This window comes from Cavia porcellus, unplaced genomic scaffold, assembly GCF_034190915.1.
Source record: "Cavia porcellus strain 051 isolate PalLab524CR breed Dunkin Hartley unplaced genomic scaffold, mCavPor4.1 scaffold_1, whole genome shotgun sequence".
Classification (NCBI taxonomy): Eukaryota; Metazoa; Chordata; class Mammalia; order Rodentia; family Caviidae; genus Cavia; species Cavia porcellus.
In genome coordinates this window covers 45,201,306-45,269,787 of record NW_026947484.1, presented here as the reverse complement: position 1 = coordinate 45,269,787, position 68,482 = coordinate 45,201,306, and the positions used below count along the sequence as shown (strand labels likewise).

The window sequence follows — 68,482 nt, the reverse complement described above, 5'->3', positions numbered from 1 at the left end:
ATGCTGCGTTCTTCTGCCCTACACTCCAGGTGGTGAAGGAGATGTCTGTGCCATGAGTGTGTGCAATTCTCTACATGCGACATCGGTCAGGCATGCAGAACTCAGCTCTGTGAAATCCACTTTCCCCCTGAAATATGCAGCTCAAAACGCGCATTCTGGGATCAGCTTCTTTAATTTTCTTCCTCAGGCCTCCTGAGAATGCAGCATTTCCTTTGACTCATGGCTTTTACAAACTCCCACCTAGGCTGGCGGGTTTCATGTTGGCGTAGTTAACGCATGGGACTTACTGCCCCCACTGGAAGTGTTACAGTGACGGAGAAACGCAGCTGGCTGCAGATTTGCCAGGGGAGAAGATGAAAGCGTTTTAGATTCCAACGAACATCCCTGCAAGCCCCATCTCCGTCCTTCCTTACCAAGATGGTAGAAAGTCAGCCACATCATCCTCCCACTCTGTGCCTGGTTTGATTTTGCCACGTTTCCTTCCTACCAGCACTGACAAGCGGGTTTTGAGATAATGATACTTAGACATGAGAAGTCAAATTGCCTCCTGAGCCCAGCATGGGTCACTCTATTAATGCAAGGTACCGAGTGTCTGTCTACCCAGGCGTGACCCCAGACCAGTCCCTGCGATGCACATGTGAGAAATGTAAAGCCCTGGACCCAGGCCAGTTAGAGCAGGAAAGTAGGCAGAGAGCCCCTGCAGTAAACCTTGGTGGAGGCCTGGTCCAGGACAGTGCTAGCGAATACAGGAGAGAAGCCGGAAATGCAGTAGTCACCAAAGGAAGGGTGACAAGGCTGAGGGGCACTGCGTGTGGCGAGGGTCCCAGCCTGGGCTCCTGTCTGTGCTGTAAGCTGCAGCCTCGAGGCCTGGAGCTATTCCAAGCCTTGAGGTCTCCCCAGTGGGGTCGAAGCACATACGTGACCACCTCGGGGATTGGCGAGGAGGAGAAGTTAGCCCGAGGCCCCAGCCTGACTCATCTGCCCTTGCTCGTGTCCCCATCTCCGTGTCTCTTCTTGTCGCCCTGTCTCGTTTGCTTTATAAGTGGGGCCATAAAGCAGGTGCGAGAAGAAAGGGGAATTATCCAGAAGGGAAGGTAGGGTGGTTTTTTGATTTTGTTTTTAATTCAGAGTTTGAAGTCACACTAATGCCTGGAAACCCAAAGGCTGTCATGCAGGATAAATGGCAACAGGGAGACAGGAGTCACCCTGGGGCCCAGGATTCCTAGTGCACATAGTACTGAACCAGGAGGGGTGGCATACACCTGCAAACATGGCATTCTGGGAGGCTGAGGCAGGAAGGTTGCAAGTTCAACCCCACACTAGGTAATTAGCAACCTAGTGAAACGCTACCCCAAAATAAAAAGTGTAAAAGGAGCTGAGGATATAATTTAGTATGAAGGACTTGGGTGCAATCCTGAGGACAGCAAAAGAAAAAAATGAGTGGGGCGTTAACAGGTACCTTCAGCTATTGCCCTGCTTTGGGGTATATCCAACCCACTTGTCACGAAATGACAGGTGTGGTCAGGGGAGCTGCATGGGTACATTTGCAAGTGGCCGGCCAGCACAAGTAAACTTTCTCACCAAAGAGGCCTCAAACTTCCTCTTAGCTTCCCTGCATGCGGAGAAGAGGTGATGCCCTTCGGGACCTCGGCCCCAGGAGCCATCACAGAGGAGACGAGTGAAGCTGAGGTGTTCATGATCCATAACAAAGACCCTAGAGACGAAGCAGCCATCATGGTCTTGATTGGACCACACAGAGCCTGGGGGAGCTGCTCAGCACCACAGTTGCCCCATCACAGGGTTAAGATCGTGTCAGGGCCGCTGTCCTGACCATGGCCATGGATGCCAACAGGAAGAGGAGGATGGTGGGAAGACCCAGTCTGAGTCCAGGATCTCCCACTTGCTGGTTCTGTGAGCTGGGCAAGGCCCACAGCTGCCCTGAGACCTCATCCAACCCCACAGGATCCCACAGGACTCCCAGGCTCTTGGCCAGGCTTATGTGAGCAGGAAGTCAGGGGCGCTGTCCTCCAAGCCCATTTGGGTTTGTCCTGTGGAAAATGGAGCTGCTTCGCATAATTCCTCTGCCCAGAATCAGCATTAGGGAAGGTGGCTAAAGAAAGTGAAGTTTGCTTCTCCTCTGAAGTAGGTGGAGTTGTGCCCCCAAAAGATAACATCATGTCCTAAGCCTGTTAAGATCCGTGGATGTGACTTGTTTGGAATGGGGTCTTGGTAGATGTCATGGAGGATCTCAAGTGGAGGTCGTATCCAATGACTGCTGTCCTTCAGAGAGGAGAGGAGATTTGATACATGGAGGAGAAAGTCACATGAAGATGGAGGCGGAGATTGGAACCCTGTCTGTGTAAGCCAAAGAGGTACCAGGGGTGCTGGCAGCCCCCTGGGAGAGAGGCAGAGAACACATTTCTCCCTCAGACCCTCCAGACAGAACCACCTGGCTGCCATCTTGGTGTCTGACCTCTGACCTCCACATAAATGAGAGAACAGAGTTCTGTTGTTTAAAGTCACTAAGTGTGTGGCAATTTGTCATGGTCCTATAAGAAATGAGTCTAGGGACTTCCGGGAGAACATGGCGGACAGATAACAGCAACTACCGGAGGCTCTCTGGAAAACTAGGCTCAGAAGCCAGGTATGGTGCGGACTAAAGAGACATAAGCAGGTGGAGTTATGCTCTGCTGACTCAGGAACAAACTCGGCTGAGAGAAACCAACTTGGAATGCAGTCCTGGTGCTAAAACAGGAACAGAAAAGTCTCGCTGCTGAGGCTGGACCCTGCGCCATTGGAAGCCGCGATTTGGGTTTCCCGCCGCGCAGTGGCTGGCTGCCTCTACATCGGCTCAGCAAGGAGAGAGACGCGCAGAAACTCTGAGAACGGGAATCTGCGAACGGAGTCGAAAACAGGACGGGCAGGGAGGCATGTTCTGACTTGTGGCGAGGTGAGTGAGAGAAACTGACACTCCACCACAGTTTGACTCCAGCGGACTTTCTGGGCCCGAGCAGTCCTGCGGGAGCAGGGCGCGGTGGAGACTCCAGCCACACATTCCCCTCTCGGGCGGGATTGGTGAAAAGTGCCTGGCCTGCGTGACGCTGCCGGCGGACCCCGTAGGCTGGCCCAAACCAGATCCTAGAGCCTGCCGGAAGCCAGGAGGGGCGGGCCTCCGCGTAGGCTGCCTGGTGCGCAGCGGTGAGTGGGAACACCTAACCGGCGCAATTCGATCAGGCTGTGGCTGGCAGGGAGAGAAGCTGGGCCTCTCATATAAGCTTGCATATATAACGAACAGAGAATATGGGAAGAGGCAGCAACAAGAAAGGCTCCTCGGCCCCCAATTCTGAGAAACAGGCAATAGCAGACACCGCACCAATACACATAAAGCACCATATAGAGAGCCTCATAGACCAATTCAGGAATGAAGTTATCAACGACCTGAAGCTAGAAGTATGCAAAATAGTTAGAGAAATGCTAAGCCCCACCCAAGAAAAAACAGATGGTGGAATGGAAGAACAGAAAAAGAGGGGAGAATTGTTTGATGGAGAAAACAGGGAAAGCATAGAATACGTGAAGCAGGTTCAAAGGGACTACCAAGAAACTAAGAAGTCTATCGAAGACTGGCATAACAGCTTGAAAGAAACTAAGGACAGACTATCTGAACTGGAGGGCAGAATTGTAATATGGGAGAATGAAATGAAAAACTTCTTAAAAATAACAAAGAAACAAACAGCAATAATACAAAGACAAGAAGATGATAAGAGGATCCATAACTTAAGGATTAAGAACATAAAAGAAGAAGTAGGGACACAAACAAGTGAACTACAAAAGCTACTCACAGAAATAATCCAGGAGAATTTTCCTAATTTAGCAAAAGGTAAAGATACTCAGATGTATGAGGCATACAGGACCCCAGCTACCTACAACCCAAACAGAGCAACACCCAGGCATATAATAATAAAAATTCCAGAAATTCAGTACAAGAACAGAATATTAAAAGCTGTCAGAGACAAGAAACAGACCACTTACAAGGGAGCACCCATCAGAATTACAGCAGATTTCTCTGCACAAACCATCAAATCACGAAGAGCGTGGGGGGAAATAATTCAAGCTTTGAAAGATAATAATCTCCAGCCAAGATTGAGATATCCTGCACAACTGTCCCTGGAAATTGATGGAAAAACAAGATGCTTCCAGGATAAAGAGGAACTGGGGGAATTTGCAACCACCAATTCAACTCTACAGAGAGTATTGCAGGATATTCTAAAAAAAGAAAAATACAAAGAATCCAGAAATAGTGGAGGCCACAACTAATGGAGCAGAGAACAAAGTGAAGAAGACAAACTGACAGCTACTGACAGAATAAGAGCTCAACAGAAATGAGGCAGAGAAGATTGGATGATAGGAACAGCTATTTTGGAGAAAATGACATCTTAATAGGTAATACTGATTTAGTACCATCTTGTTTTGAAGTCTCATCTAGCTTTTGTCCTTCTGTCTCCAATGGTCTAAATAGGTTGTATCTTACTGGATTTTATTATGTATGATAGTATAAGCAAAAACCTTTTAAAGACAAGGAGATTATACAGAAATCATTATTCATTTTCTGTTAGTCGGTTCTAAATATTCTGTAATGCTGTCATTCTCTTAAATGGTTTTACATTGTTTTGATATACTTAATGCTACAGTATACGAAGTTGTACTCAAGGATTTCAAGGAAAGAGACAATATGGTAACTACTTTTAGGTCAGGATTATCTGGTGGTGAAACACTATTCTGCTTAAATGGTTATGTTTTGATCTGTGCTGTTTAGTTGTTATGCCCTCTTTTATCTCAATCTCCACTCCATTATTTACTTTTTTAATACTTTTTTAAAATTTTTATCCTTTTAATTAATGGAAAAAATAGCAGGATATATTATAGTAACCCACTTTGACTTTCCATTACCTCGATTTAAAGCCCTGTATTACTCTCACCATCTGGTTTTTAACTGATGTTCCCCTATTCTGTTTTGCTGGATAGTATCAGGTTCGAAAATTTAGGCATCAGCTGTGAAGATAATGAGATTCATTATAACGCCCATTCTCGTTGACTTTTATCTACTTTTGAAGACCTACAATGTCTCCAATGGTTTGGTTTTGTTGGTTTTGTTCTTTACTGTTTTGTTCAATTGTATTATAACTAATGGTATAGGCAATTCTATTAGAGATAGCGGGAGGCATTATGGTAACCATTGTTGATCACCTTGTATTATGTTTTCACATTATCTATTATGTCCACCCTTTTGACTTGACCGATTCTGTTCTGTTATGTCACATTTGGTTTTACTCTCTTCCAAAAAAGTAATAAGAACCGTGAGAGCAATGAAACCCAAAATGTGTAATAGTCATTGTACAAAAGAGAGGAAAAGAAAGTGCTCTAAACTATATAACTGCATGTATATTTAAGTGTATAAGATAGAGTATGATATCACAGAATTTTATCAGATCATTGAACAGAACTGTTTGCAGTATCATTGTTGGAATGTCCACTTTACAAGCTTTAATTTTGTGACTTGAACAATTATTTCTAAGATGACAATATGTAATCCATTAACTTGTGATTTCCTACTGTTCATTTTTTTTCTGCAAATCTGTATAACTTGTACCCTTTCTCTGCTTTTTTTTTCTCCTTAAATAAAATATTAAAAAAAAAAAAACCAAAAAAAAAAAAAAAAAAAAAAAAAGAAATGAGTCTACCATCCAAGTCAAAAAGTCCTGACAAAAAGGGGCTATGTTGGATCACCTCAGCTGTTCACCCTTGGCCATCTGTCTCTGAGGACCATACACTCCCTGAACCTTTCTTGCTTGTATGCTTAATGATTACAAGGGGGCAGCCTCATTCCTGAAGCCCATCCAATCAACAGAGCAGCTATGTGACAGGTGACAAAGCAAACCATGGCATGTGATGGTCCGCCTGTGGCCTGTTGCTTGCAGCTTCAGTGTTCAACCTTGGGGTGTGTCAGATTCATGGAGAAGGTTGTTAAAATGCTGGCTGCCTTCTACTCACACCCACCTCCAAGTTTCTGCTTCATTTAGTCTGGGGTGGGGAGAGATTTCTCATTTCTTTTTTTTTTTTTTTTTTTTTTTTGAGATTTCTCATTTCTAAAAAATCTCCCACATGATGTCATGGGACAGCCCCAGTGACATTTGGACACAGTGAGAGCAGTGATTCTCAAACTTCGAGGCACCCCAGGGGAACCTGGGGGAGCTTTCTAAATTCCCAGGCCAAGGCCATATACCATATCTATTAAGGAGGCTCTTGGGAATGGGGGAACCTGGGCATCAGCAGTTTTTAAAGCTCTTCAGACATCAGTAGAATCTAAGAGGTGTTCAAACAGAAAGCCAGTGGGTGGAGGCACTCGCTTCCTTGCTTCATGCGGTCCTGTGGAAGCTGCCAGATGCCTTTCCATGCTGGGGCCCATCCTTTGCACCTAGGCCCAGGTCCTAAGTAGGAGCAGGGGAAAAGAAGAAGGAAGAACTGGCATCCTATGGAGGCTGCACCTCCTTGTACTTCCTGCCATCCAAAAGCTCGATATGGGGGCCCAGCAAAGGAAAGATACCAAAGCTGGGGTCCACAGACCTGAATGCAAACCTTATTCTGACCCCTTATAACTGCCTCTCCTAATCTGCATGTTCCTTTTCTAAGTTTCATGACCCATCGTCATCTGTGGTCTGACAGTAATTAATAGACAATTTCAGAAATAAACAATTTATAAGTTTTAAATTGTGTGCTAGTGGGAGTTGCATCATGAAATCTCCTGCAGTCTTATTCAGGTCACAAGTCACCCCTTTGCCAGTGGATCCATGGTGTATGTGCCACCTGCGTGTTAGTTATCTAGTAGCTGTCTCGGTTATAAGACCCACTGTTCCTGAAACAAGGTGCTTGTGTCCAAGTGGCCTTGATTTACTTGATAAAGGCCCCAAAGTACAAGAGTAGTGATCCTGGCAATTAAAATAGAGAAACTGTGAAGCACTTGTTCTAAATTACAAAGGTTAAAAAAAAGGCCTTCACTTAATAAGGAAAGAAAAAATGGTATGCTGAGCTTGCCAAAATTTATAGTATGAATAAATCATTATCTGTGAAATTGTGAAAGAGGAATTCATACCGTCACAATTTAAACTGCAAAGGTTATAGGCACAGTATGTGGAGAAAAAATGCTTATTTAAGATAGAAAAGTCTTTAAAGCATAGGGTTCAATACAGTTTGAGGTCCAGGCTCCCAGGATCCTTTGCTGCACGTTTTTCTGAATTTCTTTCTTTCTTTCTTTTTAAATTTTTATTTCTTTTTCTTTTTTTCAAATCCACTTTATTTCAAGGGAAAAAAGAAGAAGAAAAAACCAAAACAAAATTTTAAAACATGTCAACCAGGGGGCAATGTTTTCTGAATTTCATCAAGTTGTTTCTTCTTGCTCTGTTTCCTGTGCTGTAAAATGGAGATAATAAAAAAAAAAAAAACCCTACCTCACTGCAAAGCTCTAAGAGATTAAAGGAGAAAGTGCTTCTAATGCATCCACCCTGTGCTTTGAATGGCAGATGCTCAGATGCTAACTTCCTGGCCTCTTTGTTTCTTTGTCTTTCTCTGTTCTCACCGGGCAAGAGAAGGAGGCAGGAAGGCGATGTGTCCCTGGTTTCTAGTTTCACTGCCAAAGGCTGGAACCCGACAGCTTAGTCATACCACTTTTATTATTGAAAGAGATCAATAATAAATAAGACCACTTCTTTGGAGTGGTTTACTCAAGATTTCGCATACATATACGTGTGTGCATGAATATATATGGTATGATCAAAAACAATGGCAAACATTTAAATTGCTTAAATATTTAGTACAGTAAAAGACACATTACCATGAATCTCCCTCAGAATATTCATTTTAAACACTTTTTTATCTGTCAGTCCCGGGGATCGAACTCACAACATTACACTTGCCAGACAGGTGCTTGTGCCACTGAGCTAGATCCCCAGCACTTTGAATGCTTTTATTCCATCATTCTTGCCTCTTTCTTTCTTTCTTTTTTTTTTTTATTTAGGAGAAAAAAGACACAGAAAGGAAAATAAAAAGCAAAGGAGACAAACAAATAACAACAAGCCCAAAACAATAACAATACAAGCTTTCAAAACAAGACAAGAATTTAATAATGGTTTTATGTTGCATATTGTTATCTTCAAAAGGATTGCTTAGTTGACCAGACACAGACATGCATAATTGATCTAGTCGCATGAGTGTTAACTGTTCTTTTCTAAGAACTCATAGAATGAGTAGTATAGTCATCTTAGCTACCTTACGCATGTATATACTAATTTATGTCTTTTCCCTTCCTCCTTTCATTGTGGTCTCTTTCTGCAGCAGTTGTGACGTCCTCTTCTGCGAATGTCTTCAGTGGCACCGTCCTGGCTACTTTGATGCCTGAACTGATTCGAGACATTGGCCTTTCGGGGTTATCTTGACCTCAGGGAAGGGGACTTCCAGACCTGCTTCAGAAAGTGGCACACACTGGGGTAAGTGCGTTTGGACGACCGGGAGGATTTTAAGGGGATTAACCGCAACATGTCCTTTGCTGTCATGTTTTTAAAAAATCAAATCGTCTTCTAGCCCTGCTTAGATCCATGCCTGCTTCCTCAGTGCCCATGGACTTTGTACCTTTTCTCACTTTGCTTTTCCCCAAACTACATTTTGAAGATTATTCAGAGCACCGTGTAGACACCGTGGAGAGCCGTGGAGTCCACACTGTGTGTGCAGGGACCCTAGCACCTTCGCCCACTTTCCCATAAGGGACCTGGGGCTGTCACCAGTCTTTCGCTGTGACAACAAAGCTGCAGTGAACATGTTTGCGTGTGTGTTTTGTAATTTTGCCAGCCTGTCTTTGGGGGGATCCCCCCACTCTGTCACCTCCGTGTCTTCTGCTGCTCCTTTAGCTTCCTTGGCCTGGCCCTGAGCCCCAGAACCATGGCTGTGGCCTCTGTACCTCCTCCCGCCTGTACAGGCGGCCTCTGCTTGAGTTTGTCATCCAGGGCGTCTCGCTGGAGGACCTGACTTACAACAAGGCACTGGCTGCAGAGGAATCTGGACCAGGCAGCTTTTAGTTTCCTGTCTCTGTCACACAGGGAAGTTTCCGGGAGCTTGGGGCACCAGCTCTCCAGCTCAAGTCCTTTGGTTCACGAATGGGGAGATGGAGGCTGGGGAAGATCACGGCATCGGCTCGGGCCCAGCAGCCTCGGCTGTGGCTACTGCTCTGTCCCCAGAGGGGAGCACGGGTCTATGAGTGGGGTTCACGTCACAGGAGCACCTCACAAAAGCCATGTTATACGCACACTGTGAGCTTTTTCTCTCTCGCTCTTAATAACAAAACAGCCCCAGAGGCTCCTTTTGGGACTATACTCAGCATGAGTAACTCTCCCGGGCTGAATCAGCTTCCCCCGCCCAAGTCCATGTGGTGATATCCCAGCCCCCCCCCGGCCCCATGTCAGAGGGGCAATTCTCTGGAGAGGGGTCTTTACAGAGGTTAGCAAAATAAAAGGAGGTGAGCCAGGGCAGGCTCCAGCCAGAAGTGACCGATGCCTTCGTAAGAAGAGGATACAGGACACAGATGCGAGCAGAGGGAAGATGACACGGGGACGCAGGGATAAGACGGCTACCTGCAAGCCAGGGAAAGAGACCCGGGATGGATTTCCTCACAGGAAGAAACCAGCTCACTACTAGTGGATCTCAGCTCTCCAGCCTCGAAAACTAAGATAATCAAGTCCCACCGCCACCCAAGTCTCGTCTGAGGAGCTGCATTATGGCAACTCTAGCACAGTGCAGGAGCTGAGATCTGAGAAAGAACCCACACCAGAGGGGAATCTTTGCATCCCTGAAAGTCACTTTCCTGAGTCCTCAGTCCCAGTGCATTTCCTCAGCTGCCTGACCTCTTGCTGTTTGTGGCAGGGCAGATTTTTTCTAGAATCTTCCCTGGGAGGGTGTTTCTCTCTCTCTCTCCCTCTCTCTCTCTCTCCCTCTTTCTCTCTCTCTCTCCCTCTCTTTCTCTCCCTCTCTCTCTCTCCCTCTCTCTCTCTCTCCCTCTCTCTCTCTCTCCCTCTCTCTCTCTCTCTCTCTCTCTCTGTGTCTCTCTGTCTCTCTCTCAACGCTGTCTGCAGGGCATGCATCTCTGAGGTGGTGGGGAGGGAGGCTACAGGTGCCACCAGCCCCACAGACACGCCATCAGAGCACCCTAGCACCTATGGCTCATTGGGTACTAAAGGAGCAGTGTCCCTCCCTTTCCCATCCACCCTCTGGTAGGGTGGGGCTGGGGTGAGTCTTGCTCTAAATGTATTTTTCCCCATTTTTAGAGGAGGCAAATGTAGCATGCCAAATGCATTTTAAATGCCTGAGATCTGGTTGAAATATATCTTCCATCTCTGCTGAGTCATTAAGTCTTTATACTCTTCAATCCTGTAATGATTTTTATAGTCCGGTGATGTGTAGCTTTGTTCAAGTTATTATCCCCTCCATGCTCCCTTGCCCAAAAGATGCCCCTGCAGGTGACATCAAACGGGTATTGAACAGATGCCACTGCTCTGAGGGGACTCCCTGAACATAAGCCAACCAGTCCTGCCTAAAACACCAGGAAGTGGGTGGTGTTTTACAGAAATACTAAATGAATAACAGGGAGATAAAATGGAACAAACTTCAAGGGATTTGGCTTTGTTTTGTTTTTTGTTTTTGCATTTGTTTGCTTTTTAGACAGGGTCTCGCTATGTATCCCAGGTTAGTCTTGAACACTTGCCTCCGTCTCCCAAGAGTTGGGATGATTCATATGCTTTCAACTCCATACCTTTATGAGATTTGATTTGTTATGGCATATTTTTCTTTTCTTTTCTTTCCTTTTTAAAAATATTTTTTATTTTAAAGATAATAACAACAAAACAGAATGAAGCCAATAAAAACAAAGCAGTGAAATCAGTACAGAACTTCAAAAGCAGGATAATAGGCAAACAACAATGACCACCACAGTGTACCTTATCGTCACAATAGTTGTCCATTCCATCAGGTATAGCAAAATCGAACCAAAACAAAACAGAATAAAACCAATCAAAACAGAACATTGAATAAAGCAAAACAATTAATTGGAGCAAAACCAAACATTGCGAACAATATTGGACCTCAAAAACAAGATAGAAGGAGATCCCCCATATTTGCTGTATTGCATACTGTTATCCTCCCAATAGATGCTCAGACCACCAACCCCAGGCTTGCAAAATCAGCCAAACAATACAAGCAATCAGTTGCTTTTTTTTTACCTCATTTTGGTCAGTGGTGGACCACATCAACTCAGCCTGTCCCCCAACCAGTCTATTGCTTATAGGGGATTGGGGGGCTTTTGATTCTCAGCCCACACACTAGTAGACTCACAGGAGGTGCAGACTTCTGTCTTTCTAGGCCCCTCATGGCTTGCGTGCCTTCCCAGAAAGTCTGGCTATTTTGCTTCTTGGTGGGCTCCTCCCTGGCATATATTTCTTAAAATTCTCTATGCTTTGGAGATTTCAGGAGAGCTAAACATCTCATGAAATTAGCTGAGGTAAAAATTGCTTGTCCTGGTACATTGAAATTGCTATACTAGGGTGCCACAGACTGGGTAGCTTATAAATAGCAGAAGTTTATTTTTGACCATTCGCAAGACTGAGAAGTCTGAGACCAAGGTGCCAGGAGATTGCGCAGCTGGTGAGGACCATTTCTAGATTCACCCATGGTGCCTGCTAGGGGAGAGGTGACTCCCTAGAGCTATCTTATAAGAGCGCTAATCCCACCTGTAAGCGCTCCATCCTCACGCCCTGGTCACCCTCAGTGTCCTCTCAACACTATCACCTGGAAGGGTTCAGTTTCCATGGAGGGCTTTGGGGTAGGATGGACATAAACATTCAGTCTCCACTGCTGCTGAAGTCTCAGTGGGTTTGTTCATCTCAGCCCACGTCCATCTTGGGCTCCTGTGGCAGCTGGCTGCTCCTTAGCTGCATAATGAATGCATTTCCTGTGGGCAGAAGGGGGAAGCCTGGGGCTCAGTGCATGCACCTGGTTCAGCTTTCTAACGCCTCAGGGAGAGGTCGCTGCTGTTGGTTTTCTGGACAGGGACCGGAAGTCAGACCCAAAGAACTACAGCTACCGTTCACCACACAGAGCCTGTTGGCTGCAGCTCAAGTCACATGCTTTGCTACCCCTTAGGTCTACTTGTTACAAGGACAGCAATGTAGTGGGCTGTCCCATAAAACCTGGACTGATGCCTTAACCCATGGAGAACTGTTTTTTATTTGCAACCTGTTAAACATTGTATGCAGTCAGCTGCTGCCTAGGAACATTTTGGTCAGTGGTGGACCACATACGCAACAGAGGTCTCGAAGAGTTAAAACAGAGCTGAAAATTCCTGTCACCTAGTGATATCATTCAGAGCAATGGTGGGAGACTACTCCTGTTTGTGGTAATGCTGGTGTAAACAAATCCAAGGCACTGCCAGGAGCACAGCACATCAATTGTGTATAGCATGTAAGACTCGATAGTGAGTGTAAATACTGTGTTACTGGTTTATGCATTTGCTCTACCCCAATTTTGTCATTCTCTCAGAATATATCCCATGTCCTTGAAAAAAAAAGTTAGCTGTGTCATGGCACACACTTGTAATCCCAGCATTCTGGAGGCTGAGGCAGGAGGATTGCTGTGAGTTCAAGACCAGCCTGGGCTACAAAGTGAGCTCAAGGCCAGCCTGAACTGCATAGGGAGACCCCGTCTCAAAAAGACAAAAACAAACAAACAAACAAACAAAAAACCCAAAAACAAGAAGAAACAAAAAAAAGTTTACTCTAAAACACTGTGCCAGTCACACCAGTAGCACCTTCAGGGACTCAGGCCGCCAAGGTTTGGGAAAGCACATTCTTTGAGGTTCATAACATGGCACCTAACTATGCACTTCGGAGAACACATCCTGCTATTAAGCAACGCAGCCCAGGCATGCTCAGAACAGGATGTACTGCTCAGCGATCCTATTCTGTTCCCCTCGTCGACAGGACTATTCCTGAACCTGCCCCGCCCCACTGTACTTACTGTGGTTTTGTGTTGCCTGTGACTGGGCAAGCCTCCCTTCTATGATTCATTTTAAAAGTTAATTGTTTTATTTATTGCATTCTTCCAAAGGAATTCCAACTTTAATTTTGACTGACTGTCCATCGAGTTTATAAGCTAATCATTAATCTTGTTAAATCCTTATAAAGTCATCTAATTTAAATCATCTCACACGAATCCACCCAATCCAAAGGCAGGGTTCATTTCACCAAATCATTTTCTGTGGCCTTAGCAAGCTTCTAAAGATGTTTAAAGAAGTTTTATATATTCTTGGTGAATCAGTGCCTACATATTTTGTGATTCTTGTTGCCATGAGTTGTAATAATATTTTCTCACAACTGCTGTGGGTAGCAGGTGAGAGATGCTATTGGTTTTCGTAGGGGAGATCTTCTGTCTGGCCAACTTGCTGAGCCTTATTAATTCTTACTAGCTCTAATTTGTTTTTTCTAAGTTGATGGACATTTTGTTTTTCTACTAATACAGCAGGGAACCCTTACCCCCAGCTTTGTGGTAGGTAGGTGCTGGGGAGTCATGGGAAATGTAGTTTTTGGGTGGTGGAGTCAGCTCCTGGCACTGGCAGCTTTGGATGGGGACAGAGGGAGGAGAACCTGTCTGCGGCTCTGGGAGCCTAATGGCCTCAGGGGCTGCAGGCTGATGGAAAAGCAGAGGTGGCCTAAAGTTCTGTAGATGGTGGGAAGATCAAAAAGAGAAGAATATAGAAAGGAGGAAGATGGAGAAGAGAGATAGGAACAAAGGCCGAGGGGGCCTTTGAGAAAGTCCATCTGCATCCTGAGAAGCATCAGGATAGGAGATGGTAAAAGGGCCTCAGGTTCCGGAAGATTAGCTAGACAGGAAGACACTGGTCCAATAGAGATACCCAAGGAAGCCTGGGGACTTGTGTTCCTGTTATGGTTGATACATTGTGTCAACTTGAGAAAAGAAGTTTAACTAAGTGATTCAGCAGAAAGCCAGGATCCTTGCTTTGTAAATATCCTCATTATGTGCAAGAGAAGAGCACAGAGGTGGTGTAAGTGGAGTGGGGAGGGGGTGGCCAGTTTATAATATAAGGGAAGAGAAGAAGCTTGCTCTCCCCCTTTTTTACTCTTGGTGCTTTTGCTGGCTGCTGCCTTGAAGTGTTGCCCTGTACCATGCTACCCTGCCTTGGAGCCAGCTGATTATGCACTGAAACCTCCACAAACTGTAAGCTAAATAAACCTTTCCTTCCTTCATTTTGGGCATCGGGTATTCTGCCTCAGCAATGAGAGAAAAGTAACCAAGACAGTGCCTCACTGTGGGACAGGGAGGGAGCTCTACCACTGTGAGACAGATGTGGGTCCTGACAGTTCATCTCCACCGCATTCCCTCAGAAGTCACTGCCTGTGGGGATCACGCTGCCCAAAGCCACCAATGCCTAGGAGCTTCACAGGGTCTGAAGATCCTGTGTCCCTAGAGTTTCTGGCAATCAGAGTTGAGCCCACAAGCCACACAGAGCTGGGTCCCTGAGACTGGCCCAAACGAAAGTTTGAGGCGGCACAGTCAGCAGTGTTGGAGAACAGCTTACCAAGGAGGCTTGCTGACCTTGATTAATGAGAAGCTGTAGTGATGCAGGAAGCTCGCTTTGGTTGGAAACTTCTCTGGACCTCTGAGGGGCGCTGAACAGGCTGTCCTCTGCTCTGTGCAGTGTTTAGGGCTACTGGAGACAGGATGTGGTTTAACGGCTCTGATTAGTGACCCTGATTTCAGGGTTGGCAGAGTGGCTCTAAAATCAGGCAGTGTGGAGGGTTTTGTGTTCCCTTGGGCCGCTCCTAGCGCTTGCTAGAGATTATGAGCTCACTCAGGGTGGTTGAGCTTTGCAGACTGCTGACCCTTTCTGCTCCTTTACTGCCTTTAATGACTTCTGCTCCTCAGGGACCCAGATCCCCAAACCTCTTGGGAAGATTTGCTTTTTTTAAATGGAGGTCAGAAGAGCAGAGAATGGTGGAGCGGGGGAGGTGTTTCGCTCTTGAGGGTTAGCAGAAGGCACCCTCAGATTCCCTTGGATCCTGAGGAAACAGGTCTGGCCCTGGGGGTGTGAAGTCCATGAAGAGGCCGGCTTTCCTTGTCAATGAGTAAGGAAGAGAGGGATAGAGTAATCTGGCCCAGTGACCCAAATCCCCGAGCTCACTGCTTCCCGGGGCTGTACAACTGAGCCAGGCCAGGCCAGCATCCCCACCCTGTGGGTGAGGTCAGGTCACCGGGTGAGCGCTGCTCGTTTCCTGTTATGACCCTTCTCTGGCTCGCTCCACTTCTGGTGCACTGTAAACTAACACTTGCAGTGACTCAGCTTTATAAATAGGACATTTACAGTGAAAATGACAGGAAATTCCTAGTGGCTCACACAAGCGAAGCCCCCACCCCTGCTTCCTCCAGCCTCTGCTCCCGGCATCCTCCTTGATGACACTGATGATGGCTGTTGCTCTTCTGTTCAGGGACTGGAACTGGCCCCTGGAGGCCTGAGGGGGTGAGGACAGAGGCGCCCAGCCCTGACTGCACAGACGCCCAGGAGAAGCAGCTCACAGGACAGTTCTGTGCCACCACCTCGCTTTCACTGACCCCCCTGAGAGGATGGTGCCTTTCTGGCTACCACTTGGTGAATGGGAAACCGGAATTCAAATCCATCTCTGGCTCATGCTGGATCTTAAGAGATGAGTCACATAGTCAACCTGCCAAGAGCACGGAACAAGAAGGCAGACGGAGCTGGGTGGGGTGGCATAAACCTGCAATGCCAGCACTAGGGGGCTGAGACAGGAGGGTCACTGTGAGATCCAGGCCAGTCCCAGCTAACACAGGGCATTGAAGACCAGTCTGGAGTACACAGCAAGAAGCTGCTAGAGGGAGAGAGGAAGGGAGGAAGGAAATAGATCATTCCTTCCTCTGGGGAAAGGTCGGGGCAGGAAGACGGCGCCCTGGCCTGTGGTTATCGTGCTTTTTGCGTTCCCTTCTTTTGGCCAGTGACCTGTTTCTTGGCAGGAGGTCATTTCTGGAAAACCAGAGTTGAGCTCGGAGCTCCTTGACACCCTGCTGCAGCTGGCTCGGCGTGTAGGGGCTCAGTGCTCCCAGGTTTAGGATCCAAATGCTGCTCAAATATTTGCCCAACAACTCCCTGTGTGCTTTGGCACAAGCAGCCTTTGCTGAGTCACTGGGTGCTGAAGCATCGCAGTGTGGATGCGGAGCCTTTTAATGTACCCTGCGATGCCTTCCTCCTCATCAGCCATGCTCCGTCACCGAGGGACTTGGTGACAAGAGCGGGCTCTGCTGCTAGGCTGCTGGGCAGGGCGGCGCTGTCCTCATTCTTTGGAGGAAGGCAGCTCTGCCATCGATGTTCAGAGCTACAGAGCTGTCTTCCCAGCAAGCTGTGAGATTTCTTCCTTAGGCTCCCTGCAAGCTTCTAAGTTCATCAAATCCCTGACAGAACCCCCATACTGGCCTACCTTGGTGCATTGTCCCTCGGTTAACAGTGTCAACCTGTACTAGTCACACTGGTTAGAAACCCCCCTTATCCCTGCCTTTCTTCTCTTCAGTCGCCCCGTGTCAACCGATTCTCTCTTTGTGTCTTTGGGCCACTTGGCCCCCAAGTCTCTCTCAACTCCTGCAGTGCTTGGCCAGAGCTGTCCTGATCACCCCATTCGCCTCCTGGCCCTTGTCTGATACAAAAGTGGGCGCTGAGCCCCATTTGGGTGGATCCAAGCCCTGCCCAGGGTTGATCCAGGGGAAGCAGTTTTTCTAGGCTGGACCCAGAGAGGCTGCAGCCCTGCACCCTGCCGCCTAGGAAGCCGGAGTGCTGCTCAGAGCTGCCCTGTTACAAAATGGGCCGGGGACTCCGGAAGCACAGGGCAGCTCTAGCCCCTCCCACCCGTCCACCAAAAGGCCTGGGTTCCCTCCTGGCTCCCCCAGTTTTTTGTTTTAAAAAAGATCAAAATGATAGAGCAGCTTGCAAAATACTTTAACAAATACTAGCACACCCTTTACCTAGATTTGCTGGTGCTTAGGATGCTCTGTCCTCTTTTAATCTTTGTAAGCCTGCACACAGTTGGTTTTCCTGTAAATACTTCAATGTCTCTCCTTAGAACATGAACAGTTTCCTACACAATCCCCGGACCACGATCACATCGGGAAAATTGAACAATGAAAAAAACATCAAGTAACCCGTACGGATTTTGCCAAAGAAATTTTGAATACGAATGTCATGCAGTTGGTTTTTCCTTTTTTAGTTGAAGAGCCAATGTGTTTTCTGTACAAAATGATTACAGCCACCGTGGGGAGCTGGGACGCACTCAAGGGAGCATAGTCGCATTTGGTTGCATCTTCTTATAAGGTCTCTGAGACTGGTTCCCTATCTTTTCTTTTTATTTTTTTCTTTTGTACTTCATAATGTTAACATATAACCCCATCTGGATTTATTTTTTCTCATAACCGAGTCCTACTAGATGTTTTTATTTTGAAGGTAGTAAAATACAATAAAACACGACAGAACAAAGCCAATCGAGACAATGCAGTGAAATTGGTACAGAACTTAGAGCAGGCTACCGGGATAACATCCAAAGTATATCTCGTTATCTTCACAGTAGTCCATTCAATCAGATATAGCAAAGTCAAACCAAAACCAGAACATTATAAAACCTATTGAACAGAGCAAAACAATCAGAACAAAGCAAAACAGTGAAAACTGTATTTGCCTTCAAAGAGAAGAGAGAAGACAATGCCCCATATTTGCTATATTGCATACAGTCATCCTCCCAAGAGATGCTCAGACTTCTGACCCCAGGTCAGCATAATCAACCCAACAATATGAGCATGTAGTTGCTTTATGTGTCTTAGTTGCTGTCAACTCTGGCTGACCTCAACACCATCCAGCTGCTAAAGGGGGAGACACACACTACATGTTTGAGTCTCAGCCGGCTGCTGACTTGTTCTCTTCCTGGCTTGCCTGCAGCTCGCTTGCGCCGAGGCCGCTCACCAGCTTGCTAGATATTTTTAATAAGACTACAATAGAGATGACACTGGATCCTACTCAGTGCATTGAGGACAATCTGTCATTTTACCCATTACCGGTGGAGATAAATTTGATTGCTTTTTAAAGATGAGATTTGCTGGATTTCCCCATGGTCAGAGTGCCCCTCCATCCCTGAGGATAATTAAATAAGTATACACTATGTCCGTCCCCTGGGCTCCAGTTCCCACAGGCCCATGCTAGGGAGCCGGGTGAGCCTGCCCTGCCCCGGCTTGCACTGCAGATGTGCAGAACAAAGGCAGAGAGGAGGGCTGTGCTCGCAAACCTGGGGTGTGAGAGGCCAAGCAGAACTGTGGCACCTCACCTCCGCAGTGTCCTGGTTCCATCCTCTGTAGCCTTCCCTAGAAGCCGGGAGGCTAGCAATCAAGTTCCCAGTGCGCGCTGGGCTGTGAGTACAAGCTCACTTGGGCACGGGGACCGCACCTTTTCCCTCTGCCCTGCTTCTTGTGGCAGTAACAGCAGCGCAGCTCCTTTGTGCTGCCCTGCTAAGGAGCAGGGCCTGTGCCTTATTCTCCGCAGCAAATAACAGGGCCGTAGTTTGTCTGATCAACTGTTAGACAGCAAAGGCTGCTCTAGCAACTGGTGGACGCCCCAGGCCCAGGGCAGCCCTGCCTGCCCAGGCACCCAGGGCTGCTGTGGTAAGGCCGGCTCGACCACAGAACGGATTCCCACTGTCCGGAAAATAGCAAGCAGCAATTCTTTATTTGTAAACAAAGGACTTCGTGCATCTTTTTCAAGCCCGACCCACTTTAGTCCCCCAGGAGAGGAAGTGACTGAGCACACAGGTAGAAAGGAATCTTTTGTTTCCTTCTCCTGAGCAAGTCCTTGGCAGGGCCTTCCGTACCCTGGCTGTGGGGTCAGAGGGCGGGAGCCACAGTGCCCAGGAACACGAGGTCCACCAGTCAGCTCAGCAGCCCGCACGCCTGGCTGGCCTCTGGTCTCAGGGTGAAGGGAGAGGTGCTTTCAAAGAGTGAATGTATTATATTTTAAAACATGCAAAGAGCTGGGCGCTGTGGTGCACGCCTCTAATCCCAGCACTCAAGAGGCTGAGGCAGAATGATCACCACGAGTTTGAGGCCAGCCTGGGTTACAAAGTGAGTTCAAGACCGGCCTGAACCATATAGTGAAACTCTGCCCCAAAAAAGACAAAAAGGAAAAAAAAAATGCAAGTCCTGTGATCCGGGAGATTCCTTGCTCTGGAACCTATCTTCTAGAAATGCTTACGCGTATGCACAGTTTAGAAGAACAGAAGTCCAGCCTGGCTGGGGAGCTGTAGGGAGCAGCTACCGTGTGGCTTTGCACTTCATGGAAACCACTGAACAAGGGTTCAATTTTCATTCTCACCAGTATGAGAGTGTTTGCAGTTCATGAGGGCTATGGAGGTGGTACATGTACATAACAAACCTTAATTATTTTCATGTTCCATTTCCATCCCTTCTCTTCCCTGTCCCTGCAATCTTGGTCCCTTTCACATCTACAAAAGATCTCTCCCCCTGTTTACTATCATCGATCTTCTTTTGTTCTTTGTGTGTGTGTGTGGAGGGGGATCAAACTCACAACCTCACACTTGCCAGGCAGGTGCTGTGCTGCTGAGCTAGATCCCCAGCTTTTATCTTGCTCTTTAATTTATTTAGCTTTGGGGGTTCTCATATAAAAGACACCACTCAGTGTTTAAGCTTATGTGTCTGGCTTATTTCACTTACCATTACGGTCTTCAGGTGCATCCGTTTTCCTACAAATGACCCAAGTTTATTCTTTGTAGCAGAATACTTCTTTGTGTATAAATACATTTTCATTAAAAAATAAATAAACACATTTTCTTTATAAAGAATTGAACTCTGTGGACTAACATGGAAAGACCCTTATGGATTTGTTATTGAGAAGACAGTATTATTGAAAGAATTTATGTGTAATCCCCCCCAAAAAACACCTTTGTGTTTTCTTTTTTAAACTTCCCTAAAATATATCGCAGACACAGACGGGGAAGTTTGGAAAATAGAATAACAAGCGTGTGTGAACCCACCATAAATTTTGCCACGTCTGCCTTTAATGGGGACCATGCTCGCCACCCGGCAGCTGACGTCGATTCCCTCCTCGGTTCTGCTGAGCATTCGCTGTCTGCAGACGCTGCTGAGCTCCGTGACTGAGCAGGACAGACACACATGTCACCTGCCTTCTCTTGTTTTTCAGGTGGGAGGACAGAGTGAATACAAGCAACAGGACAAGCACATGGTTATACATGCGGGTGAGAGTCAGCGACGTGGGGCAGGACAGGGTGGCCCGAGGAGAGATCTGGGTGCCAGGCCCTCAGGATGGACTCAGCTGTGGAAAAGCCCAGGGGCAGAGGCTCAGACACTCGCCAATGATGCCTGCCATGCTCTGGCAAATGAAAACCTGAGTGTACCCTGCCGGGGGTGGGGGGGGCAGTCAGAGCCCTCTGGCTGGAGTCCCAGCAGATGGAGCCCCCAAAGGACTGTGACCTCCATCTCGGCACACGTTCAGCATCTGCCATGGTGCAGACAGCAGGACAAGCAGCTCTGTCACCCACTGTGTGGACGTGACAGCTGCTGTGCCCACTGAAGGGACCACTCCGCATGCATAACTCTGACCCTCCTGGACCCCTGGCCCACACTCTCAGGGGTGACGGGTGACAGTGGGGCATGGACCTCTCACTTGGTGCACCTGGCCGCCACCCCTGGGTGGCAGAGGGTAGCAGTGGTCACAAGGAGGAGGTGGAGCAGGGATGAAAGGGGAGGCCAGATCGGACCTGAGACCCCAGGGAACAGGGAGGTGGCGGGAGGTGGGACACAGCTTTGCCAAGGTTCCAAGCCAATCAGGCTTTGCTTACAAAACATAACGCCAAGGACAGAATGACTGAAAAATCCAAGATGGCAGTGCTCACTGAGCATCTGACCCCAGGCATGCAGCACCTCCCTGAGCACAGGGCCCCAGGGGTCGCATGTGGACATGACACAAGGCCACCAAGACCTTTTGTGGGTGTTGGGAAGCAGAGTGCCAGGTGAGGGGCAGGCGTTTGTGGGTCACTGTAAAGGTTTAGCGCTCCGCTTTGGGTTCAGGGTAATCAGCAAGGAGTTTAAAGAAGGGAAGTGATGTGCATAGTCCTGGCAGGTCGAGGATGGTGGCTTAGGGACAGGATGCACAGAAGTGGTGGGTGAGAGACACGTTGGGTAAGAGTGGAGGAGGTCAGGAAGTGGGAGCCCCAGGAGCAGGAAGGACAAGCAGGGCCAGTGCTGGGGCTGCAGGGAAAGGGACACATGTGGTGGGTGGATAGAATGATGGTCAGATCAACAAGACTGGGCAGTTCTCTCAGCCAGGGGCCTGGGACCGTTAGGTCTGCAAATGCCATTTCATTGTCATGCTTTTTTCCATCTGGTGAAGTAAGTGGTGTAAGCTGAGCTCTTCTCTGTCATCCTAGCAAGTTGTCTGTCACCTGTGTAAACCCCCCAGACCCTGGCGTGGGTGCCCAGCCGGGCAGCGTGCAGCAGGAATCATCAGGGAAGCCAGTGAAGGCTGTAAGTGTGGCTTCTGCCTCCTGCAGCTCACCTGCTCTTCCAATCCAAACCAAGAAGCTGGGTGTGGCCCACAATCCCAGCACTCTGGGAGGCTGAGGCAGGAGGATTGGAGGTTCAAGCCCAGGCTGGGCAATTTAGTAAGACTCCGTCTCTAAGTAAAAAACATTTAAAAGGCTGAGATATAGTTCACTGTAAAAGTCCTGAGTTCAATTTCTTGTTCCATAGTGGGGAGTGGAGAGAGAAACCAAGTAGGAGCAAAAGTGAGCCCACAGGAGGAGGTACAGACTGGGGTGAACAGGACGGGAAGCACAGGGTCACAGCTGAGAAACCGACCTGTGCCTCAGTTGCCTTGATGCCCCCTTTCCCTCTGCTCTGGGACTGGCAGGAGGCTCCCGGCTGTTCTGGGCAGAGGCTACAGCTGGGTTTCCCGTTGGCTTTCACATAACCTGCACGGTCTCCCTTTTGGAAACCAACAAACCAGCCAAAAATTCCCAAGCATGATGGAGTCACAGAGGGGAGGTGGGGATGGGGGCAGTGAGAGGGGGCAGAGGAGAGAGAGGGTGAGGTTTGGGGACCCGGCGTCCAGTGGGAAGCAGCCACCAGCTGTCCAAGCCTGGGACGCCAGGTCCTGAGGCTTCGTGGTCCTGACTCAGCCTCCCCAGCGGTCCCTCTGGGGCCACTATTAGAATCGGTCCCACCATTTCATCCCTCCCTGGTGGCACTGGTGGGAGCACTGGAAAGCTTAATGGGAAGAAAGTAAAGTACAAGTGATGTCCCGACTTACTAGTTTAGAACAACAGAGGACAGGAAAAGGCACCTACCTGCAGGAGGAGACCCGCCTGCCTCTGTCCCCCAGTGGCTGAGCCTGTCTCTAGTTCTCTGCCCCTGATTCACTGGGGACAAACAGCAGGGAGAAGCCAGCTTTTTGCACAGTGCCTGCAGGAAATGAAAGAGAACTTCCTGAAGAAATCAGTCTGTGATGCTCAGGGTTGGAAGGAGTGAGCTGGTTTCTTCCCTATGGAGTGTTACACACATTAAGGCGCACTGTGATTCTTCCAGAAGGGCGGATGCCCAGGCTGGCTTCCTACTCAGCAGCTTTGTTCGCTGCTCTTCTTGGCTTGATTTGTTGGGTTAGCAGACCTGTGTGTCTCCCCAGTCCCGAGAAGATAAGTTGAAGTGTTCCCTCGCTTCTAGGTACAGATACATGATGCAGTTCTGTAAGTAATGAACGTGATGGGAATCCAGGCATGGGGACTTCCAGAAGGGTTATCTCAGCTCTTAAAACACAAGGCAGGTGTTTGCCTCTTCTGTCTTAGTACACTGCTGTGTGAAGACCTGAGTTTGGAGCTGTGGCAGCCGTGTTGGACTCAGGAGGGGAAAGCCAAGAAAATTTCAGAGAAGCTGGTCTTGACCTTTGGAGTTGTTAAGCTGTTGCAAAATTCCCCCTTCTTTCATGGTCCTTTCAATTTGTCTCTTTGTTTGCGCCATGGCATGTTTTGTGGTTTTCAATTTAGGCCATCTGGAACCACAGGGGAAAAATCTATTTCTCGAACTCATCCCCAATTCCTTGAACCCCTAAAGTAATAAACAGGTGTGCCCTCAGTAGTGTTAAAGCAGTGAGGGAAGTAGTCCTGTTTCAAAGTCTCGTTTTTGCCTAAGAGTCCTAACCATTCCAAAAACAAACAAACAAGCAAAACCAATCTGTGTTCCCAGGCCTCAAAGCCTTCACAGAACCTCTGCCTCTGCTCAGTGGCTCTGGAGCCTCGGGGAGCACTCGGGGTGCTAGGTGTCCAGCCCACCCAAAGCTGGCGATCTCCAGTGTAGATTTGCTCTGGAGCCAAGGGGATGGAGTTCCTCCTTCCAGAGCCCTGGCTGACACTCAGGAAGGCAGGTGGGACACGGCAGAGACAGTGCCATCTGTCTGTCTGTCTATCCGTCCGTCTGCCTCTTTACCTCTCTGTTGAGACATTTTATGTGCGTTCATACATTAAATCCTAGAAAAGAAAGCCCAGGACTCCCCGCCCACAATCCCCTACCACCCCTGCCACCATTGCTGCAGTGCAGACGCATCCCAGAGATTGATTGGTTCGGGGGCTGATCACAAGGCATTTGTTTCACTGTTTCCCCAACCATCTCATCAGCAGTGATTTCAGAGGAGGCTCTCCAGGAGCCTCCTAGAGGCTGACCACGGAGCCCAGCCTCGTAAGAACCTGGCATCAACTGTCTTTCTGCATAGTGTTTTTGTTAGTGTTACTTGTTCTTGTGTGTGTGTGTGTGTGTGTGTGTGTGTGTGTGAGTGTGCCACACCCCAGACACCATCATGGCTTGGCAGGAAACCCATGGAAGATACAGGGTGGACCAGGCAAACACATTCTCCTGCTGCAGCCACCACCCCAGGGCCCACCTGGTGCCGGGCTAGCGGGCAGGGCCTGGGGCACCTGGAACAGTGGGGAGCACACATCCCCCAGCAGTGAGCACCATGCCCAGAGCCCACCACGCCTGCCTGCTGCGCTCTCAGAGCTGCAAAGGCCCCAGCCCTGGGCTGGTTTCTCAGGAGAAGTGCAGATGGGCAGAAGAGCCCGGTCACCTCTGAAGAGGCCTGGCATGTTGGGACCACCTCGTGCGGGGCTGGGCACCTCGGAGAAGTGAGGGACAGACACGGGAGGGCAAGTGGGATCACAGAAACCACGGGGAGAGGCACAAATAGCTCTTAGGGCTCAATAAATCTGATGGTCTGCAACTGGAGGGTGGGGTCTCTAATTTTTCAGATGTTCCTAGAGTAGTGACCCCCACAATGTCTGGTGTCAGACTGTGGGGAATGAATACCTAATGAAGCCGGGTGTGGGGCGCACTCCTGTAATCCCAGCACTCGGGAGGCTGAGGCAGGAGGATCATTGTGAGTTCGAGACCAGCCTGGGCTACAAAGTGAGCTCAAGGCCAACCTGAACTGCACAGCAAGACCCTGTCTCAAAAAGACAAACAAAACAACAAAACAAACCACCTGATAAATGTGTCCATCTGGGTGGGCTCCCAGGTGACTTGAACCAAGTTACGAAGCTCTGTTTCTTATTCACTTAGGTGGACAGGAATCATCGAGGGTCTAGTCAACAGGGCTGGGGTGTGGCCTTGGAGTTCCTGATTTTCACAAGCTGGGACAAGGTTACAGAGGACAGCTAAGAGTTAGCCCATGGACAGGGGCCACTCTGAGCAGGGCCTGGTAAGTGTGGAGCATGGATTTATCCTGCAGGCCACAGTGAGGCTCAGGGTGAATGTCTCCGCTCTACAGAGGCCTGCAGGTACTGGTAAACCTCTGTCCAGCAGACCATCAGATTTACTGGGTCTGGAAATGGGTTCAGGAACCTATGCTTTTATTTTTACTTTTTTATTTTTCATTTTTTAAGAGCCAAAGTCTCTCTGCGTGGCTCAGTTTAGCTCCAAACTCCTGGGCTCAAGTGATCTTCCTGCCTCAGCCACCCAAAGAGCTGCGACAGCAGGACAGTGCCACTATGCCCGACAGATACTGCATTTTAAAAAACCAACAATTCTTAACTGGCTTTAGTTTCTATTCTCGAATTGGCCAACACTTTATCCCATAAAGTAAGTGTTCCCAGCGATCCGCATTCCTGGCAACAGGAACAGATAAGGGTGACCCCCCCAGACACTCTGATGTTTCATACCCCTCATTTGCTGGGACTGCACGCTGTGGGTATCTGAGGAGAAGGACGGTGATGAGTGCATTGTAAACCAGTCTGGCTTGGGGCATCTCCGGGCAGAGAAGGCCATGGAGCAAGAGGACACGTTTTGAAGAACTAAATGAAGTTCTGTGGCTGGAGTGATGGAGATGAAGGGGAAGACAGATTCCAGGGAGAAGAGAGCACTGGAACTTCCTTCTGCCTGGGCTTACACACAACTGGAAATTTCTTGCCCTTTTAGTTGTAATTTAAATATCACGTCCTCAGAAAGACTTCCTTGACAGCCCACTCAGTCTAGAGTAGTGAGTCAGTCATTCTCTGTCAAATCATCCTGCACGGATTCTCTGAGAATCTCTGATTACTCTTGGGTATTTTCCCATTTGTCTGTATATTTACTGTCTCCCTTCTCCACAGGAGACATTCTCCCAAAATGGCCGCCATGGTGTCCTCCTCTCATTGTACACACAGGCTGCTCCACTGGTCAAGATGAGAGGCTAATTTTTCCTTCTGTTGAATCTGGGCTGGCCTGGTGAATTCCTAGCACTTGATCTGACTGATAGAATGATACGGAAAAGATGCTGTGCTAGTTTGGGGCCTAACTTTTCAAAAGGCTTGTTGTCAGTGCCAATTTTACTCATAGAAACCAGCTGCCCTGTAACAAATCTGCCTAACTCAAGACCACCATGTGATGAGGAAGACCAAGCTCTCCAAATGGAGAAGTACCTGAGAGACACAGGCCCTTCAGCCCAGCCCAGCTGTCAGATGAGGGAGTACCCTTGGATGATGACATCAAATGATAACAGTACACAGAAGAGCTGCCTAACCTCACCCTGACCCAATGCCTGGCAGAGAACTGTGAGACATAAATCCCTATTGTTTGAAGTCACTAGGCCTTGGAGAGGTTGTTTAGGCAGTGACAACAGACAGACACACCTTTCTGTTAGAATGAAACTTTATGAGTTTAGCCTGGCAGTGCCTGGCACATACATGGACTCCACAGATATTTGTGGAATGTGTTTTGTTGTTTGAGGTTCTGGGCGATAGAAATCAAGCCTCCAAAATGTTGGACAAGTGCTCTATCAGTGAGCCACACTTCTAGCCTTGAAGGTGTGAATCCAGGGAAAAATGGAGTTGTCTATTTGTCAGAGATCTTGATACAAACAAAAAATACTGTTGGACAGTGAGTCCTGGAAACTAAGGAATTGAAGATAGAAAATAGGATTTTCCAGGTTCGCATATCAATTCTGAGTTTTGAAGGCTATAGATGTGGCAGGAGAAAAGAAGGAGACAAATGTCACTGAGGCTAAGGAGGTAAGCCCTCAAGGCTAGTCTGTGGCTGAAATGCACGTAGAAAAATTCAACTTTTGAGTTTGTTGTAGGGTCACACACCTCTAATCTCAGTGTTCAGCAGGCCGAGCAGGAGGATCCCTGCAAGTGTAAAGTCAGCCTGGGCTATTTAGTGAGTTCAAGGCCAGCTTGAACTATATAGTAAAACCTTGTCTCAAAGAAAAAGAAATTCAACCCTCCCAGGATGGTGGGAGGCTCGTGCTGGGGAAGGCCCTGGAAATTTCCACCAGAGGACTGTGAGAGGCCCATGGGGCAGATGGAATCCAGGGAAGGATCTAGTTTCAAAGAGGGCAAAAACGACTACATGGGGAGTGTGCAGCAGTAGGATAGAGAGACATTCATAAAGTAACAGGGTCTCAGGACAAAAAAGGGCACCCAGGACGAGCCCAAGAGGAGTACCAGGGAGACCGCAGTGGGAGACCAGAGAGACAGGTGCGTCGCAGCAGTGCCGGCTGAGGGTCATGGCTCAGGCTTCACTCTGGGCAGAGTGCAGGACGACTCAGTGAGATCACCAGGAAGGCAACCAGCCTCAAGGCTTTGGCTGGCCCGGAGGTATAAAAATGTGCGTTTCCTGCCAAGATATCCAGAAGACAGATAATGTTTGCTATTGGCAGCAGATGCAGCAATCTGAGACCTTGGCTCACGATTCCAAATAAGACTCTGGTGAAAGCATGCGGGTAGCGCTGTGGGTCCGCCAGGGCAGAAAGCTCCGGAGCTTGTAGACCTCAGGACAGCGACTCTGCCTGGACTGTGGGTCTCAAAGCCTCCGTCAGGCCTGTCCGAGTCAGCGCTTGGGCTGGCACGCTAGTGTCTAGAATCTTTCAAATTGTATAAAATGATCAACTTAGCATTGTTCTTTCCTGTTATAAAAAGAAAATACACGTAACAAAAACTTTGTCTTCAAATTCCCAAAGCAAAAAGCTTCCCGCTTCTGTCCTGAGTGAGATATAACCCTTAACATGCTCATTGTGGGAACCCACAGCTGCCCTGAGCTCTTGGTTCTTGTCCTGATCCTCAAGTCAAATGGGACCTCGCAGAGGACAGGTGACAGAACTGAACAATGGCGCTCTCAAACACTGGCAGGCATTCATTAAGCTCCAGCTCATTCACTGGGCCTCTTTTGATTTCAGGTGACATAAGCAGCTTAGGCCATGTAGGAAATTTATTGGTTCATACAAAAGGAAAAAGAAGAGGGGAAGATGGTGAAGGAGAGAGGGAAGAAGGAAGGAAGGGAGCAGAGAAGGAAGGAAGGAAGGAAGCAAGGAAGGAAGGAAGGAAGGAAGGAAGGAAGGACAGATCAGGTCACTCCAACACTGAAATGATGCTGGCCCCCACGCCCATCACCTCAGCTCTGCTTCCTCAGTGCCAACTTTCTCTTGGGCAGGGTTTCCCAACTGGTGATCTTCAGGGGCATTAGGCTTGCTTCCTGCTAAGTTGGCAGCACCCACAAAAAGCTACCTCCTCTCCTGCTGCAATGTTCTGAGCAGTGTTTCTCATTGGTTATGCTTGGGTCTCATGCTGTCCTTGAACCAATCATGACCAAGAGGGTGCAGTGCTCTCACTGGCCAGGTCAGCTCAGAGCTGTGTGTGGTAGTACACATCTGTAATCTAGCATTCTGGGAGGCTGAAGCAGGAGGATTGCAAGATCAAGCCCAGCCTGGGCAATTTAGCAACTTAGGGAGACCTTGTCAAAAAAGAAGGAAAGAGAAAGAAAGAAAGAAAGAAAGAAAGAAAGAAAGAAAGAAAGAAAAAGGAAAAGAAACAAAGAAAGATTGTGCAGTTGTCAGGAGGGGCATGGCATTCCAGGCTCATGCCAGCAACGGGCAGCTGTGACTCAGAATGTTTCATTGATCTACGACCTATAGTGACAGAGGCCCAGCTCTTAGAAGGGCCCTCTGTGTGGACTGATGCGCCATTGTTTTGACTTTTTTTTTTGGAGACAGAGTCTCACCACGGAGATCAGGCTGGCCTTGAACTTGCAGCAATCTTCCTGCCTCTGCCTCCTCAGTGCTGGGATTACAGGCATGAGCCACCACGCCCAGCAAAATTCTTTGTATTTCTTAATTTACTATTTAATAATAATTTACTAGTTCCTTTTTTTTTTTTTTTTTTTTTGTCTTTTTCCTTTTTTATTGGTACCAGGGATCAAACTCACAACCGCCTGCTTACAAGGCAGGCGCTTATGCCACTGAGTTAAATCCCCAGCCCCTAATTTACTAATTCTTAAGAAGTTAAAGTTCTTAATAATATGGGACTGGTGGCCTTGCAGTTTCATTTTTCACTAAATCCCACCAATCTGGCAGCTGGTCTGCATGTGGGTCTGCATGGGGACTTCAGGAAGCACAGTCTCCCGGGAAGAGAGAGAGTCAGGATCCATGCAAGGACAAACAAGTAGGCCATGCTGGTCAGGACTTACACAGAAATGGGGAGAAGTCGTTGGCTCCATCATTTAAAACTTTAGATCACAAGGCTGGGGTCCTGCTATTACCAGGGAACAGGGGACAAGGGCAGGTCCCCCAGAAGCTCCTGTTCTGTGGGGCCTGGAGGTGCCCACCAGCTCTGCACAGTGGGGCAAAGGTGGGGTGCAGGAAGACACCAGCAGCCCAGCCTGGAGGCGGGTACCCTGCAGCTGCCCCAAGGCCAGGTGTATGATGGGTCACAGACGCCAACGTCACAGTTTGCTGTTCTTGGTGGCGGCTCCACAGAGCAGGAGGACCTTGCTTGCAGACAGAGGCTGGCATCTGAGCCCTCTCCAGGACCAAGCGACACTGCTCAGAGGGCCCTGTCTGCCAGGAGCTCGGCCAGCAGATGTCTCCAGACCTGAATTTCTAGCTCCACAATCCCAAGCTGAACTGTGTGTCAATTTTTTTGCATCCCGTGGGCAGGAAAAATCTTGCCTACCTCTTGGAAGAACACAGTGACCTCCGATTAACGGGGCGACAACATGGAACCAGTAGAGAAATGTCACCCTCCAATGCCTGGGCTTTGCATTTATCATTTCTAGGCTATTTGCATAACAGAATCATTTGTCCCCATATACATTTTTTAATTAATTAATTAATTAGTTAGTTAGTTAATTGAGATTTTGGCACCATCAGGCTCCTATTGGGCAGTGTGATCTGCCCCTAGCACCACTGCAATTTTTCTTTTCTTTCTAGTATCATCATGGCCTTAGGCTTTTTGCAAACTCAGCCAGTTCCAAGTTTAAGTCTAATCACTATTTGCTTTCTGACGATCAAAAAGTAAAAGTAAACTAGGGTCACTGCTGTCAAGAAATTTAGATTGTGTTTGGAAAAACAAGATTTAATTTAGACCGAAAAACACCCCAAACTGCAGCGAACGGAAGGACGTGAGGTGGAGCGGAGTCTGTTTTGACGCAGAGTCGCTGTGGGTGGACGTGCCTCCCACAGTTCTTTGAATGTGGTAGGCTAGGAAATGTATTTTCTTTGCAGTGAAGACCTGAATCCGGGCCACTGCTGGACTCAAAGCCACAGCGGATCTGTCGGAGGAAGGGCGCACGGTAGCAAGCTGGTGGGGAGGAGACTTCCTCTGCCCAGGGACAGACAGCAAGACCAGGACCCTCTGTGGACCCATGTGAGACCTCCTCTTTATGTGAAGGCTTCGGGTACCTGTGGTGAATAACAAACTCCCAGAGAGCTTAGGCGAGGATTGTTGGCTGAAAACAAGAATCTGGTACTCGTGTAGCTCAGGGGGCTGGGTTGACTAGATCCCCTAATGGGTTCCTGCTCAGGGTTTCTGGTGTCCGGTTTCCATGGTGATAGCCAGGTGTGGCTGTGGCTGGCGTCATCCCGAAAGCATCTTGGCTGTTGTGTGACCGTTGGTGTGAACCTCAGCTGGGCTTTGAGCCAGGACACATTTCTGCATTGGACCAGCTCCTTCACCCTGTGGTATCTGGGTTCCGAGAAGGAGCGGGACGTGGCAAGCATGTTTTCTTCTGGCTGAAGCCGGACACTATCACCCGTTTCAGAGACCATGTTCAAGGTCAGGGACATGGAGTGCCACCTCCAGATGGGAACTGTTTCAAAGAACTGGGAGACTTTTTTTTACCACTTTTTTTTTTTTTTTGTCTTGTCTTTTTGAGACAGAGTTTCATTATGCATTGAGGCTGGCCTTGAACTTACTTTGTAGCCCAGGCTAGGCTCAAACTTGCATCAATCCTCCTGCCTCAGCCTCCTGAGTGCTGAGATGATCAGCATATGCCACTATGCCTGACTTGGTGGGGGGGCACTGTTAAACAATAAAGCACTTTTTTTTTTAGTGTGAAGTGCATTGCATGAATGTTCTCATTTAATTCTCAACATGACTTCTACGATCATTTTAAAAGTAAGGAAGTAGCTAGGCATGATGGTATGTGCCTGTAATCCCAGCACTCCAGAGGCTGAGGCACGAGGATTGCTGTGAGCTCAAGGCCAGCCTGAACTGCATAGTGAAACCCTGCCTCAAAAAAAAAAGGAACAAGTCTCAAAAGAAACTAACATTCAGGGAGAGCAAGTGACGTGCTCAAAACACAGCACTCCCAAGCCAAAACCCATGTGCTTAGCCTCTACTCAGCAGAGGGCTCCAAATACCCGAGGACAGAGGGACACGGAAGGGGCTGGGCTCTCAAGGACCCCAAGCAATTCTAGGCTGACCTTTCACGTGAGTCTGGAATGTGTCCACCCATAGACCACAGGCACTTGAGTCACAGTTACCCTCTACCCTTCTCTGAGGTTTTGCTTTTCACAGTTTCGCCTACTGAGGTCAACCACAGGCCAAAAACATTTAGTGGAAAATTCCAGAAATAAACGATTGGTAGATTTTAAAGTACACACCACCAATCTGAGGAACATGATGAAATCTCAAGCCAGGCCTCTCCTACCCAGCCTAGGATGCAAATGGTCCCTTCATGCAGTGGATCTGTGCTGTGGATCCGTGCTGTATATACTACCCACCTGAAAGTCACTTAGGAGCCATCTCCATTACAGACTGCTGTAGCAGTATCAGTATGTTATTATAATTATTCTGTTTTACCAACGTTTTTCATCTCTTCATGTGCCTAATTTATAAACTGAACTTTATCATAGAAGTATATGTATTGGAAAGATAGCATATGTGGGCTTTGGTACTGGGCTGCATTAGGGCTTTGGGACATATACCCTGCGGATATGGGGGATGGCTAGGTATTTAAATTGCACATTCACTGCAAAGGAACTTAGATATAGGAAAGACACGGGATAGGCTGGCTGTCCTGGGAAGCCTCCATAGTTTGTTTGTTGCTGAGCCTGATGGACAGGTAGGATCTGAGTTACAGAGAAATGGGAGAACGATGGCAAAAGTTTTCTTGTAGGTTCTGTCCTTAGTCCTGGGACAGGGTCAGACCTGGATTTCCATTTGTCATAGAAAAGCCCCTTTTGCTAAGGCAGAACGCCAGGATTTCACTAAAAATAAGTCCTTCCTTCCTTTCATGTCTTCATTTTGGAGACATGTGGTTTGCTGAAAACACAGCGAGTTAAATACCACACACAGAACTTACCAGTGGTTTGTGTTTCTGCACGGTCTGCTCACAGAACCCAGAGGAACCTTCCTTGACGGGAAGCCTGAGCAGCCCGTTCCCACCATGCAAGCATGGATTCGGCAGGAAAAAAGTCCAGTTTCAACTTAATTTTGGCAGACCACATATTTAGAAGGTCAGGACAAAAACTGGCCTTTTGTTAAAACTTTTTTTTAAAAGTTCACTTGGTAAGTGGGGAGAGACTCTTTGATCTTGCAGGTCAGGGCACTGGAAGCTTCAGGCTCTCAAGTTTATTTTGTGGCGAGGTTGCCAGGTTGCTAAATAAAGACCTATAGTTAGGGTGTGATTCTCTGCCCGGCGCTCTGCGTCATTCAGCTCTTGTGGGCGAGAGGGACCCTGTGGTGGGGCAGTTTTCCAAAAGTATCTAAAGTAGGCCCCCCTACAAAGAGTTCTTAGGTTCTGAGAAATACTGCGGTGAAAGGCACTTCCTTTCTTAAAACCAGAGCGCTTTGTCAAGGGAGCTGAGCCCTGCCTGCACTGTGTGGAGGGCTGGAAAGTTGTCCTTTGTGAAGATCAAATAGGTATCTGACTGGTAAGTTCTGTGTATGGTGTGACAGAATACTTCACTTCTGTGCTTTGAGCAAACCACGCCTAACCTTGTGGATGGTGGCATTTGAACCCAGAGGAGCATTCAGGGACCTGGGTTATCTTTGTACACAAAGTACTCACCAGTCAGGCGGAGCAAGTTCAGCCTTCAAGTTCAAAGAAGACCCATCCACCTCCAGCAGGATACTGAAAAACACATTTTTAACTGGAAAAATATATGTGCTTGTTGTAGAAAAAACATTAAACTGAAGAGATAATTTTTTTTATAAAGCCACCCGTTATCCTTTTACCAGAAATAATCTTGCTTTTTAAGTACATTCCCAGAGCTTTGCTGTGCATACATTTACATACCTGAATAGTTATGGGCTCAAACTCTTCCATGTTTTTTGGATACTTGCTCTTAATTAACACATTTCAATATTAATGTTAAATAATACTCCTTTGTAGAGCTACCGTATCTATTTAATGAATCTTCTATTGTTGGAGATGAATGTTTATTATTTTTTCTATTTTAATAATACCATAGTGACTATCCTTAATTATTTTCTTAGGATATGTCTCCAAAAAATGCTTATTGCTAGAGCAACGTTTTAAAACATATGTAACATGTTTGACACTACACCAGGCAGGAAAGATTAAATGTTATAGCAAACACTCCCAAATCTCAGTGGCTTAACATGTAATTCTCTTATGTACAATTCAGTGTAAGTCACCCAGCTGGGACTGAGGTTGCCTGGTGACCTATCCAGGACCAAGAATTGTCCGTATGTTACCTTCCCATTTGCTACACTGTGGAGATATCTAATGGATCCTCTGATTTCAACAGGTGGGTAAAAATGAAGGGAGAGAATGGATAATCAGACATATAGTTTAGGACTCAGACCTTGAAGTGGTTTTTAATAGGTTGGGATTCAGTCACGTGGCTACTTCTAATTACCACGGAAGCTGGGAAATGTGGTTTTCTACATTCATATGCAGAAAGAAAATAAGGGCTTGGTGACTACAGAGCCAGCATTGTCTTTGCCTCAGACTGCAGCCAGTTCCAACCAGCAAAGTTTACCAGTTTATACTTTTATAAGTAGGGTGTAAGAATCCCAATTTCCCTACGCCCTCAATAATTAAAAGCATGACATTTTTGTATGTTTATTTCCATAGCTTTACATATGATGTTGCTGCTTTTCCACACAGATAGCCTGGGAGTACCTCCTTCTGTCTTGTAGATGATCTCTCTGGAAGTCAAGTCGGGAGCCCTGACAACTTTCAGGACACTGTCGCCCAGGCTGGCCTGAGATTCTGGACCTTTCTCTGCCTGTTCTTCTGTTATATCCAGGTGTCTACAGAAGGGGCCACCCTTGTGGAGCCTTTGCCCCAAGCCCCGGACCCCAGCTTCGTCCCTAAAACAGGGTCCCTCAGAGTCCCCAGGAACAGTTAGAACTCTGCATTTTCTGAGCAATCTCAGGTGTATCTGTGCTGACACTATATTTTCACAAGGCAGAAAGTTTAGGGACTAAAACTGGGAGACAAGCTAACAGCTAGTGCTGACTTGGTGCATTGACTTTAACCAACTCAAGTGCTGGTGCTTAGTCCTTTGTTCTCCAACAGAACAACCCTTCCCAGGGAACAGGAAGGCCACTGTCTCACATCTGAGCTGTGGTTGCCTCCTTGTTCTGAAGTGTAGTCGCTGAGAGAGAACCATCTTTCTCGGGACAAAGATGATCCTCTAGGAGGCCTGGCCCCTTGACAGAGCAAGCTCCAGTGAGGACTCAAAATGGCTTCCACTGTCTGTTTGCCCAAGGCCTCCTGAGAACTGAGGGCCTGGCGTGAGAACTGAGGGCCTGGCGTGAGCACTGCGGGGAGCTGCAAAGCAGGTGATTCATGGATTCCCCAGCCTCTGTGTCCAGCACCAGGTTCCTGTAAGCTGATGACAGTTACAGGGTTTCCTTAGCAGCAAACCAACACTGCCCATCCAAGTCCTGTCCTCCACTCCTCCCTAAGAGGCAAGCCGTGGCCTCTGGGCCTCGTAGGTGAATGACTCACACCAACTGTGAAGCTCCTGACCTAGAGAAGGAAGCAGGAAGTGGCTTAGAGATATAAAGAGCACAGCCTGTGGGGGTCACGGTAGAATCACCTCAGAGGAGCCCATGTGCTCTGTACCATGATGCCCTCAGGTCTCACGGTGGACCATCTCAGGGTTTCTCCCTGGAGTAGGGGACAGGAGGGAGTAGAGGGGTGGCTGCTGCTGTTGTAGACAGGCAAGTCAGGCGGAAGATCGCAGGCAGCTCGACAGGCAGGAGGCCCAAGGTGGAGTCAGGATGACCAGGCCTTGGTCAGATAAGCAGAAGCCTGAGCTCAGGAGTTAACAGGCACAAGGTGGACAGTTAAGTCCAGGGGGGTAAGGAGCAAGGTGCCTGATGCCCACATAAGGACTTGTGAGCTTGCCTATGTGGAAAGTGCTTTTTTTCCTTTTCACTTTGTTCTTTCAGTGAACCACTTGGGCAGGATGGGCAAGAGGCACTATAGACGCCTGCTTGCTACATTTCTGAGTTCTTACAGGCTCGTTTCTAGTCCTTTGTAGGCTGACCTTAGCTTCACCCAGAGTGGTGTGGACCCTGGTTGTTTTTTGCTATAAGATCTCCTAGACAGAAGTCCCCAGGGTGACTCACTTTCAGGTCCCTCCTGCCCATTGCAATTAATTCCCTCTTCTTAACCCTTCAATGTCTAGTGTCCTAATTTTGGACTGCCCATAACAGTGGAACATAATGTTTTCTCTTCAAAGTTTTGTTCCTTGACTTTCTAGCTGACATATATGAATTTCATTCAAAAATTCAAAACATTGCAAAGTTGGGCATAAGTGGGCTGATAAACATTGTCTTGTCTACTTCCTCTGTCCTTGAATTAATTCTCTGACTTCTGGAGACACAAACCCAGGTTACACTGTTACACCATAGAGTCAGTGGCCTCTCTCTAAAGGGAACCCCTCATTGGGCCAGCGTGTGACTCTGTACCCCATCTTTGTAAAACTGACCCCAGACCCCTTCTGGGTGTTCCAGGAAAGTTCGAAGCTATCATACCTGGGTCCAGAGAGGGTCCCTTGGGGAGCCCACCCCTGCGCTCAGCATGGCCCTGTGGGGTTCTGGCTGCAGGAAGGGGGTGCTCCTGAGAAAAGGACCGACCCCCCTACCAGGGGAGGCCTCCCTGGGGCTTCCCGTTCTCCATCCTGGCTCTCCTGCAGGTCCTCTCAGAGCCCCTGACCCCTGTTCCAGAGCCCAGCCCCATATCTTCCTGAGGAGGCAAGGAATGTCTGCTTGGGTTTCACGTGTTCCCACAATACCATGGGCCCAGGTAGCCTGTGTTGAGTCCTGAAGACGCCCAGCTGTGGCACAGTACAGGAGGAGCCTGCTCAGAGGTCAGTCCTGCCTTCTGGTCTCTCTGAGCACCATCCTTGGATCACCAACAGCAGAATCATGGGACGGGGTGAGGCTGTTACAAACAGTGGTCTTTGGCCCCCTTTGCAAACCTCCAGGACCTAAACCTCTAAGGGGAACCCTGGACTAGAAGCACCACCTTCCCCCAGGCGGCCAGCACAGTAAAGTGTAAGTACCTTCCTCCAAAGCGGCACTGCAAGCTGGTGCATATCTAGGATCCCAGCACCCTGGGAAGAGGGTCGCGATTTGTACCCAGCCTGGGGAACTTAGTGAGACCCTCTCAAACTAAAAAGTAAAAAAGGGCTCAGGATGTGGGTCAGTGGAAAGGCCCTAGGTTCAATCTCCAGTACTACAAAAACAACCAACCCAAACAAAAACAGCTTCCTCTCTGCCAATCCTTGTCTCATTCTTTATCCTTCCCAGGAAAATAATTTGCTTCCCTTTAACTTTTTGTGACCTCTGACAATGAATCTGAAGAAGAGGAACCCGCTTACATAGGAGACATCTCCTGTGGCTCAACCGGCCAGCGGCCTCTCCAGCTCCATCAGTGGCGGATTTGAAGAATACCAGCCTCGGAGCACCAGGCTGCCTCCGCCCACTTTTACACAGGCGTGGTGCCATTACCAGTAAGCGCTTCTTCAGTCTTTTCTTCTTCTTTTGCAGGGTGGGGGTAACAGAGGATTGAACCCAACTATTTTTGTTGGTGTGAGACAGGGTCTTGCTCTGTAGTTTAGGCTGAACTCACTACACAGCCCAGGCTAGCCTCGAACTCACAGTGACCCGCTTGCCTTAGCCTTTCAAGTACTCGGATTAGAGGCATGCACAATAATGCCCACCTCATATTTTTAATGTTGAACAGGGTCTTAATAAGACCCCAGGCAGGGCTCAAACTTGGAATCTTCCTGCTTCATCTTCCCAAGTCCTTCACTTCTTTTTTCAACAAGCGAAGGGACCCACTACGTTAGGAGGTTGTGCTCCTGGAGTCTTCTAGCACCAGGGCAGTGAAGGCCACCTCCTTCCCCTTTGTGAAGGAGCAGGTTTGGAATCCACTGGGGTCTCCACAAAGAACATGCTGACCCTATGGAAACATGAATGGCCGAGGAAGGTGGGTTGTGAAGATGCTGGGGAAGGGACCAGATGGACCGGTCTCTGCTTACGCATCTTCTCCAGCCCCCTGTAAGCCCTCAGGGGAGTATCATGGCTTGGCTGGGGAAGTGGCTTACTCACTCCCCGACCATCCTACCAACCAGCCAACCAGCCAGTCAACCAACCAGCCAACCAGCCAGTCAACCAACCAGCCAACCAGCCAATCAACCAACCGGCCAACCAGCCAATCAACCAACCAGCCAACCAGCCAATCAGCCAACCAGCCAATCAACCAACCAGCCAATCAGCCAACCAGCCAACCAGCCAATCAACCAACCAGCCAATCAGCCAACCAGCCAACCAGCCAATCAACCAACCAGCCAATCAGCCAACCAGCCAATCAGCCAACCAGCCAATCAACCAACCAGCCAATCAGCCAACCAGCCAACCAGCCAATCAACCAACCAGCCAATCAGCCAACCAGCCAATCAGCCAACCAGCCAATCAACCAACCAGCCAATCAGCCAACCAGCCAACCAGCCAATCAACCAACCAGCCAATCAGCCAACCAGCCAACCAGCCAACCAGCCAATCAACCAACCAGCCAATCAGCCAACCAGCCAACCAGCCAACCAGCCAACTAACTAACCAAAACTAACTAGACAACCAATCTGTCAAACAACTGACCAAGCAGCTTGCTTCCAGCCTCCCCTTCAGAAGGAGAAATAGTCTGGGTGTCCTCACCTTGAGGTGACTGAACATGGCAGAGTCCAGACAACAGAGGGATGGGGTGCAGGGGTGGGGCTTTGTCTGGAGGCTGGAGGTGAGGCTTCATCTCTCCCCCCAGATGGCTGGAGCCCTGATTGGATGAGTTTTGTTGCTGTCCTTGTGGTTCTCGGGATTGAACCCTGGGCCTTCATATGGAGGGAGCTTCATCCTAGCCCTCTGTTATTGGATGACAATGTCTTGCTAAGTTACTAAGTTGGCCAGGTGAGTTCAAACTTTTGACCCTCCTGCCTCGGCCTCCTTGAGTACTGGGATTACAGGTGTGCGCCACAGTACATGGCTGGGACAAGTTTAGAGAGGCGGGTTTTCAAGATGTCTGGATTCCGGGTCCTGCCTTTGTCTTGTATGATGCTAAAGTGGTTTCTTTCTTCAAAATCTGGTCTCAAGATGTTCCATCTACCAGCTAAAGGCTGATGAGCTCAGGCTGACTTCCCGGGGTTACTAGGGAGTTTCACACACTGGAAGGCAAAGCAGGGTCCCTGCCCTCACGAAGCTGAGAGTTTTGTTTTCAGATGTGACAATCCTTACACAAAGACAGTTGACCAGGAGCCACAGGCTTTGAAGGAAAAGGAGTGCAGTAACAGTGTAAAACAGGGATCCAGAAGGCCATGGGAGGAGGGGGCAGGCTGGGTTCTGAGGGTGACTTGTAGGCAATGGGACAGGAAGTCGAAAGGGAAAATTCTCCAATGCACAGAAAACGCGTGCTTCAGAAACATTTTCTGTCCAAGGATAAGACTGACGACTTAGATAGCAGCTGTGGTCCCCATATACACAGTGTGGTGAGACCACTGTTGGCCCCAACACTCTGCCTTTTCTTACAAGTCCCCAGGATTGGCTGAGCAAGTGTTTACCCAGAGAAAAGATTATAGAGTTACCTTACTAAGCTTTGGTCATGAGGTGTGGGAAGAACAATGTGTGAGGTCTTGGGAAGTCACTTCTCTGCTACCTGGCGTCTGGGTGTGATAGCTGGAGGCTGAGCAGCCATCAGAGACCATGTGGATGTCTTCTAAGTCTGAAGGAGCAGCCTGTTTCCATCATGACCACGGGTCTGCCATACACAGGCTTCTTTTATGCAAGATTCTGGCCCTGAGGTCCAGCAGGGCAGACCTTGCCCCATTCTTGCCCCTTCCCACTGTTCCTATGGAGGTGTGAGGGTTAGACCATTCAGGTGCAGTGGAGTCCATACTAACTAGGAGAAGCCCTGAGCATGAGTTTGGGGATGACTGAGGCCCCTCACTGGGTTTTCAGTTGATGAGTCTGTGTCCCCATATCCTGGCCAGTGACATCCCTAAGGCAAGACTCAGGGGAGAAGGTCAGCAGGTCTCTTTGCAAACCTCTGGGTGGACCGGGGTAAATGCAGACCTTCATGTGCTGGGCTGGCTGCACAGGACACAGGCCAGGAAGGGCTGAATTCTCTCCCTCCTCCACCCTCCTGCTCTTGAATCCATGGGCCGATGCACTTTGAAGTTGATGAGCTGCAAGCGTGCTCACCACATGGAATCCCGCCCTGTTGGATGCCAGAGCTCCTGACAGACGGGTGTGCGGAGCAGAAGTCTGTCCCAAGCCGCAGCCTCCTGGACCTAGACTCACAGTGGCCGGGCCGGGCATCGTCCTGACTCATCCTCCCTGGGAGACCCCAGCATCTCTCTCCAGCCGCAGGTCACCAGGGCTCTGGAGTGGGGTCCGACCCTGCAGAGGGTGCACAAGCATCCTTTTTCTCGGAAGCAGAGCTGGGGGTGGCCAGCGACCTGTTCTATCGCTCTGACGTTGCCTTGTCTTTAGGGGACTGGGGGGCAGCAGGGGGTGGAGGCAGGAGATCACAGGACCCAGCGGGACCCTGGGCCCGGCTGCCACTGGTTCCCGTCTGCTCACCTGGCCTGTGTCCTGCGGCAACAGTGTCCCACAGTGGCAGTCTTGCCAGAGGCTGCTGGGGCACGGGGACATTTTGTTCAGCAGAGGGCTCGGCTGTTTTGCACATCTGTGTCACTGCTTGTCCATCCTTTCTGCTGTTGTCTCAGTGCGACCAGATGTCTGAGCCATTAAGAGGTCCAATCTGAGGCCCAGCCGTTTCCCCTGGGGACCTCCGGCAGCAGTAATCAGGAAGTCGCAGAGCCGTGTTGAGGGGGCATAGACACAGCTTCCTGGGCAAGGGAATCTGCGTTCTCTCTTTTGGGGTCCAATGTTCCTTCTAGACCTGGCTGCACAGAGGATAATGACAGGGAAAGTGGGAGGTCACACTAAGTTCACGAAATAAGTTGATGACCGATGTTTCTCTAAACCCAATTATAAACTCAGAGACTCCTCAAATTGTCCTAGGAAGCCAGATGTGGTGGCACACACCTATAATCCTAGTACCCTAGGAGGCTGATGCAGGGGAGTTACAAGTTTGAATCCAGCCTGGGCAACTTAGAAAGCTCCTGTCTCAAAATTTTAGAAAAGGAAAATGGGCTGGGACTGTAGCTCAGTGCAAAGGCCCTGGGGTCACTCCTCAGCACTGGGATGAGGGGTCCTAAGTGTTTATCCTGAAGAGTCTGTGTGGCTGGTGAGCCCTCTCTGCCTCCCCTGGACACCAGCTCCCCTCCTGAGGTATCTGCTGTCCCTGTGCATGTGTCCCCTGCTCCTGTCCCTAACAGTACTTCCTCTGCCCACTCAGCTTCCATACCTCGCTCTCTGGGCCTTCACTTGCAGGGGACCCCACCTCACAGCACCCCATCAGCCTCAGCCCTAGCTGAGACCTGTTCCTGAGGGACTGCGTAGCTGTGACTCCCAGAGAGAGTGTGGCCAGCCCACCTCCTGGCCTCTGGGGTCCTCTTGGCTAACATCGGGTTGCCTTCTGCCCTGGCGGCACAGCTAGGTGTGGCCAGGAGCCTAAGACTCCCAGCAGGTGGGCACCTGAAAAGATTCCAGTGCAGGGGACGAGGATTATAAGGTCAGCTGTTGTCATGGAGGAGGCCTCTCCAGCCTGGAGGACGTGGGCTTCAGAGGGCAGTGAGGGGCCGGGTCCCAAGCGTGGCCCTTGAGTCAGGTGAGAGGCAGGGGCTCAAAGGCAGGGCTGAGTGTGAGGCGGGCAGCTGCCAGGCCTGAGCTGATTTGCTTCCCTGCCCCGCGGAGGACCCACATCCCCACCTGGAGCAGCAGACCTGCACCAAAGCCATGGCAGCTGTGGAATAATGCACTGGGGCCTTAGGATGCAAACCCGCCACGGCAGAGCCGGCTCAGAACAGCCAAGGGAAGAAAGCAAAGCTCTGTGTCTGGGCTCCCAGACCACCCCGACCTAGGAGCTCAAGTGGTGGGCTGAGAATAGAAGACTGGGTGGGAAGGGTGAGGCCAGGTGGTAATGGGAAACAGGGACAGGAATCCGGCGCCAGGGACAGAAGCCCTGCAGAAGGATGCAAGAGAAGACTGGGGCGGGGGGGAGGAAGAGGAGGCTTTTCAGTGAAAGTTTGTGAGTTATTTTGCTTAGGCAGCCGTAACAAAGTACCACAGGCTGTTGCTTTTCTTTTCTCTCTCTCTCTCTCTCTCTCTCTCTCTCTCTCTCTCTCTCTCTCTCTCTCTCTCTGTCTCTCTGTCTCTGTCTCTGTCTCTCTTTCATACTATATAGTCCAGGCTGGCTTTAAACTCATGGCAATCCTCCTGCCTCAGCCTCCCAAGTGCTGTGATTACAGGCATGCGCCACCAAGCCTGGCTGAGTTTCTTAAACAAAGCACGTTTGTTTTCTGACAGTTTTGGAGGCTAAAGATCTAAAGCCGTACCCTTATGACCTCATTTAACCTAATTATCCCCTTGAAGACTTTACCTCTAAATCCAGCAGTCACATTAGGAGTTGGGACTTCTACATGTGCATCTGGGGGAGTGGACCCCGGCTCCTGTTCTATCAGGCTATAATAGGATGAAAAGTAAAGGGTGAAGAAAATTTTTGGCCAGCCCGCCATCACTGGGAGTTGGAGGGGCATCAGGCAGATTTGTCTCTGCACAAATTGAACCTGCAGTGCTGTCACTGATGGTTTCTTGTGGGCAGCGGGGATTGGCCTCAAGGCCAGAGATGGAGCTGGGAATGGGGGGCTGTGGGAACTCTTGGTTTATAAAACAGGCAGACAGATTGTGAGAAATGGAACACAGGACCCAACTTGAGGCGAGAGGCCCGGAAGAAGCCCAGCACTGCTGGGAGGAAGGAAGAAAGGAAGGAAGAAAGGAAGGAAGGAAGGAAGGAAGGAAGGAAGGAAGGAAGGAAGGAAAAGACAGACCTTTAGCAGCACAGCCCCACCGCTCCGGGGAGGCAGGGAAGCCTCCGCTCTGGGCACGCGCAGGCCGGTGACAGAAGCCAGCCAGGCTGAGGCTTCACGTTGCTTGTGGCCCGGGCGAGGCCCCTTCAGCCGACATTGGGTTATTACTGTGGTGGACTATGCACAAGAGCAAGCATCCCGGAGATTATTTTTCGATGTTCAAACCTGGTTCACACATATCCTTTCATTAAAGTCTCACCCCAGCCACCACAGATGGTATCACCGCAGCCACAGAGCGGATGAAACGAAGGCTGGGAGAAGCCAGGAACTTTCCGGACGAGCCAGCCCGGGAGCTCATCTCACCTCTGATCCTCCCTATCATCCCTTCTTGGCTCCCCTGGACTCTGCAGGCTTCAGCTGCTGCCCAGTTTAAGGCAGGAGCAAGGAACCGCGGTGGGTGATCTTTCCCAGCTCCACAGGTCTCTTCCTTTCCTGTGAATTTGCAAAGTTGAGCCTCTGTCCTTGGAAACATTCCAGAAACAAGACAGGGGCTCAGTTCAATTAAGGAGAAAGTGTGGGTTTTTGTGTTAAGGAGGATTTGCATTGGTGAGTTTTGTGTGTGTGTGTGTGTGTGTGTGTGTGTGTGTGTGTGTGTGTGTGTTTGTTTCACTATACAGTTCTGGCTGGCCTTGAACTTACTGCATAGCCCAGGCTGGCCTCAAATTTGCAGTGATCCTCCTGCCTCAGCCTCCCAAGCACTGGGATTACAGGCCTGTGTTACCACGCCCAAGTTTGCATTGGTTTTGAGGAAACTCCTAAAGTGCATACAAGTGTTTTTGCCTTTCCTCTGTTTGGAGTGGTCACCAAGAACTGACTACTCCCTGACATTTCTATAGTATGTCTCTCTTTTTCTGGAATGTTCTTCCCAGATCCCTTAGACTGCAAGAGAAGCTGCCAGGAAGTTCCTGAGGTGAGCATCTCCCTGTAGTGACAGTGTGCTTGATTCTGTTTCCCAGCGGCTCCCAACTATACTCCAAGGGCCAGGAGGGAAAAAAAAGAATTCCACCTAATTTCACTTATTTTAGGAAACAAGGGCTGGGCACCTGAAAGCCCAGGTTCTCTTCTCGACATAGTTTTTCTGGGGAAAAACAAGACAGAGTTCAGCTGGGGGTGTGGGCCTGAGTAGGGCAGGGATCTGTCCTTGATGGCCCTGCAGTTAGTTTGGACCCTCTGAGAAGAGGGGTCGGCAGAAGCAGCCCAGGGGACCATCATCTGCAAAACAGATGCGTTCCTAGGGTGCTTTTGGTTCAAGCAATTTTTGAGGAGCTTCCTGTTTTGGAGGCATTTGCATGGTCAACATGGTGGGAGGGCTGGATAAGGGGTGGGGAGGACACCCGGGGTGCAGCCTCTGGAAGACATCACATGGAACCGCCCGCTGGGGAGCGGGAGTCGTGGGAAGCCACTGTACTTGCTTTGGGTTCCAGAATAGCCTCCAGTGAGGAACTCCGTTCGAGAGACTTATGAGGCGTATACATTATGCATTTTATTTGGTTAACATTTGCACTGGCCACATGCTCACAACTTCTATAAAGGGAGCCAGGATATTTTAGCAGCCCACCAACTGGAATTCTCTCCCTGGAACGATGGATGCCTCAGTCCCCAGGGCAGCGTCTTCATGCTTTTTGGCTGTGGTTTTGCCTCTTCTGGTGCAACATGACAAGGCTTGGCTGGCTGGCTGTGGGGAACGCAAAGATTTGCCTTCTTTTTCCTAGAAAAAATTGAAAAGCTAAAGGAAAAAAACAGCACTTTTCTCTATTGCTATAGAAGCATTTATGCTTCAACTTAGCAGCTTAAAAGAGCTTAAAAGGTGTATTTATCTATCTCACAGTAGGGGTTAGAAATCTGGGAGTGGCTTAGCCACCGGCTCTGACTCATGGTCTTGCGTAAGGTTGCAGTTACAAAGTGTGATCAAAAACTGAGGCAAATATTGAAATTTTTAAAAAATTACCGCTAGAAAAAAATTATTACGTAAAAGACACATTGCCACGAATCCCCCTTTGCTTTGAAAACTCTTATCCCATCCTTCTGTCCCCTCTCTTGACGCAGTTCCGCAAGGCCTTTTTTGTGACTTTGAGACAGGGTCTTGCTGTGTAGTCCAGACTGGCCTTGAACTCACTACGTAGCCCAGGCTGTCTTCAAACTAATAGATGATCCTCCTGCTTCAGCCTTCCTGGCACTGGGATTATAACCCTACACCACCATGCCCAGCTCGTGAGTGTCATTAGTTGTGCTGTTGTGGCTGCCTTCATGTCCTGAATTTATTCAAAGCATTTTCCTTTCATGGTCGTTTTGACTTTGGGGATGAGCAGAAGTCACGCAGTGTCAGATCCAGATGAGAAGGTGGATGAGAACGCACATTCTGTTTGTTTGTTGGTACCAGGTATTGAACTCACAACCTTACGCTTGCCAGGCAGGCGCTGTGCTGCCGACTTTCACCCCTGGCCTCGCTGTACTTTTAGTGGCATCTCCTAACAGAGGACTTCCAGGGCTGCTCCAGACAGTGGCGACACTGGTGCAAGCCATGAGTTCAAAGTAGAGGGGGAATATTTTGAGAGAATTCTCAAAATATGGCACATGGCAACGTGTGCTTTTAAAATTTTTTTAATGTGTCTTTTATTGTAATAAAATATTTAAATTAAGCGCTCACCTTATAGTTGGTCCACCTCGCCTGAGCTGGCTGGAGATTCGGTTCTCTGGAGGCTCGGCAGGGGATGCTCTGCAGCAAACCCGGTCATACGGGGGCTCCAGGGCCTTCGATCCTTGGCGGGTGTCATCCTCACTCCTGAGCCTCGGGAGAGGGCCCCCCAGAGTGAGCCATGTAAGAAGAGGTGGTGGCAGAAGCCGTGCTTAGACTTCCCTAGCCTCAGCGTCTTACCCCAGCACCTCCAGGGTACACTCTTGGTCACGCACACAGAAGGGGCAGGGCCTGAATACCAGCAGGCAGGGAGCTTGGAGCCTACTTTGCAGGAGGGAGAGGAGGGAAGGGAGACAGGGTCATGCACCATGAAGTTAATGTCATGCACGGTCAGTGAAGAGCTCTTTCATTAACTCCAGGACTGTCCTAAGGTCAGCCTCTCTGGGCCTCAGGACCGCTGGGCTGTAAGGTCAGGCGGTCAGACTACACGGCCTGGGGTGTCCCTAAAATGTGCAGTGTGGATAATCAGAGGTCGTGAAAGAGGAGAGAAGAGAGGGAGGAGGAGGGAGGGAAGGCAGTTGGGGCCTCATGAAGCAGCCCAAGGCCTGAGCCCTGACCCTGCAGTCTACAGCAGGCCCCAAGCTCAGCGTGTCACAGCCCAGGCCAGGCTGGGCCTTCAAACTAATGAACAAGGAAATGAGAGTGGGGGGTCTTGTTCCAGTTCCCCAAATTTTCAGGCCTTTTTCCATGTGAGAGCAAAGGGGGACCGACTGAGGCTGCTTTGAGTGAAGGATCAGTCAGGGCTCTCAGTTTACAGAGCTGGTTCTTCTGTGTGTGTAAATCTCTGGGGTACGAACTGCCCAACATTTTCAGAAAGCAGCCCAGCACCCCCCCACACACACACACATATACCCCACACTTGCTCCTGGGGGCCGAGTCCAGCATTGCTTCTTATTTCACATCCTTTCCAGCCCTTCCAGAACTTTCTACCCATGAGTAACCAGGCCCTGCTGGACCTCATGGCTCATATTATTCAGTGGGGTCAAGGGAACCCCCCTGTCAAAGTGCCCTTGGAAAATCATTAATGGGATTGAGTTTTTGTCTGCTTTCTGTTGCTGTAATGGGATCAACGTGTCTGCCTTTCTTTGGGTTCAGCAGAGGGAAATACCAGTTCCTCGGAACCAGACAGGCGTGGACTTTTGCAAGTTTGGAGGTGAATAACTTTATTCGGAGATAACCATTGTGCATTCCCTGGGAGCTGTGAGGTCTCATGATTACCCATGTAATTTCCTGGCACGGTTGGTGATGCCTGAGTCATCCTAGGAAGCACCCGGGTGTTTATTCCCAGATGCTTAGATTTGTGTCTCGAGTTTGGAGCTGGTCCTTCAGCTATGGTTTTCATTATAAAACAATAACCTTCAACTATTTCTGGAAGCCCCCAGGCCTAAGGGAACAGTGTCCAAGGCCGGTCTCAAGCAGATCACAAAAGTGAGAGGGAGGAGCAATTGAGTTCTGGTGGAGCCCAAGAGTCTAAATGAAAAACTCTCGACCAGATTTCCTTCTGGGAAAGATTAAAGAAGCCCACTTGGAGAAAAAGAGGATTCTCCAAGAGCCGCTAAATTCACTGGTCCTATTCTATTACGCTGAGAACAACCCAGCATCTGGGGCTGTCTGCAGCCATTTGAACTGATGAGCTAGAAAACTAAAGTCGTGTTTTCATATTGTGAGTCTCCTGGCTGTGTCACCGGGGACAAGCTACCGCAGTGACCCCAATGTAGGTGCGTTTTTCCAACCCTGAATTATTCAGGCTGCCCAGCTCCCCAAGGCTGGACTCTTCATCTGTCCAGACTCTGCCCAGGATGCAACACTCACCTGCCTGCCCTCTTCTTTCTTCCGTTCTCATTTCTTCCCTTGCCTGCTTTGGTCTCAAAGGACATTATGTAATCCAGATTTGGGAGTTCAGCAGGAATCCAAGAGATAAATGGGACCTTAGAGGATATCCAGTTCCACTCCCTGCCTAACTCAGAAGCCTTCAAAGGCTTCTGCTGTGTGTTCCACAGTAATTTTAACATAGGAAGACTACCCTGGCACATAGCGATTCATTCTGTCTGATGACTGTTGCTGTAGACTGTTTTCATGTTGACTTTCTAGTATTGAAATCTGCCTCGCTGAAATTCACGCTGACTCTTATTTTGCCTGCTGGGGCAACCTAGAATAAAGCTAGCTATTCCTTCTGGAAAGCAGTCTTTGAAGAAAATTGCTACTGGGCAGGTTGATGCTAGAGCCCGAGCATGCAATTTGCATCTTGGCTGAGTCCCAGATCCACTACTATGGGTCATGTGTGATTTAGAGAAAGCCCCATGATCTCATCTGAAGGAGTGATGATACCCAGTGGGCACAGTGCTGTGCTGTGTTATCCTGGGCGTTCAGGGTTGAGTACGTTTCCTCCCACCTCAGCACTCGGGGATCTCACATTCTTCGCTTGGAATTGGGGTCACAGGAGTATTAACACTTGGGAACATGGCTATAAATCGGGAGTTTCTGGCTTTTGTGCAACACACCCATCAACCATATGGTTTACAAAGCTCAAATAAGTCAGTGCAAGTAAATGTCCTTTGTAAAGTGTAAAACCATAGAAATAATCAGCGGTAGTTCTTTTGATAAACTGCCACCAATTAGTTCCCAAGAAGTCCCACTTCTGAATTCATGCTTGTGTGTGGTCATGGTCCACACTGTGCTTGGACGGTGTGGTGTGTGGAAAGTGACTGAAGGGCTGGGCCCAGGCCGTAGGAGTCCTACAGCAGCCACATTCCCTGTCCCGATCCCCTGGGAAGCCAGCAGGTCTGGGCCACCCTCCCTGTGGAGCTGAGGGAGCATGAGGAGAAGGGTACAGTCGGGTGTCCAGATGTGTCCGCCATCCCAACTGGCACAGTGGACGGGTGAGGGGCACCACCCTGGGCCTTCCGGCCACAGGGGCCCTGCCAGCTGGCTCCAAGTGCCTGTGTGATGCTAGCTCACACCTGCACCCCACGGGGCAGAGAGAAGCCGCCCTGCCCAGCCTGCAGAATTGTGGGTAAATGAGTGGTTATTGTTGATTTAAGACAGTAAGTTTTAGGTGTGGCTTTTACATGATGACAGATGCCTATTATAGTTATTATCAGGCCTCTCCGAGTCTCCTCTTGTCCAAGTTAAACTTTCCCAGACCCTGTCTTTCCCTGGATGGCCTCTATTCGCTAGTACTGGGCTGGACACGGTGCAGGACCAGTGCTCGGACTGCATGCTGGCAGAGGGACGCCTGCCTGGGTTCTGGATCCTTACAGATCCCAGCCATCGAGGCTCAGAGACTTTGGTACTCAGAGCTCTGCCTGTGAGCTCATCCCAAGCCTTCGCAGTCAACGCCAACCCCCGGGCTGTGAAACTAAGTGTTCCTCCTATCCTAACATCTTTTAAAAATCCAGCTGCAAGGTTTATAGTCATCATCACTATCTCTCCACTTTCACTTATTCTAGTCTTCAAATCTGGGTTATGATTTATGCAAATATTTTTCAACTACTATAACATCGCTGTTGTGGTCTCAGGGTCCCTGTGTGAGAAACTGAATCCCCAGTTTCTAATGGGGTCTAGGCGTGGGTCTAATGGGGTCTAATGGGGTTTAGACGTGGGATCCTTAAGAGGTGGTTAGGGCAGGAGACCTCTGTCCCTATGAACGGATTAATGTCATTATAACAGGAATGAGTTCACTGTTTCAAGTTAGCTTTGGTATAAAAACAAGCTTGGTGGCCTCCATCCTGGCTGATGCCCTCCCCCAGTTCCCTGCTAGCCCCTGGAGATGGGCCCTTTCCTCTCATTTTACAGAAGCAGCAAAGAGACCCCGGGCCAACCTGTCCTCCCCAGAGGCACTTTCAGGTCTCAGATGCTTGGAGGGAGAGGAAGCCGCAGCCCATGGCTGCCCCAAGTGTCCTGAGATGGTTGGGCATTGTTGCATGGGCCCTGGAGCCAGAGTGCCTGTGTTCACATTCAACTCCATCCGTTCATGGCTGTGAGGCCTTGTGAAAGCCATGTAGCTTCTCTGGTCCTCAAGTTTCTTTACATGCCATGAAGATGGTAATGGCACCTACTTATAGGGTTAAAAAAAATAAGTTAGTATTTGTAACCTGCTTAAATGGGGACCAACAGCTCTTTATGATATTCAATAAATATTTGGTCTTAAAAAGCAAGTAGCCTGCAGCAGACCTGGGGAGGCAAGCATCTTTCCTGGGACCGACTTGGAAAGTGAAGAAAGTGCTTTTTCCAGGGCATCTCCGCAAAGGAGAATGAGGCCAAGGTGCAAAGGGTGCAAAGCAAGGCAGAGGTAGCAGGAGGGAGGGGAGAGGGTCCTGGCAGACGAGCCTTCAGGCATCTGGGTCCTGAGCCCTCCTCCGGGCCCGGCACCACCCAGGCGTCCTTCTCAGCTGCTTCAGCTGCTCAGCCCCTCTTGCTGTGCTGTTGGAATTAGGTGGCTTCTATTTTTTTGTTTTTCCCTTGTGCTTTGCTACTGAAACCATCCTGGTTCACCTAGGAGCTCCGAGCAGGGGGTGTAAATTGCAGTGCTCACGGGGGTTGGGGAGGTCCAGTGTGGAAAATCACTTTTGATGGTACCGGGCCCATGGAGGAGTCCACTCTGCTGCAGGAAAAAGGCCACACCAGTGTGTAGCCTGTGGTCCCGGCCTCCATTGAGAGAACTGTGATACACACTCAGCTGGATGGCGCAATCCATCTGGCCTTGACAGCACAGTTTAGCAACATCTTCTGCTTTTATTTTCGTAAAAGAAGCCATAAATCTGTGACTCTTCCTACTAAAAAATGTTGAATCTGAATTCTTTGTCATATGTGTCATGTGACACATCTTCAGGCCACGTGGGTCAATTATCACCCCTTAGTCCAGTTCCAGGGTCTCCCCTGGGGTGTGGGGAGTGACAAGGCTCAGAGTCTGGGGAGTCAGCTTTCGGTCACTTGTCATGGTATAAAGATGTATTAGGGCTCATGGTTGCAAAGGCTGCAATCTGGGGTCACCTAGCCCTGGAGTTTTGGGCCTGGGACAGCACTACACCCCGTGGCAGGAACCCATGGCAAAGAAAAACTGCTCACCTCACGGGAAGCAAAAGGAAGAAAGGAGGGGCCAGGGTCCCAGTGTCCCTTCAAGAACACGGCGCAGGGACCAGGCTTCCTTCCATGAGGCTGCACATCAGGAAGTTCCCACCACCTGCCAAGGGCTCCAGAGGCTGGCAGCCAAGCCTTCACCCCGTGGCCTTTGCAGGACCCCCAGATCCGAACTACAGCAGAGTCTCCCACAAACCAGAGTCCTGGGCTTCCGGTTTTGGATTCAGCCTCACAGCTTCTGGGTTCCCCTGCTGCACCTTCCCTGGGATGCCCTACTGTCCTGTCCACAGGCTATCCATGTCCACAGCTCCCCTCCTTGGCTTCTCACCCCACTCAGGCTGTATCTGTGTTCCTCTCTTGGCCCCTAAGTGCACCCTCATGTGTGCAGATATGACTCTGATAGGTGACCCCGTGGCGATTTGATGCCCCATTCTGCTTGGGTTTCTACAGCTGCTTTGCCTGCGACCTGGGCACCACAGCAGGACCACCCTGGCGAGGTGCTGAGAGGCAGGCTCTTGGGAGGCTCTGGGTGCAGAGCTAACGGAGGTTAGCTTCTGCCCCGTGACATCTTTAGCCCTGCTCTAGTGGAGCAGCGACGCTGACACAGGACAGGATAAGGAGAACCGGCTCACGTGGGATGGGGGCTCGTTGAGTGGGCGCTCTCCCTGCCTCTCTTTTGGGGAATGAGGAGCCTCTTGTGCTCCGCAGGCTCTTGCTGACTCAGAAGAAGGAGTCTCGGTGTGATTCTGCAAAAACACTCCCAGGGCTCTGAGGCAGGAGCGCTTTCCATGTGAAAATGAAAAAGAGATCCCTGGACTCCGTTCAGAGCGCAGTGGGCTGGGTGAAGAAGGGAAGGGAAGCAGCAGGGGACGCAAGTTTGAGCCCTGCTCTGCTGAGCCACACAGGATGTCACTGAGTTCACCTAGCATCTCAGCGGGTGCCCGAGAGAAGCCAAAAGACGGTCACCTTCTCCTTTATTAAGGCAGAGGCTCCCAGGATGCCAAAGATTTGCAACTGCCGAACCCAGAAGAGAGCGCTCACGGCTGCATCTGGAGCCCTCTCAAAGGTTTTGCCCAAACTCAAAATCAGCAGGGACATTGCCTTAGGCAGCAGGAGCCAGTCCTATCTGTGGTTCCCATGAAAGTCACCTGCCCTGTCTGCAGTGCCCTCCCCCAGGGCCATGGGTTGTTTCCTCTCAGACGTCACCATCTCACGCCCTGACCACGGCCTTGTGCCTCTGTAGCTTCCTCTGCTGTTTGAGAGACCCCAGTTCCCGTCCCTCATGCCTTTGTTTCTGCCTTGAGCCTCCTGACTCTCTGTAGCTGTGCACACTACGGGCATGAGTTCAGCTGGGCCCTTAGTGTCTTGCCCAGGTCTTAGTCATCTGTGCTGGGCAGTTTATAAAGAACTGAAATTTACCTTCTTACAGATCCAGACACTGAGAAATCCCAGATCAAGTCACCAGCAGATTCAGTGTCTGGGGAGGGCCTTGTCCTCCTGTCCTGCTGTTTTACATGGAGCTGCAGGAAGAAAAACGCTGTGTCCTCACACGACAGAGGAGATGGCAGGGCCCGGGGAGAAACAGTTCCCTCAACTCCCTTTTACAAGCGCTCTGCACTGGGGACTTAATTACCTTCCAAAGCCACGCTTCTTGATATATCACAGTCAGGCGATACAGTTTTCAGCATAGTTTCATGGGGCTGGCGGGGGGCTTTTTTAGACTGTGACACCCCTGTATCTACCAGGATAGTTCCACACACAGATTCTCAGCTTCCAACATCAGCTGAGGCCTCAGACACCTCCAAACGATCAGTGACTCAGAGAGGTGCTTTCAAAAACACTGACCAGGCCAGGCACAGTGGTGCCGCTTGTAATCTTTGCTCTCCAGAAGGATCACAAGCTTCAGCCCAGCCTGGGCTACTAGGTGACTTAGTGAGCGCCTGTCTCAAGATAAAAAATGGAAAAGGTAGCTCGGTGTGAAGGTGCTCGGCTCAATCCCCAGAACCGAAAAACAAAAGAGAGACAGACTAATCACTGTGCACCTGGCACCTGAGGACCGTGATCATCTACTCTCTCATATGTGCAGCTGAGGGGAAGAAAGAAAAAAATGGAAGATTCTGGACGAGGTGGCAATTGTCAGTCTATACTACAGGAGATGGAAGAGGATGAAGTCCTCCTCTGGAAGGAGAAAGAACGATTCTTCCTGACCAGGAGTGGGACAGAGGAAGGTACAGACGGAATTCAAACACAACGGACCCGAAACTGGGGCGGTTGGCAGCCCTTCTCTGCCTGCAGTTCTCTGGGCTCCCTCTTGCATCTCACCATCAGAAATGGGAAGAAGATTGTCATGGCAGTGAGCATCTTTCTAGACTGGACACGCTGCTGTCTCATGTGGTGTGGTCTCCAAGCTCGCACCAGCCTCCTCTGGGCATCCTGTTCCACGTGGACCCATAACCAAGCCTAAAATTTCAGATGTGACCTGATGTGACAAACCTGGGGCTCCCCTCTCCCTCCTAGACCCTTGGTACCTGGTCATACCACCAATGGCCTCTCCCCTCCAGCTCTTAGGTCACCCTCAACCAGAATCTGAGTCAGTTTCCCCTGCAGCAACACCATCAAATGAGATCCCTGCTGTCTTCATCATTTCTCTCTCTTCAGTCACTAAGTACAAAATGTTACTTCTCTTCCTCAGGACTCTTATTTTTGTTTTGACCCAGCGGTCTAGCCTTTCAGGTTCCTTTCCCTTAGCCCCAGAGGAGGAAGTTACATTTCAGACCTTCAGGTGACTCAGCCCATGAACACAAAGAGTCTTTGTTAGCTACAGCGGGGCATCTCTGATTTCCCTGGAGGGGCAACAGACAACAAGGACTGTGCAAAGATGCTCACGACCCTTGTGCATGCCAGGCAGGATGCTCGAGGAGCTGGAAGCCAACCTGGGCCAAGGACACTCAAGGCTATTGCAGAGAAGTAGGTGCCTCCCCTGGGAGCTGTGGCTTTGCTATCGGAAAAGATTCTGAGTAACATCTGCTTGTGATCCCCAAACCACCCGCTTGGGGAATGAAAGGAATTGTATGGAAAGGGACAGGCAAATACAGACCCTCCTGATAGCAAGTAGAGACAAGATTTCCAGAAGGCGTGGAAAATGTTCAGTGAACACTGGATGCAGACTAATAAGTGAGTGGGCAGATGAATAAAACATCTGTGTGAATGGTTTGGAAGCCGCAATTTTCTGAGCACAGGAGGAACTGGACCCTGGAGCAGGCAGGACAAGGGTGCCCAGGGGCCAGAGAGCTGCCCATCTGTAACAGAGGACCCAGCTCTGGCCCCCCAGGGCTTTCCCCCAGAGGCTCCTAGCATGTGGGTTGACTTTCTCCTGGGCATTTGACCCAGGCTGCTGCCCCCACTCATTACTTCTCCTGAGAAATGTTCAAATTCAAGACCAAAGAGCCCTTCTGAGAAGCCTGCCGATTTGCTGTGCAGGCCCAAGAAAGATTTGGTGTAGCACCAGGTCGGGAAGCTCTGTGTGACTCATAGATTTTAGTGTTGCCAGAGGCACAGGCTGCAGAGGACAGTGTGGGAAAGCAAGGAGCCTAGCTGTCTCACCTCGGAGAGCAGGTAAACTGAGGCAAGGCTCAGTTGGGGAGCAGACGATGGGAACCAGCAAGAGGCACCACGGCTGCTGTTTGCAAGAAGAGAGGTCGTTGCCCAGTGAGTCCCAGATCCCACTGCAGCCACACTGCCTCCTCTGTCTTCCTGGAGATGCAGACAGACATTTGGAAAGCAGCTTGCTTGAGACACTGTGGACATGGGGAACCGACGCGGGCAGAGGAGACAGGGAGGCAGACTTTTGGAAACTGGGGGCAGGGAAGAAGGAAGGAGGAGAAGAGGGAAGAGGAAGGAGGAATCAAAAATGATCAAGGCAAGAGGTATATATGCACTAATTCCCTAAAAAGGATGTAATTGTTCTGCATCACAAGCATATTCTCTTTTTTGTGCCAGGGATCAAACTCACAACCTCGTGCTTGCCAGGCAGACGCTTATGCCACTGAGCTAAATCCCCAGCCCACAAGCATATGCTAATAAAGGAAAAGAAGTAAGACACCCAGCCTTGATTTTTTGCTTTGCTTTTGGAAATTGACATGGAAAAAGTTCTTTTGAAATGACCAGTCTTTTCTTTCTTTCTTTCTTTCTTTCTTTCTTTCTTTCTTTCTTTCTTTCTTTCTTTCTTTCTTTCTTTCTTTCTTCCTTTTTAGACAGGGTCTTACTATGCAGTTCAGGCTATCCTTGAACTCACTACATAGCCCAGGCTAGCACTGAACTCACAGCAATCCTCCTGCTGCCTCAGCCTCCTGAGTGCTAGGATTACAATTGTATACTACCATGCCCAGCTTTATTTTCTTTATTAGATTATAAATTCCTTGAGAGGAGACAGTATATTTCATTACCTACTCTCCACCGTGCCTAGAACAATCTCTCATATGTAGTAGATAGGTAATAAAATATTTAGTGAAGGTAGCAGAGTGTAGAGGTGCATGGCTGTAATCCCAACACTCGGGAGACTGAGGCAGGATCGCCATGAGTTTGAGGCCAGCCTAGACTACATCATGAGTTCAGGGTCAATCTGAGCTACACAGTGAGACCCCGTCTCAAAAAATAAAATTAATGATGATGATAACAACAATGATAATGATGACTTTTCTCACCCAGCCTGGTTCTCTTCTGATATTTCCTCAGCCAAGCAGCACTACGAGCCCTCTGTAAGGCTCTGACAGAGGAAAGGTCGAGTTTCTTCCCTCAAGGCTGTCACATGGCTGCTAATGACCTGCCAAGGTGTGCTTAGAGGATCCAGGTCGGTCTCCTGAGCCACCGAAGGAGATCAGACAAGTGTGCGGATTCTCACAGCTCACCTCTCCACAGAAGGCTCCTCCAGGTCAACCGGAGACTTCCCATCTGAGTTCTTGGAGAAGAAAGCTACCATTGTCTAATCCCAGTCCCGCAAAGGTGAAGCAGGGACACCGCATCCTTGCCTGACCTCTGGCTCCCCAGGAGTCCCCTGAGCTTTGCTGCAGGACCAATCCAATTGCAAGCCCAGCTGCTCTGCAGGAATGGAGATGGGGTGGGGGCTCTGACCTCGAAGGGTGGCGAACTCAGAATGGTTGGAACCATTCTGATCCCTGGGGGTCCCAAGCTGTTCCCCAGCACTTGCAACCTGGAATTGTTTGTTATTCCTTCCCCCTGGCTTCACTGGCATCACCAACACTGAGGTTATTCTGCAGATTTGCTGTGGTGCACAGGGTGACCTCTTGTGGCCCCAGAATCCATTCCACCCTTCCTCAGTGATGGGCAGTGATGTTTAGCAGGCACACAGAGCCCCAGCTGCCTCCTCCAGCCTCCCTTGCTGGTCGTATCTCTGTGCTCAGTCTAGTGACACTGGTGACAGTGCCATGTGGGTGGGGGTAGTGGAGGGAAAGTAAGTCAGAAAAGCACCGGCTTCTCGAACCTTCGTGAACCCCGAATCTGGACTTCACTTACCTGAGAAGAAAACAGATTCCTATCTTGTTGAAATCCTTTGGGGGTGGAGGGCGGCGTCACTAAAAACTGAATCTAATTCTCTCTAGTGCCTGGGTGGGGCATGGAAATGCTTGTTCCACGGAAATCAGTTTCAACCTGACGCTTCAAAGACATCTGGATGTGAGATGCTTATTCCATGGGTTATTTTCCAAATTGGGGGCTGGGATCCGGGTTTTTAATCCCCACAGCTACCATGGAGTAGGCAGAAGTGGGAATGACTCACCCAAGGAAGGGGCCCTTGGGAGAAATCTCACTGTGGTCTGAAAACTCCTTTCACGGGTGTGTGAAGTAGAGACGGACGGAGTGGTTCAGATGCAAGGAGGAGAAGGGCTTTAGAGAGAAGCAGGCAAACACCAGGCAGCATGTTACATTCGAGCTTCTGCACACAGGTTGCTTGTTTGTTTATTTGTTTTGCTGTTCTTTCCCCTGCCTCTTTTTTCTCTCCTTTACCTTAAGAAATACATTGCTTTTCATTGCTAGAAATTAGTTGATACTTCAACCCACGGTGGTCAGTTCTGTTTCAGTTGCAAGAGATAATTCGGCCTAGTTCAAACGGACTTCAGCAAAAAACAATCGTCAGATCGTCAGACCCGTAGAAGGTAGGGGTCCTCAAGGATGCTCACAGGACCCCTCAGAGCGGCTCTCCTGCCTTCAGACAACGGAAAGGTGGCCACCAGCAGCTCAGGGTCACATTGCAAGGGTTAGCAAGCCCTGTGGAAGTCCTGACCCTCTTTTCCAAAAGTTACCACCCAAATCTGAGACTGATTTTTATTTGATGGACTTGAGCCCATACCTGACCGGAGTGCACTGTTGCCCGGCTCGGCCTGGGTCCATGGCAGGCCTGAGGCTGGACGGGGTCAGTTTCACCAGACCACGTGTGCAGTGAGCAGCTGGGTGGCTGGTGTGCTAAGGAAAGGACCCCGAGCAGCCCAAATGAAGGGTATCTTCTCTAATATATCTAGGGACACCTGGATTTCATAAATCCTGCCCAGGAGGCAAACCTGGCTTGCTAATTTTAGGGCTCTTAATTGGAAAGACACACATGGAAGAGACAGTTAGGGAAACCTGGAGGAGGGGTGTGGGAATTCATTTTTTCCCAAAATGAGCTCTACGCTGGTGTGGGTGGGGCAAGGGAGGGGCTAGGGTGTGGCCGAGGAGGAGGGCTCAGAAATACATAGAACACACTGGCAGCCCCAGTTCCTCTTTTGAAATCATGGCGTAGTCTGCCCACCCCAAGGGCTGGAGGCAAAGAGCGCCTAGGTGGAGATGCACGCTTTGCCTGGTGAGGGCCCAGGGTGTGGCCGGGGGACCAGCTCCCTGCGGATCTGTGGATCAGTGTGGCAGATTTGGGCTGCTCAACTCAGCTGGTAGGGAGCACAATGGTCAGCTCACACACCACCCCACCCTGCCTTGGGGAAAGGCCACATGCCCCACCTAAGGAAAACACAGCCAAGAGCGAGCTGTGTGCAGGTCTGAAAGTCTCCATAGGCTAAGTGCACACTTCTGGGGACAGTCTCTGCTCCCTTCCTCCCAAGTGCTACCCTTTGCAGGCTGGTGCTCGGGGAGCAGGCATCGTCCTGTGTACACTGCAGAGGAGGAAGCCGAGACACACTGCAGCGTGGGGGCTTGCCCAGGTCACTGCGACTCTACTGCAGCCCTCTCCTCCCATATCTACAAGACCAAAACCTGCCGAGATGCCACCTACCCTGGTGCCTGTCCTTCTGGGAGGGAGGGGAGGAGGCCGGGCCTCGGGCAGAGAGAACATAGCTGGCTTTGCACGCATGGGTGCTCACCACCAACAGTACACTGACATCAATGTCACCACAGTCAGTGTCACCAACAGTCAGTGGCAACATGAGGTGTGCCCCCTCCTTGCAGAATATGAGCTAAACTAAGCCTGAGGTGACTTTAATTGGTTGGGGCACCTCTGCTCCCCTCTTGCCTGCCATGCTGGGTGACTGGACACACAGCCTTCGACACTGGACTGGGAATTTAACTGGTCTGGAGTTCATGGTTAATAGCTGGGGGTTGGGATTTTCAGTTTATAACACAGCTTTTTCTTGCTCCATTTTTGAAGATCAGTTAAGATTAAAGTCATCTTCCAGAAAAAAAGTCAAGATTAAAGTCCCTGTTTGGCTCATGTTAGAGGAGAAAAGCTATCCTATCATGACGTAAAACCAATAATCTTTATTTTTAAGAATCAAGATCAGAAGCCTTTCAACTTGTAAACTTGGCAGACCAACAGAATCTGAACCATACGGTTAAATCAAATCTCACAGTGACAAATATTGAAGACATTACAACACAAAAGCATCCAAAAGAGACCCCCAAATATAGTTGAGGCTGCCATTTAATTAATACAAGTTCCACATATGGCTTTGGTTACCCGTGGTTCCAGGCTAGAAGCTTATGGGAAAGCCAAGAAAAGAAGAGGCCAGTTCAGGCCATGAGGTAAGGGAGGCCCCTTCCCACCCGCACCCACTTTCTGGTGTCACCACTGTGTGGTGCATACAGCCCCATCCTGTTTATGTCTGCACCAACCCTGCCCTTACAACACTGCAGTCGAGACCAGGAGCTTCTTGAAAGCCTGAATGTCGCCTCACTCAGAACCCAGATAAAGGATGGATGAATGGCATCCCAAATGTAAATGAGAGGAGGGAGACAGAGGAAGAGCTGGTCTAACCAGGGACTAGAAAATCCTTAGTGGCCCTGGAAAGGGTGGGTTGAACAAATATTTAATAATACTTTTCTAAAAGTTTAAAAACTTTTAACTGATCGATAACAATTGTACACATTTATGGATATATTAGTCAGCTTTCCCATCGCTGGTACAAAATATGCAACAGTTGAAGCTTAGAGGAGAGATTTGATCCAGCTCACAGTTCCCAAGGGCTCAGTCAGTGGTCGATGGGCTCCAAGGCAGGAGCATCATGGTGGAAGGTATGGTACAGCAAAGGGGCTGGCACCTGGGAAGCGGAGCAGGGAAACAACTCCAGAGAGGGAGGACCCAAGGACCAAAGAGAGTCCCCAACAAGGTCACGTCTCTGTGACCCCCCCCCAAGGCACCCCCAAAAGTGTACTTTTCTAACCTCTTGGGTGGCCTTCAAGCCAGTCAGGTTGACAGTCACCTTAATTGTCACACTGGGTACAGTGAGACAGTTCAAAATATTTATGCAATGTGTATGATCAGATCCAGGTAACTGGTGTTTCATTATCTCAAGCATGTATCATTTCTTTGTGTTAAAACATTTGAAATCCTCTCTACTAGCTATTTTGAAGTATTCAATTAATTGTTGTCAATCTTATAAGATTGACAGGTATAAGAACACATCAGAAGTCATTCTTCCTGTCCCTACTGCTCTTCTGTAACCATGAAGCTCCTCTCTCCCTCCCTATCCCCCTCCCACCTCCCTGTCTCCTGACCCACTGATAATTACTATTCTATTCATTGTCTCTAGTTTCTTTGTTATTGTTGTTCTGGTCTGCTTTAGGGTTTGGTCTTTGAGACAGAGTCTCACAAAGTGGTCCAGGTTGTCGTTGAACCTGCAGCATTCCTCCTGCCTCAGCCTTCTAAGTGCTGGGGTTACAGGCATGAACCTGTCGATGTCCGCTCCTGGCCGGCAGGAAGGACACACGACAAAGTCTGGTAGTGGACAACCTTTTCTTTTTATTTTCCTTCTCCGTACAGCCTGCCCTGGGTTCTCCCAGCTGAAGCCTCCTCTGGTCCGCTCCCCGCGGCTCCTTTTGTGCTTCAGTCTGCCCCAAAGCCTCTACCGGTCCGCTCTCCGCGGCTCCTTTTGGGCTTTTACTTCTGGGCTTCTACCTGGCTTCTCCTTCCGCCCAGGGGTGGCACCGGTATATATACGGGTACAGTGTCCAATCATGTTAAAGTAAGCAAGGCAAGCTGATTGGCTAACATCATCAGTTGCCAGGCAGACTATATTGTTGAGCGGGTTGTTTACGCGGTAAGCAGGAAACTAACATATTCGATGGGAGGGGTAATCTACCTCAGGCTTTGCTCTTTACCACAGGCCGCACGTCCGCCGCGCAAGGCGAGCTATCACAGACGCGGCTCCCAACATGAACCAATGTGCCTACTACTGAGCTAATAGAAAGGGCTTTGGGACTGAGAATGTGGCCCTGAGATGAAGTGCTTGCCCAGCATGGCCAAGGTCCTGGAGTTGATCCACAGTGCATGTGCAGACAGACAGACAGATAGACACAGAGAAAGGCAGATAGACATTTGCCATAATGTCCTCTAGTTCTACCTTTGCTGCAGCAATGGCAGGATTTCATTCCTGTTATGGCTGGCAAATATTCCACTGTGTGTAAGAGCACATTTTCCTCATCCATTCCCCTACTGATATTCAGCTAAATTGATTCCATATCCTGACTATCGTGAGTAGCACTGCAGTGAACAAGGGAGGTATCTCTTTAGCATGCTGCTCTTATGGGGCATGGTGATGCACACCTGTAATCCCAGCAATTGGGAAGCTCAGACAGGAGGATTGTTGTGGGTCTGAGGCCAGCCTGGGATACATAAGTAACTTCTGACCTTGTGCGGGGCAGAGACGCCTACAGACTGAGGACACAGGGGGCATCCTGGGGGCCAGAGTCCCAGCCCCACTTTATGGACGTGGCACTGATAAAATGTGATTGGACAGGGGCAGAGAGGACCTGGAGGGAGAGATGTGTCGAGTTTGTGCACGTTTGACAGCTGTAGCTTCTACCTGGCAGTCACCGAGAATTGTGTCCCTAAGTCCCCCGAAGTCCAGTGCAGTCACCTGGATGCTCTGAGTGTACATTCAAACTGACAGGTGGCTGACTGGATGAGGAGCCCAGTTCAAAGAGGAAAGAAAAGCCAAACAGTGGTGCCTGAGGGAACAAAGAGGAACACTGAAGAAAAACGGTACCTCGAGATTACGAAGCCAGCGACTATCTGGCAGGACCACAAAACTATAAACTTTGGGGTTATTGTTTTCTACTAGGATGATTTGCATGTCCCCCCAACATTTAAATTTTAACAATTCCCGCACAGTATCACCTAGCTGAACAGCTCAGAATGCCTGGATTCTATTAATGAAGTCAAAGTTACCCTCCCCTAGAGAGCTCGCTGATTCTCAGTTAAGCTTGGTGGACATTGTTGTATTTTAATATCAAAAAGACTTTTCTATTCTTTGCAGAGAGGAAAACCAGCAAAAATTTGCTTCATAGGTGTTTAAGGAGGAGCAGCGATGGTGGATGGTGCCGGAGGGGTTCCCAGCCAGCATGGCCTGAAAACTAAACTCCCTAGAGCTCAGTGTCCTGATCTAGAAAATGGGGCTATGAACTCCACCCGCCCCTGGCAGGACTTTCCCCTAAAGGTTATTTTTAACATAAAAGAATGCACATTTCCCTTGTCCCACCCTGACCCCCAGACAGGAGGAAGGAGGGCGCAGGCACCTCAGCAACGCCTGAGCCAGCGCTCCTGGGCTGGGAGAGGAGAGGAGAGGAACCCAGGACACATGGGGCCGGGAGGCTGGGGCGGCAGGAGCCAGGCTTTGTCGATCAACACACCACACGCTGCCGCTCAGTTGCTGCTGCTGTTGCTGCTGCCACGCTCGCCGGTTGCTATGGCGACTGTCTTGGAGCAACAAGGCTCTAAACTTTGGGGTTGTTTTCCATTTTGACCTGAGCTGGGCCTCAACGAGCCCAGTGCACGAGGTGCAGGCTGTGGGTGCAGGGAGGGCTCCCTTCCTTCTCTTCTCAGCTTGGACAGCTCTCTTTTTCCCAAGAGGGGAACAGTTTCAGGAGGACAGCAGCTTCCTGGACACCCTCCCTCCACCTGCTTGACCCGCACTCTCCTTTTGATCTCTAGAGTAGCTAGATCAGGGAGCCCTGCCCTGTTGCTTCCGAGGACTCTGCACAGAGCCAGACCCACGCTGAGACCACAGTCAGTAACCCCAGTAAACGTGGGGTCTCTGTGAGCGTCCTAACCAGCAAGGGGAAGCAAGGATGCGGCCCCGGACAGCAAGCGGGGCTTGAAATGAAACCATGCTGGGCCTCTGGTTCGCACAGCACTTGGGGAGGGGCAGTTCTGGGTTCAGGACCAAGTCACACTGCAGAAAGTTTAATACCCTCTCTCCCCGCATTAATTATAAGCAGCGCTTCCCAATCTGTGTGACAGCCAAAAATGCTACGTCCAGATACCTCCGAGACTGAGGCACCTCCTAGGGCCGAACACCAGTTAGATCATTTCCTAAAATATATTCCAAAGACATTAATTAGTTCCTTGACATACATATTAAACGGACAGTTCCAACCGGGTGTGGTGGTGCACATGTCTGATCCCAGCACTTGGAAGGCTGAGGCAGGAGGATCACCATGAGTTTGAGATTAGGATGGGCCACATAGTGAGTTCAAGGCCAGCCTGGAATCCAGAGATAACCTGAGTTATCCTCAAAACTCAAAAAAAAAAAAAAAAAGAAGTGAAGTTCCATGTTCAGTATCAAGCTAGATTTGGAAAAGGATGTACTTATATGTCTCAGAACCTTTAATACTTATGTATGTGTTTTAATGGAATATACAGATTCCCAAATTTAATTTAGAAAAAATGGAACTACATTTTTTTTAAGAGGCTTGCTATATAGTTTAGACTGGGCTTGAACTCATTATGTAGCGTAAACCAGCCTCCAATTTGTGGCAGTCTCCTGTGTCAGTCTCGGGAATGCTGGGATTCCAGGTATGTGCCTACACCCAGCTGGGTGACGCTTCCCCAGAGTGCTGTCCCGGAACTTTGTGTGCTCTACAAGGTAACCAGTCCACTGGACTTACATTTTCACTAGAATGTATGAAGATCCCGGAGAGGAGGTCAGAGTTTGAGGAAGCTGCTGCTGGGCAATCTCCCGAAGGGGCCAGTGTGGGGGGCTCCCAGAGAGTCCAAGGTGAGGCTCCCAGACCGTGTTCCACTCTGCAGACTCTGACCCTGCCTTTGGCTCGAAGGTGTTTGGAAGAGACGTTGTGTAGATGAAATTACTAGAGTGCTGGCTCCAGCTGGCCTGGGAGCCTTGGGGTGGAAAGTCTTGCCCAGGATCTGGAGCAGGGCGGTTCCATGAAGATGCTGGAAACATAAGCCCAGGCGGATATAATGGCAGTGAGTCACAGTAAACCCACAGCCATCAGGCACTCAGAGGGAACGTGAAGCCAAGAGCATGAGCCCAGCTATGGGGGAGCAGGCCTGCTCCCAGGTCCACACAGAGAGCATCGCGTTCACAGCTGCCGGATCCGGTTTCTCCCGTTGGAAGCTGGGCTTCACGTGCTGAGCCTCGGGCTCCAATGCAAGGTTGGGTTCAGAGCCTCGCCTGTTCCCTCTCAGGGCACTGCTGCAGTACACCCAGCCCTGCAGCACACCAGTGGGGGTTCAGGGACAAGATGGAATGAGCACCAGTGCCTGCCAGCGCCCCTGCTCAGCTCTGCGCCTACTCCCCTGCCCCCGGCTTGTGCATCTGGATTCTGCCCTAGTGAAACATTGCTCTAGACAGTTTATAAGCTGTTGACACCGAACATTTTCCAGTTTAACTGGACAGGCCAGTGCCTGAGGTCCTGAGTTTCAAGATCCCAAAGGAAGAAAAGAACCAGGTGGCTAAGGTGATACGTTCCTGTAATCCAGAGGCTGAGGCAGGAAGATTGCAGCAGTTTAGGCCAATCTATACTATGTAGGAAGACCCTTTCTCAAAAAAGAAAAGGAAAAAAAAAAAAAAAGCGGGGGTGGGTGGGTGGGGTGGCCAGAGAAAATGTAGGCGATTCCAGTTTCTCTGGGGCCCGTGGGACCTGGAGGTCCTGCCTCAGCCTGCGGGACAGACAGTCTAGGGTGACAACAAAAAAACTTGAACAAAAAGAAAAAAAATTTTTTAAATTTTGGCCTCACGGGTCAGAGTGAAGCTTATTAAACTTGCATCAACAATAAACCAAGGACTAAGGGGATAATGAAAACCACAAGCCAGCCTGGGATTCCTACTGACCTCTGATTGGAGCGGCCCTCATCCTCCCCACCTCAGAAATGCTTTTGTAACTCTGAAACCCTTGAGGTGACCTCCACCTCCTCTCAAAGTCGCCTTCCACTAGTCCACAGCTTCGACCTCTCCCATGCTGGTCCGCTCCGCTGCAAAAACAGAGGAAATCTAAGCCACCGACCACAGCCACAGGGCAGCCCCTCCTGCCCTGCCCGGCCCTGCCCCGACAGGAACACAGCACAAGGCTCCTGGCCAAAGGGTTTCGCCGGCTTCCTGCCAGACGTGTGGGCTGCAGAGCCAGTGGCCAGGGGCACTTCTGTTCCAGGAAACTGTGCCTGAGGCCTGTCCCAGCGGGAGCAAGCTGAGTGCTGCAAAGCCTCGGAGATGCAGCTGAGAAGGCCCTGAGCCGCTTCAGAGCCTGTCTGCTCCCAGTATCTCTGAAGTAACAGAAACAGCTGCTGGGGCTGACAAGTTCCCCCGAGGTGTTTCTGTGTTTCTACCTTAATCTGGGGCCCACTGACAGCCTGGGGGATGGTCCTGCTCTGAGGGCCCACCATGCAGGCTTCTGGTCGACCTCCTGCCTCAACCTAAGCAGCAGCCCCTGTGCAGCTGGAGGTGCAGGGCATGGGGTGCTGCAGTTGAATGGTATGATGCCAGGGCCCAGTGTGTGCCCCCAGGTTCACGGGCTAGAAACTGTGCCCCTGGTGCACCCTCACACTGCTGTCATCCTCTGGGTGAAGAAGGCAACCTAGGAACCAGGAGCTGGGGAAATGCCTGATCTGTACAGACTCCACATCTCGGGCTCTGCCCTAGCAACACCACACAAAGGTGGGCTGTGTGACTTTTATATACTGTTCCAGGCTAGGTTTGTGGTGGTTTTTACTACTTTCAATGACTAAAGTTCCCTCCAAGTCTTTGTCTTATTTTTGTTTTTATTTTCATTAGTACACGTTCGCAGTGCATGCTGATTAGATTCCCTGCAAGGAGCTGGGACATGGAACACATTTTAATTCTTCTTCCTTCCCTCTCCCCACTCCATTTCTTGATCCTCTTCCCCTATGCAAAAGCTCAATTCCCATATTTCCTGTTACCTTTTGTTTTGCTCTTTAGATTATTTACATTTTGAGTTTCTCATAGAAGAGACACCATGCAGTATTTAAGCTTGTGTTTCTGATTGATTTCACTTAATACTACGGCCTCAAGATGCATCCATTTCTTACAACTGATTCAAGTTCCTCCTTCATGACCCAGTAGTACTCTGTTGCATAGAAAGACCACATTTTTTTTGTGCATTCATCTTGTGATGGACAGATTTGGATGTTATGAATTGTGCTGCTGTAAACATGGCTATGCATGTATCCCTGTGCTATTGTGTCTTTAGCTCTTTAGGAAGTGAACAGCTTGGTGGAATAGAATTGGTAGTTTTAGTTTTCTGAGGAATCTCCATCCTGATTTCTATAGAGTGTCCCAGTTTATGTTCCCACTGTCCATGTAGCAAGATTTCTCTCTCCCCAACAACTTTGCCAGCCTTGCCTTGTTATTACTTGATGTCTTTAAACTAGCCATTCTTGTTGTTGTTGTTGTTGTTGTTGTTTGAGACAGGGTCCCACTATGCAGCTCAGGCTGGCCTTGAGCTCACTTTATAGCCTAGGTCTCAAACTCGCAACAATCATCCTGCCTCAGCCTCCCAAGTTCTGGGATTACAGGCATGCACCACCATGCCAGTCTGACACTAGCCATTCTTTCTGGGGACTTTCACTTCAGGGAAGGTTGAGCCATGTTTAGGCTGTGATTCAGGGTACTCTGGACACGTAACTGTCCACTCCTGGACACGAGGACCCTAAGGTGAGAAGCAAGAGTAATTCAAATTTGTATTTTTATCCAAACTCCCTCTTTTTTTTTCTAGAGGGCAGGGGCTATCTAATGTTAGATTGTATGTCTCGTAAGAATACCTTGAAAACAGTATGGGTTCTCAGGACTTGTATGTGTTGCAAGACTATCATTCCCTGGGAGGAAAAAAATCAGTTGTTTTCTGTGTTTAGTGTGTGTGTGTGTGTGTGTGTGTGTGTGTGTGTGTAAGTAAGTGAGTGTGTGCGTGTGTTAGGCCAAAGGCACACTGAGAAACTGTACACGTCTGCATCTTACACTATCAGGAACTGACGTCCCCAAACCTCATACTGCATCCACTATCTCATCTCTGTGTGGCGCAGATTACAACTCAGATGAAAAACAGGAGACCTGCATCAGAGTCAAATGCTACAGAGCTCAAAACCAAAATGAAAATATGAAGATAGTGATCTTGCAGAGCAGACCCAAGCCTCGGGCCTGCCTGAGACGCCATTGTCCACCTCTAGGGCCACTGAGGTTGCTCAGAGCAGAATCTGCACTGTGGCCAGGACCTCCTGGCCAGCTGTCGTGAGCTCCTTGGCTGCTGGAAACATCAGTGACCGAGAGCCTGAGTCACACCCAGGGAGACTGAGGGGAGGTGGCTGTGGACAGGCAAGCCACTGTGGGACCACCTCCTCAGCAAGAGTGGTTTTGTGTTCCCTTTCACCCGAATGCACACTTAAAATAAAAAAGAAAAATCAACCTGTGCACAGTTTCAAGGCGGGCCTACCCCACATGTGTGTGTTCCACCAGCATTCTGTCTCCCTGGGGAGGTAGGGGAGCCAGGGACATCACACTCCTTTTCAATGTTGAATTGCCACTGCTTAAAAACCATCTATTACCAGATAAATCTGAGTAAGAACAACCCGAGCTCCTGCCAGTCGCTGATGACGGGTTTTCTAGAAAGGGGTGATGTGTCTAGCAGGCAGTTATTAAGTGCAATGACAACTGGCAACTTAGCAAAGGGTCAGTGGTGTGTATATGTATGTATGTATTTTAAAAATGAAACCCGCTGATCACGGGCTTGAAATGACACCAAATAAAAGCATTACGGTGACAGCAAGAGCTCAACTACCTCCTGGCAAGAAATGAGCGTTTCATTCAAAGTTTTCTACTTTTCTAGAGTTCAGACGTCACTTAGAACTGGGCTCAAGGGGCTGGCAATTATGAGGCCCTAAGTTCAATTCCTGGTACAAAAAAAAAAAAAAAGAAGTGGGCTTTAAGTTGTGACCCTGGATCGAAGGCTCTTGCTTGAATTCTCTTGCACTTGCTCACCCTAAAAGCACCTCTAAGACACAACCCTGCATGAGGCTAGACACTAGACCCAGACAATTGCTGCCCACAAGACAGGGCGCCAGGCCTGCAGGGCTGCTCGTTGGTCGTAATGAGCCATCTGGCTATGAGAGGAACCACAGGGCAGGTGTCTGAGATGTTTCTGACGTTAGCGCTGAGCTTTGCCAGGAAGCAAGTCTGCTTTTATTCAGAATGGCCCTGCCTCCTGGCAAGAATGGATCCTCTTGGTGCAAGACGCTTTCAGAAATGAGGCTCAGATTGGAACAGTTTCTTGTGCAGTGGGGCTTACGAGTCACCTTCTTGTTCTGAGACCTCATCCTGCCCATTCCTCCTCATCTGAAGCTGGGAGGTGTCTACCGATCTTTTTGTCCTTGCAGTGTCCTGAGCAATCACAGCGGCAGATGGTTAGACAGATAGAGATGTACAAGTTCTGAAGAATCGGTTCATGTGCTTATAGAGGCACAGCCGCCCCTCTTCTGTGCCTCTGTAACCCTTGCCACCTGCACAGCTCAAGACCCAGGCAGGCCACCATGCTACAGCCAAGTCCAAGTGCCTGAGAGCTGCGGGAGGTGACAGGGTAGATCTCAGCCGTGGGCTGGAGATGAGATGTCCCAGCCTGGGCCACAAGGCAAGGAAAGGCAAATTCCTCCCTCCTCCACCTCATCCCTCAGGGGACTGAGCAAATGGCCCTGTCCCAAATCACCCGGGTACAAGCTGTCCTGCTCATGCCCCCCACACATGCCCATAAGCCGCTATCTTACTTCCTGCTTGGCAAGGCCTGCAGGTACCATGGGTACCGCTCCCCTGTTCTCTCTGCCGTTCAGAGGCAGCCTGGAGGCACATTCCCCAAGTCAGAATCAGCACCGAGAGGCCTGGTTTGCTCCCCATTCTGTACCCACTGGGGAAACCAAAGAATGTAGGGAGAACCCCTAACTGAAACTTCTGAGGGAAGACAGACCTCAGACAGTGCTGGCCTTAGCAGCCCATGGCTCCTCGTTAGCACAGGGACCTTTGATGACTCTGAGACAGCTGGTGACACAGGACCTGCAATCGAAAGCACACGTGAAGGATGCCAGCCCCAAGGACACAAGGGAGGCTGTCAGGAGTTGCCATGGGCTCTGCAGACTCGGGGCTGGTGGGTCCAGTGTGCAGATCATGGCACAATAGCAGGGAGACCCCAGACCCTCAGGAGCAAGTCTGGGTGTGGTCACAGGCAGGGGATACCCCCAGGAGCGCAAGACACAGCCCCAAAGCCAAACTGGCCAAAATCCAGATGTGCGCCTGCAGGCGGCCCTCACAGCAAATTACTCCAGAGCTGTGTGATGTCCATGTGCTCCTGGGGCCACACAGTGTCTCATGGGCTGGCACTGAGGGCAGCATGGAATGTGCTTAAGGGGCTTTGTGGTCAGAAGCCTTGAGAGCCTCACGAGGCACCGCAGAATGGCTTCTGCCCAGGTTTCCAAGGTATCAGCTCTTCAGAATCATCTAGAACATCTCCAAATACAGAATCCTGGACTCCAG

General features: G+C 49.5%; 3 long non-coding RNA genes across 4 annotated transcripts; 2 read left to right on the top strand and 1 right to left on the bottom strand.

The window, feature by feature from the left end:
• Positions 1-8,185: 8,185 nt before the first annotated feature.
• LOC134475738 (uncharacterized) lies at positions 8,186-28,513 on the top strand. Its single transcript, XR_010046960.1, has 2 exons — positions 8,186-8,537; positions 20,366-28,513. It is a non-coding gene; the product is annotated as an uncharacterized LOC134475738 (long non-coding RNA).
• A 4,980-nt stretch (positions 28,514-33,493) lies between these two features.
• Positions 33,494-39,822, top strand: LOC134475735 (uncharacterized). Of its 2 annotated transcripts, XR_010046959.1 has the most exons (5): positions 33,494-33,691; positions 34,086-36,271; positions 36,389-36,458; positions 36,714-36,916; positions 37,541-39,822. It is a non-coding gene; the product is annotated as an uncharacterized LOC134475735 (long non-coding RNA). The 2 variants fall into 2 exon arrangements; XR_010046957.1 differs by having other exon boundaries at positions 36,714-39,822.
• A 4,093-nt stretch (positions 39,823-43,915) lies between these two features.
• On the bottom strand, positions 43,916-47,308 carry LOC106028084 (uncharacterized). The gene is made up of 3 exons (XR_001201699.2): positions 46,953-47,308; positions 45,093-45,233; positions 43,916-44,153 (listed from the first exon to the last, which is right to left on the bottom strand). It is a non-coding gene; the product is annotated as an uncharacterized LOC106028084 (long non-coding RNA).
• Between the last annotated feature and the right edge of the window lie 21,174 nt (positions 47,309-68,482).